Source organism: Microtus pennsylvanicus, chromosome 4, assembly GCF_037038515.1.
Source record: "Microtus pennsylvanicus isolate mMicPen1 chromosome 4, mMicPen1.hap1, whole genome shotgun sequence".
NCBI classification, from domain to species: domain Eukaryota; kingdom Metazoa; phylum Chordata; class Mammalia; order Rodentia; family Cricetidae; genus Microtus; species Microtus pennsylvanicus.
The window spans coordinates 100219414-100289795 of record NC_134582.1 but is presented as its reverse complement, the minus strand read 5'-3'; the positions used below and the strand labels follow the sequence as shown (position 1 = coordinate 100289795).

The 70382-nt window shown below is 42.4% G+C and overlaps 1 protein-coding gene across 4 annotated transcripts; it reads left to right on the top strand.

The window, feature by feature from the left end:
• Positions 1-14694: 14694 nt before the first annotated feature.
• LOC142848223 (type-1 angiotensin II receptor A) lies at positions 14695-65600 on the top strand. Of its 4 annotated transcripts, none has more exons than XM_075969975.1 (3): positions 14728-14897; positions 23940-24023; positions 62452-65600. In XM_075969975.1, exon 3 carries the CDS (start codon positions 62484-62486, stop codon positions 63561-63563), a length of 1080 nt encoding a protein of 359 aa, XP_075826090.1. In that variant the 5' UTR covers positions 14728-14897; positions 23940-24023; positions 62452-62483; the 3' UTR covers positions 63564-65600. The 4 variants fall into 4 exon arrangements, with proteins under 4 accessions (XP_075826092.1, XP_075826090.1, XP_075826088.1 ...); XM_075969973.1 differs by having other exon boundaries at positions 14730-14897; positions 62437-65600; XM_075969974.1 differs by lacking the exon at positions 14728-14897 and adding an exon at positions 14920-15072 and having other exon boundaries at positions 62437-65600.
• Positions 65601-70382: the final 4782 nt, after the last annotated feature.

Sequence of the window (70382 nt, the reverse complement as noted above, 5' to 3'; positions counted from 1 at the left end):
GACTTACTATGATTTGGAAGTAGTGCTGCTTTACTCCTACAGATATGTTTCTCAGGTCATAAATATTCATTACAGCATCTTTAAAATCTCCAGTTTTGAACGCGATGAGCTAATAACACCACCGCCCATCCTAGCCAATCTGCGGCAATCTCTCTTTAACTTTTGCTTGGCTAACTAAACTTCTGTTAAATTGTCTATGTCTTTGATGGAGTTTTTCCCTTGGAGAAGACAGGATGCCTATCTTCTGTTTCTCTTTCGCTTCTGTGAAGATCAGATAAGATGCACATAGCACAGATGTTTTCTCACTGTTACTGATTGAGTCCATGTTCATTCCTCCCTGTGTTGGCTTCTCTGCCTTTGCCCATTTCTGAGGTTCCACCTGAACCTATTCATCTACTGTTTATCCTCCAACCTCATTTCCCTCCTATCGCCTCTGTGATGGTTCATAGTTATTGTCAACATGATGGGATCTAGAATCACGAAAGAAGCAAGCCCCTGAGCATATCTGTAAGGGGTAATCTAAACTAGTTGCAGTGGAAAGAGCCACCTTAAACGTGGGTGGCACCATTTTCTGGGCTCAAATCCCAGACTGACTAAGCAAGAGAAAGCAAATGGAGCACTGGCCCTCACTGCTCTCCTATCTCACTTCCTTCTTCCTCACTGCAGGCACAAGGTAACCCCTTGACCTCCCTCTCCGTGACCCTGGTACTATACCTTCCCTGCCATGATGAAATGCACGCCCTCAAACTGCAAGCCAAAATAAATCCTTTGGCCTTCCATATTTTCTTGTTAGATCTTTTGACACAGCAATGAGAAACATATCTAATACAAGCCTCAGGCATATTCTTGGTGATAGCCATTGCCCCGAGATACATATCCCAGCTCAGATTCTGCTTACGTTTGGATTTTCCCTAGTAAAACAAGCTTAGCATATCCAAAATTAAACTCCTTTTTCTCTAAAACGTGTTCCTTATGTGCATTCTTAATCTCTAGGAACGGCACAGCCACCCACTGTAGCACCAAGTAAACATGTCTGCCTTAGTGCTTCATTTTCATCCTTCACAACCGAACAGTCAACAAACCGCTCAGGCCCCACTGCATCACAGATCCCACCATCCACACAGCCATTACCCTCAGTCCTCAGCATTCACTTAGGAGTATCTAATCCGATTCAAAGTGTGATAGCGCACACCTTTAATCCCAGCTCTCAGGAGTCAGAGACAGGTGATCTCTGAGTTTAAGGCCAACCTGTTCTATCTACATAGTGATTCCAAGACTGCCGTAGTGAAACTCTTTCTCAAAAAACAAACAAACAAGACAACTTGACCCAACTCCCTGTCAGAAGTGACTTTCTATTTGAGTCCTTGTCTTCTATTTCCACCAGAATCAGCTTTCATCTTCCTACCCAACAAGTGATGTCACAGGACCCTGGACAGTGATTTGGTGATTCTACTTTTCCATGGGAAATGGTCCAAAGACTAGAATCTATCCTTTCAGCGTCTGCTCATTCTTTCAAATAGTGCTAATTGAACATGTCCAATGTACTATATAGGGATTCCAGCTTATGAAAATTGATCTATATCAAGAAAAGACTCATGAGATTTCTCATTCAGCCACACTGGCAAAGGCTATTTCATACCCAGTGGCATCTGCATGGGTATGACCTTTGTCTGGGGTACCCTAGCCTTCAAAGCGTGACTCAAATTTTTTCTCTTCTGTTACTAGGCCTTCTCTCAACTTGCTGTCGTCAGAGTAAATTCTGGCCTAGCTAATCTCTGAGTCAGTCTCGAATTCTCTATTAGTTAAACACAGTGGTGTACGTTCCTCATTCTCTTGCCTACCTGAATTGTGTTTTGGTTGTGGTGGTGTGGTGCTGGGAATCAAATCCAGAGCCTTGTAAATCCAAAGAAGGCATTCTACCTGCTTTGTATCCTCAGCATGAAAATCCTGAAGTTTGTCCACTTAGAGTCTATAAAATATCAATGCTGTAATGACTAGCTAAGAATTATGATAGTTTGTATGAAGCTGTTTTGATTAGTGATTAGTCATGTCTTTTGGTGACTAAAGTCCACAAACTGCCACATATGTATGTCAGAGTGATAAGCAATACTTCAAAAATAAAATCTGTAAAAGAAACATTTAAAATTTATAAAAATAAATCCAAAAAATTATTCAAAGGATAACATTTTTGCTTCTGAACAAGTAGTGTGAAGAAAGGGTGATGGGGAGAGTCTTCTGTCTTGTGTTAATTTCATTGGTTAAATAAAGAGACTGCCTTGGCCCTTTAATAGGACATAAAATTAGGTAGGCAGAGTAGACAGAACGGAATGCTGGGAGAAAGAAGCTGAGTCAAGGAGTCGCCATGATTCTTCCACTCCAGGCAGACGCAGGTTAAGATCATTCCTGGTAAGCCAGCTTGTGGGCTACACAGATTATTAGAAATGAGTTAGGTCAATATGTAAGAGCTAGCCAATAAGAGGCTGGAACTAATGGGCCAGGCAGTGTTTAAAAGAATACAATTTGTGTGTTGTTATTTCAGGGCATAAGCTAGCCATGTGGGTGGCCGGGTGCCAGGGACACAGCCCCACCACCCCTATTCATTTGCAATATTAATCTATCACTTTTAATAATATGATTTTTATAATTTTATTCAAGAAAAGTTAAGTGGTTTGTCAAAAAAGGCATATTACCTACTGATGCTCAATTTTTTACTATTAAATTTGGTTTGCATTTTACTGTGTTTTAGTACATATAAATATCTTTGCAGATAAATATTGAGAATTCATCTCACAATAAAATGTATATTTTATGTGAGTATTTTTTCTGACTGAAAATATTACTGTTTATTTGTTAGTATATAGTTGAATACTTGAATTTTCAATACCATATTAAACGATTTGATTTGGAAATTGACATGCAAATTACATTAATTGAGATTTTCTTCCCCAAATTTATATTGTATAGAAATTGAGAAATTTTACTGGAAATTTTTATTAAACAAATACATGTGTGCATGGATGACCATGTCTTTAACCCAAGTTCTCAAGAGTCTGAAGCAGGCTGGTTCTGAATATGACAACAGCTCAGAACAAGAGGGATTCAAAGACAGTCTGGCCTATATTTCAAAACTGAGTCTCAAAAAGAGTTCCATTTCACCAACAATGCTCAATAAGGCACTATGAATTCATTGCAATTTCTTCATGATTGCTTTTATTTAAAAAGTTGATTTATGAGCATGGATATGAAATCCAGGCCATCTGTAAGAACCTTCTAGTATAAAAGAACAGGTGCTGCATGTGCTTGGCAAGCACAGCGTGACTGGGTCAAACCTCAGTACACCCAGTGACATACCTTCTCGCTACTCATCGCTGTCTTACCTGCTCAGACGTGGGTGCAGCCACGATAACCCTCACCTACACCCCTCAGATTCACATGGCTTCTAGCCTGAACCCTTGATGCAAACTCAGGCAGAACATGCCAGCACGTACTCTTGTGTCATACGTTCATGCAGCTTTCTCTGTGGGGCTTCTGATGCCGGTGGAGCTTATTTCAGACGTTTGGGACATCTTTTATGTCTTTACGATTTAACAGTAATGTTAGTTCTGATGTCATTTAATAATATTTCCAAGAGGAAAAATTCCCATGTATCTATTTGTCTGTCTGTCTACCTATCTATCTATTAGCAAGGCCTTACTGTGCAGCCCTGGCTGGCCTGGGACTTGCTATGTAAATCAGACCATCCTCAACCTCATTGAGGTTCACCTGCCTGTGCCTCCCAAGTGCTGTGAGCAAAGGCAGGTCCTCTCACACCTGGCTTTCTCATGTGTTTTGAAATGGGTCTTGCTCTGTTACTCAGGCTAGCCCTAGAGTCCAGAGGCCCTTCTTGATATGGGTCTTGCTCTGTTGCTCAGGCTAGCCCTAGAGTCCAGAAGCCCTTCTTGATATGGGTCTTGCTCTGTTACTCAGGCTAGCCCTAGAGTCCAGAAGCCCTTCTTGATATGGGTCTTGCTCTGTTGCTCAGGCTAGCCCTAGAGTCCAGAGGCCCTTCTTGCCAAAGTCACACAAATGGCCTGAGATGAAAAGCTGTGCCTAGATAAACTATTTGCCATTCAAGACCTCACACTTTTATGAGTTTGTTTTTTTAAATCTTACAGATATTCAAGTCATAGACCATGCAGAAAATTGGCGATGATACACAGTCTGCACAAAGAGTTAAAAATATAATTATAGCAACAATTATTTTGAATCTATGAAATGTGCCAAAGGGGAGACTCAGGAAATTACCTGCTAGTTAGCATCAATACCAGGGAAGATAAAGAACAAGTAATGACAGGATCGATCAAGAAGTACTTAGGCAAGAACAATTTAATGAGCAAGAAGCAGCGTGAATTTGTACAGAAAGATTGTGGAACACAAACCAATCGGAAAATACGAATCTAAGTGGCTGGAGCCAAAGGAACCCAAATGTGGCAATTTTCTGCTATAACAGTAATTCTGTGAAAAGTATAAATTAAGGTAATCCTATGAGAATAAAAAGAAAATGAGCTTTGGAGTGGAAAATGAGGTCCTTTGGAAAATCTTGCTGCTTAGAAGACAGTTTCAACCCAATCAATGCTTCCACCACTGCCACGCAACACATAATGAGTGTTAGGGTATTAGCCCACCACCCACTAACACGGTCAAAGCTGATTAATAAGCAGTAGCCACGCCAGCCAACATGGGCAGTTGTGAAGGCTTCATCAGTAACCCAAGGCTGAAAACTAACAGACATTAAGCACCGAAAAGATGAAAGCTTTTAGCAATCCAAGGCCCTTAGGCAGATGTATTAAATTTGACTTTATTTCACATTTATTTTTAAAGCTGGCTGTGATTTTGTTTTGTTTTTTTGAGACAAGGTTTCTCTGGGTAGCCCTGACTTTCCCGGAACTTGCTCTGTAGACCAGGCTGTCCTCGAACTCAGAGATCTGCCTGCTGCTGCTTATTGAAGCTGGGATTAAAGGCGTGTGCCACCACTGCTTGGCTTATTTTATTTTTTTGGAGAATTTCACACATGAGTACTGCTTTTATATTGTTTACAGCCTACCTAGATCATGTTCTAATTCCTCCTGTGTGTCCCTGCCACTCTCTCTCACACTCATGACATTTTCTTCTTTATTATTGCTCATACACACACACACACACACACACACACACACACACACACACACACACACAAATCATGTGTGCCTCACAAATCATGCAGCTTAAGTCAGCAGGAATAGGATGTGCTGTGGCCAACAGAGGTATTTTCAAGGTGGCCAGATGTCAAAGAAGCTTTCGCCACGTGGACAGCCTCTCCGATGGATACATGACAGCAACCGTGATGGTGTGAATGAACTGCTTTACAGGAAAGCAAGGGCCACGTTCCTAAGCTGAGCCAAAGTAAGACACATGGCAGGAAATGCTCGGATTGTATGGTGAAGTCATAATGGAAATGTCACTAAAACTGGCACTTCCATTTTCCTTACTCAGTTACACTCAAATAGGATTTTGTAGATGTCACTCCATTCTCTGAAAATGTAAATCTAAAAGTGTGTTGATTTCTTTACCCAGGTGAAATTATGTATGTATCTTAAATGTCTGCCTTGTTCTTACTTGATCCCTCATTTCATTGAATATGCAAGACTTTCTTTTTTTAAAGTTAATGTCTAAGCAACTATCATGAGTGCAAAGGCTTTGTTTGTGTAGAGCATGCCATATTTATTCAATGGTCATCAGTGAAAAGCTGTTAGATTTAAAACACACAAAACATTTTGCTGGTGGGAACTTTGTAGCTTTTTAAAAATTGTTTCCTCTCACCTATCAAAATTATTTGCCATGCTTGGGCATGTAATATGTAATATGAAAGTAGATTGCCATAAGCAGGGGAAGGGGAAAGGAATATGAGAGAGAAGAGTGGGAGGGGCAATCAAAACAAAGTACGCATTGAAACTGCTACTTTATAGGTAATTAAAATTAAATTAAAAATTCAAGTTAAGTACCTTTTGAAAAATTCATTTATTTTTATGTGTATGATTATTACCTGCATGTATGTGTATCTCGTGCATGCCTGTTTTACATGGAGGCCAGAAGATGTCAACAGACCCCTTGCAACTGCGGTTACAGTTGTGAGCCACCACATGGGTTCTGGGAACTGACATTGTGTCCTTTGCAAAAGTACCAAGCACCGAGTGATCTCTCTCCATGTTGGAGACCGTGCTTCGACAAGGATACCACTTACCAGGGTAGGGCATGGGGATTAGAAAAGTAAGTAAAGAGTATGAAGATACAAGTGAAAATAATAAAAGAGAAGCATAGGATAGTACTGAGAGGGAGTTCCAGTGAATACTGAAATCCACATTTTTATACCCAATACAACAAGGGGAAGAAGACAGAAGACTGCTTTAACAAGTTACAGAGGACAGCTTGAACAGTGACTTGCTTCAATCTTTTGAGCCATTAGAAAATTAATCCATGAGAAAAGCATTCTGTTGTTTAGGCAAGGAACCCACCTTAGACCAAGGATTCTGAAGGCAGCCACTCCCTAGGACAAACCTCTTAATTCAAAAGAAGGAGCAGAAGTATGCTTGGATTTCCTGACCATTGGTGGGGGTGGGTGGGGGACAGTAGATCTGCTGTGTGGGCCATCTTAATGTCAAAATGAGAAGTAACCACATCACCCTAGGTCAGGGTGTGTAGCCGTACTCGTCAACAACTCTGAACAAGCTAAAACTCTCTGCCCTTCCAAAGTAAAAGTAGGCTCACAGTTTTGGGGATTCCACATCTCCAGCCTTTAATAAATAAATCAATGAATGAATAAATAAGCAAATAAATTTAAGTAGTTACCTTGCAAAGGTAGAAAGCAAAATGGATAAAGCAGCTGTTTATTTGCCATGTGTAACATCTGGCAGTCACTACACAGATAGTAGCAATAGATCCAGAAAATAAATCACCAGAACTCAAATGGTAAAACTCAGGGAAAAAAAAGACATGCATACCCACCCAAGCGTTGAGCAATGCTGTGTTTGTCATTTTTATATTTGTCTCTATGTTCTTATGAAATTACTAGAATGAAGGACATGAAACTTGGCAAAGCATACTGAATAAGATAGGTTCCTGTGTTGTCCAGAGGATTCACAGTTGGTGTGTTTGAGCTGTGGGCAATATCCATGCATAGAATAATTAGAACTGGGATTGAGGATATAACTAAATGGTGGAGCATTTACCCAACATGTGTAAGGCACTAAGTGCAATTCCCAGCACCATCAGGAAAAATAAATAAATAGACAGAGAGGGGGAGGGCGGAAGGAAGAAATAAAGGAAGATTTGAGCTAATAAAAATAGCCGACATTTATTGATCTTAATTGCAGTCAGTCACAATAAGCTATTTGTGCCTGTATTAGTTAATTCATTTGATTTTCGTTCACATTGAGACCCTCTATAGTGCAGCAAAGTCTCTTTAAGACAGAAAGTAAAGAACTTAAAATAGTTTTGGGAAGGCTCTGAAACTGATCAAATTTACTAAGCCTTTCTTCTCAAGAGTATATAAATGAAGAACACACGTCACTCAGACCAGACAAGCTGTACCTTTGAGACAAGCCCAGCATCCTGGATTAAACAGATACCAGCCAAGAAGCCTAAATGTAGACCAGTCAAGCTTCCTAGAAGAAGAAAAAAAGACCAGTTGAGCTGCCGAGAGAGGCTCAGGCCCACTGGAAGACCAGTTGAGCTGCCGAGAGAGGCTCAGGCCCACTGGAAGACCAGTTGAGCTGCCAAGAGAGGCTCAGGCCCACTGGAAGGCCAACCTGGAAACAGCACTCTACAATCTAGTGAGGTTGGGCTTCGGGTTCCCAGCTTGGTGAACTGTCACCTATCCTGGGGTGGGCTTATGATGCAGCTGTCTTTGAGTCATGTTTGCACCTGTCATAACCTCACGTTACCTCTCACCTATATTCCTGAAAGTAATCCTAAGAAAACTCATTGGCTCACCAAGTTGGAGTTTGGTGGTATCTGTTCTTTGGTCTATCATTGGGTATGTATCTGGGGTAAGTGGATATTGTTCATGTCTGTCTAGGAAAAGTCTGTCTTACAACCAAGTGCCAGGAAACATCTGCTGTCAACTGGCTTAGCCAAGCTCCAAAGGCGCCTCTTTAAATGAATGTCAGGTCTCTGGTCTCCTAGTTAACACTTTTCTCCACAAAATTATGCTGTCTTTGTATTTTCAAAAACAGGCATGCTGGGCAGTGGTGGCTCATGCTGGTAATTCCAGCACTCAGGAGGCAGAGGCAGGTGAGTCCTGTGAGTTCAAGGCCAGCCTGGTCTACAAAGCAATTTCCATGATAACCAGAGCTGTTAAACAGAGAAGCTTTGTCTCAGAGAAACCAAAAACAGACATAAAGGGAGAAAGTAGTAACTCCTAGTAGATATGAAAAGAAATTTAAAAACTGGCATTTGGTCTCAATTTTTGAGGACAGGCAAGTCTTCAAGTAGCAAGGGTTAGATGGTAGGGCAGTCTAAACAATGGGTCACGCAGGATAAAGATTGGCATGGAAAGGTGGGGAAATGTGTAGAGACAGGAAAGGGTAAGAGAAAGTGAAATACAATGAAGCCTGTGAGGGCTAAGAGTCAGCAAGGCTCTTCCCTAGCATTGGACCTGGCATGCTACGCTGCCAACTTGCCAGACAAGAGAAGCATACTGGTGGGATAGTGGCATTATTGCTACCTAGGTAGCTAATTGAATTCTGATTCAGTCTGAGGCTTACTCCATTCAAGGAAGTTAAGGCGCAAGAATGGGGTGGTGGAAGACACTAAAATGAGCTTACTGCTTTTGTTTGGCTAAAGTGAGATGTTGTCAAACTGCCACATAAATATTTATGTTTATACACCTAGACTAGTGATGCTTTCAGCCTTGATCAACAGCTAATTCAGGTACTATAGCTGGTCAAAATCCCGAGAACAAGTGATTGTTGGATACTCAGCCTTAAATGAGACACCCGTAAAATTCCCTTCCTGAAATAATGCAAAAGCAGGACAATGGAGAGAAAAGGCCCACGAAATGCTGTGGAAAGCTGTGGTTTCCTGACAGGGTCCTCACCAGACTGAGCCCTCAAACATTTAGTCACAGACAGAGGAGGGGATAGTAGGGCCTTGCCCTGCCCAGTCGAGCTAGCGGGAACCAAAGGCTGTAAGGAAGAAGTCATTATTTCCAGTGCTGTAACAACTGGTGAGTTACTCATACTCCAGCAAATAGCTTCGCACCCATGCCACACAGTGGCCTTGGCTGCTCCCAGTGGGTCACAAAGCAAAGCAAAGCAAACAGACAAAAACAAACAAAAGGAAAAGTCCTGAAGCTACAATGGGCACTTGGTGGCAGGAGGAGGGCTATGGGAAAAAGGATGACAAGCGACGGGAGGCATTAGCATGACCGGAACGCATTATATACTCATAGGAAATTAAGAAAAATAAATTTATTTGAAAAGATAACATATTCTTGTACCTCTTTTTAAAAACAGGTTTTTAAAGTTCCTTATCTCAGCCAAGCAGAGGTAAGACAGGAGTGTGCAAACTTGGGCTGTTTTTTTTTAAAAGGTACTCTGAAAACCTACGTAGAGACTTCCAGATACATTTTGAGGTTTAATAATAATCTTGTGTTTCATGATAATTGTATTTTCCATTTTGCAATGTACTTGGGATGATAACTCATCTCTATGCTTTTAGCTTTACAGAAAGAGAAAGTAATTTAGGTAAAATACTGTTAAATGATTAACAGGCTTATCTATAGAGAAACAGTTAGCTCAAGGGAAAGGAAGTAGACAGGGAATAAACTTTATCCTGCTTTGGGTGCCTTATGAGCCCAAATAAGAAATAAAAACCTTTGAATGGAGGTGCTTTCTACATGCGTGTTACACAGGACTCAAATCTCCCATGGCAGAGGCCCAGGGCTTCTGACTGATGGTTTTGTCTGTGTTTAGATACAGCGTCCTGACTTTTATTTACATATAATTAGCTTACAAAGAAAGAAATTCTATCTTATAATTTTTATCAACACCTTCATAAACTTCATAATAATAATAGCGATAATAATTCAGGAATGAGCCATCATACTAATAAGAAAGATGTGAGGTTTATAGATGTAAAGAATTTTTTAATAAAGAGTGTTAAAGAGTAAGGAAATGCTTTTACATAGGGATGGCTTTTGTACAGAGAGCTTTGTCCTGAAGTAGAAAAGCATTTGAGGATGGAAAGATGGAAAAAACATAAGTGAAGGCTGAGAGTGCCAAACGTGTGGAAAGTGGGCATGGCTATAACTAAATTAGTTGTAGTACAAAAGTCATTAAAACCGTTAAAGTCAAAAAATTCAGTACCCGGAGGTAAAACTGAAGCTCATTTCTTCATTCACAAAAATCAGGTATTCCTCTCTATTGATCTATTCTTAGCGATGTTTACCAAAACCTGGCTTAGAAGGACAAAAATTTTATTACATTCTTTTGCTAAATGAGGCCTTTAACCTATCTCTCTAATCACTAAGCTTATGTTTTCTTATTGAATAAAGTATTCACTCGCTGGGTGGTCTGTGCAGTAGAAGAAGTTTTGTGAAACTATATTTATATTGGGAGCATTTCTGGTGAGTTTTATGGTGACTGGAGAACTTATTTTAATGACACAATTCAAATCTCCTCATACAATTAGAGCTCTTAGACAACACTAATAACCTTTCAAAATTAACCAAAATTTTGGCTGTAGTAAGAGCCACCCCTTTGGGAACACCAACATCTCTTTATAAAATAAGTTCTTGGTATGTTATAAGAAGTTACATGAAAAAAAAAAGTTAAATGAAAGCTACTTACATCTTATAGGGAGGCACAGATGTAAAGAGACTTTAAATATGACAATCGAACATTCAGAGCTGGTTGCCGTCCTCTCCACAGATGAGGGATGTAGTAATTAGGAGTGGCGGGGCTGCGTTCTGCCACCCAGCTCCCGCCTGGCTAGCTTATGCCTGAAATAACAACACACAAACTGTATTCATTTAATCACTGCTTGGCCCATTTCTATCTAGCCTCTTCTAGGCTAATTCTCACATATTAATTTAGCCCATTTCTAATCATCTGTGTAGCGCCCCTAGGTGCGCTTACCGGGAAGATTCTAGCCTATGTCCATCCTGGGTCGGAGCTTCCTCGCGTGCGTCTGCCTGGGAGCTAGGAGCATAGCGTCTCTCTGAGGTGTTTGCTCCCGAGAGGAGAGCTGTGGAGTCTGAGCTCACTTCCTATTCCTCCCAGCACTCTGTTCTGTTTACTCCTCCCACCTATCTTCTAACCAATGAGGGCCAAGCAGTTTCTTTTTATTTAACCAATGACCTTCCTCCATCAGAGGGAAAGGAGCTCCAGGCCCACGCACAAATTCCTATTGCGTGGGCCTTCACTTGAATCAGACAGCTGCCGTTACACCCAAGGTGACAGTGCCACTGTGGTTCCATTGGGGCTATCATGCCGGCCATTTTGGTTCACAGGCTTTATAGCCAGGTAGGACCATCCCTTGCTCCTCTTCCTTGGCAACTTACCTATCACCTTCTGATGCTGAGAGCAAGTCACTGAGCGTGCAGATCAGTTCCAGCGTGATTCCTCCAACTCCTGTGTGCAAAGTGTGTGGTGTATTCAAAAAGAAGATCTTACCAGCAAGTTCTGGGAGGCGACCCAGGGCACCAACAATAGCCCATGTTGTTTTAGAAAACTTGTTATTTCCCGACCAACAACTCAAAAGCTTCCCCATGCTTAATACCGCAATGATGGCAAGGTAGTGTATGTCTCTCATGAACGTCATCGTCACACTGTGTGGCATCACTCAGACCGTGTGTGTGTGTGTGTGTGTGTGTGTGTGTGTGTGTGTGTGTACATTTTAAAAATGTAAGCTTATTGAATAATATGTTGCCCTATGGTCTTTTCAACCATTCTTAGCGTTAGCTCTTTCTCCTTCCCCTTCCTGCATATTCCCTTTCATCCTTACTCTCTAGTATAGGTCTCCCCCTTTTCTATCACCCTCTTTGTAGTCCAAGTCTCCTGTTACCCCCTTTCTCCTCCCCTCCTCACGTGGTTTCCTTCTGTTTCCCTGGCTTCCTAGGCTACTTCAAGTCACATCTGGGTTACCTCACTCAGTGTAATGTTTTCTAGTTCCATCCATTTACCTATAAATGTCATGACTTTATTTCTTTTAGAGCGGAATGGTATTCCATGGTGTGCATGAACCACATTTTCATCATCGTTCATTAGTTGAAGGGCATTTGGGTTGTTTCTGTCTCCTAGCCATTGTGAACGGAGTGGCTATGAACACTGACGAGCAAGTGTCATGGGGTAGGATGTCAAGTCCTTTGGGCTTATGACTAAGAGTGTTGTAGCCGGGTCACATGGCAGACTGACCTTTAGCTTTTTGAGAATTTTCCACACTGATATCCATATTCACTGCACCAGTTTACAGTCAACAGTGAACCAGGGTCCCCTCTCCCTGCATCCTCCACAGTCCTTGTCGCTGTTTGCTTGCTCTTCACCAACCTAACTGGGGGAAATGGACTCTTAGAGGAGTTTAATTTTCACTTCTCTGATTGCTAAGGATGCTGAACATTTTATGATATATTTCTTAACCATTTTTATTGCTTCTTTAGAAAATTTTCTGTTCAGATTCAGAGGGCATTTTAAAATTGGACCTTATGTTTTCATGACTTTAATTTTTGAGTTCTTTCTATATTCTGGATATTAAGCCTCTCTCAGATACACAGCTGGCAAAAAATCTCTCTTCTGCTCTGTGGGCTTCCACTTCACTCAGTCGACTGTTTCTGTTTCTTTTGTTGTGTAGAAGACTTTTAGTTTTATGAAGTCTCATGTGTCAATTGCTGGCTTTAATTTCTGAGCAAATGGAATCCTATACAGAAAGTTATGACCTACATGCGTATTGTAGAACACTGCTTGTGTTTTCTTCAGCAGTTCCACTGTTTCAGGTTTCACACTAAAAGGACCACCTAATATTTCTTTAAACTGAGTTTTTATGTTTACAAAGATTCAACTCTGTATTTTCACAATGTCGGAATTTATAGAACTAACAATAGATTCACAAGGTATATTGACTTTGAAAGTATCATTGTTCCCAAGTAGTCTCCTGATAACCTGACAAGGCAAATACAGGAGCACAGATTCTTTTATTCTAATCTTACCTATGAATATTAACTTTCAGATCGTGCATTACACTATACACAATATATATGCATATATGTAGTTTACAGATTGACCACATAGGATTGAAGAAGCCCAAGGGGAGCTCAAGGAATTGCGAAGATGCCTGAGAGGCAGACAGGGCAGCTAACGGGATCCTAAAGAGTTTCTATGGTAATAAGGTAACTCCTGCTGGAGGTCTGCTCCTACCAAGTCAAAGTTTGCACTTAGTCAATGGCAGAGGCTGGAGAGGCCATGTGCAAGGCTCAGCCCAGAAGACAGCTACATGGCCGGTTGAGACAGACAAGTGGGCAAAGGTCCCAATGTCACTTCAAGTAGAACAGCCACAGCAGCAGGGACAGCCCATCCAAAGCCGCAGGACTGCTGGGAGTTCTCTGCTGCACACACGGTGGTAAGATAAGGTCTTCTGACCACTGAAGCACTAGGTCTCCTCTTCATGCGGTTCTGGTGAGGGAGCTGCACCCGTCCCCAGCCTTGGGAGTCCAGTGTGTTGTCATGCCCGTCTCCCCTGGTTTGATCTTAACACCAGTGTGTGGTTGTAGCTCCCATTTACTTTGATGGCTTTTTAAAAAAAATAGTGGGCCCCTTTTTGCTTTGAGAAATAAGTTGTTAATCTCTCTGTGCCTTCTGGTTGGTGCCAGACAGATGGTGTTTACTTGCCCATCAAGGTGTGAACTCTTCTGAATTTTTTTTTTCTCAAAATGGAGTCAATGCTGCTTGTAAAACAGAACCTGCTGCAGTCTGAAAAGCCATTGTTTTGCAGTGTGGGGTAACTCAAAGCAGAGCACATTCTGATCTCAATATCTTTACTTTTCACTGGATTTGAACTGCGAGCACTTCATTGAGGAATTGCATTTCCATTCACAGACGTCGTTAGTCTGATGTCTTCTTGCAATGCGTTGCCTAGGTTTGGTATCGGAGTCATTCTGGTCTCACGATGCACTGGGGAAAGTATTTTCTTTTTTTGAAAAGAATTGAGTTCATTTTTGTTCTCAAATATTTTGTGCTATTCCCTTTTTTTTGGCAGTCTGTTTTTATTTTCAAATAAGTGCAGGGCAAGCCACGTGTAAACTGGGAGGAACTGCTAATCGGCTTTCATTTTACAACTCTGAAGTTAATCCATACCATCTGTGATCTATGACAAGGGCGCCAAATTTTTAGTTAGCCGCAGCAAAGACAAGGGAGTTCCCTAATTCATCCTTAAAAGTTTCTCAAGCTTCCCCTTCTCACCCTCTTCTAAGTGGAGCATTTATCTCGGAGTCAGTTCATGTGGCCTTACCCCAACCTCCCTCTATCTTCAACACAGGACCAGCTGAGCGTGGATCTGGGAAGTGACAGCCAGGGAGTGACTCCTATCTTAGAAGAAGCCATCAGAATCCCTAGAGGGAGAGGGTTGGACGGAGGGTCTGGGGCGGGGCGGGGGAGAGGGAGGAGTGCAAAACAGAGCCTAGGGGTTGGAACCTGTGGAGCAGCAACGCCCCCTAGGCTATAAATATTGAGGTGCTTCGCTGCTGATCGCCAGGCAGCTGCGAGGGACAGGGTGATGCTGTGTGGCCGGAGTGGACACACGGCCGTGAGTCCTGCTCCACGGGTGGCTCGGGTGACGGAGGCCGGTACCAGCACAGCGGCTTTTCCAGCTCCGGTGCTCTCCCGGGTGCGGTGAGTCCTAGCCGAGGCGTCCCGCCAGCGTGGTGATCAGGGGCGGGAGGGGCCGGTTCCTTGTCACCGCGTTTGAACCGGGAGTACTGGGCGAGGAGGACCCGGAGGATCCTGGAGAGCAAGCACTTTCCCGGCCAGCGGGCAGACTGGAGCTAGCCGCCCTTTTCCAGATCAGGTGGGAGGAAACTGCGCTCACTTGCAGCGTGTTCCAAAGAGTCGTAGTGTTTTGACCAAACTCTTTCGAGTACAGGCTAAACAGCCACAGAAATGGGAGGCAATCAAACCAACTTTCTTCCGTGCTTTTAAATAACTGTTGTGTTTTAACTGTGACCTGAATTTAACCCTGGCCTGTGTGACTGCGAAGCCAGTCATTAGAAGTTGCGCTACTTTGAGTTTAAGAGTGTCCCCCACTTTGTTTGCCAGTGACCCCCTATCAGTTGGTCATTGTCGATAGGTGGGCCAAACTCCATCACCGCTGCTGTTCCCAGAGGCTCTTTGATTTCTCACTCTGGGGAGGGGAGAAGCAGGTTGCTGTACCTACCAGGCCCACTTGGCCTGTAGTGCCTGCGGGATTCCAGTGGTTCAGTACCGAACCTAGAGCATGGCCCTCCACTCCTCTACCTCGTTCCCAGTTCCTTTAGCCCAGGGCCTCTGCAACCCCAAACTGTGGCGGTCTCCAGAAAACTCAAGCCATCCGTCCTGTCTGTTCCCTCCTTCTCTTTGGTCAAGTATAGGTTAATTGGCTGCCGGTGTCCCCGTGTTTTCTAATGTCCTCACTAAGCATAAAAACCCACTACTGATTCCCAGGAGACTTTTTTCGCAGGAAAGTTTAGGTCACGTTTAAAAGTTGACTGCATTAATTTCCTGTGTCATTCCAGGAAAAGAGGCTGCGTCAAGCATCCTTATCCACTTCTGTTCTCTTCAGTCAGTAATTGTCTTCTTCAGGGTACTTCACTACCAAAGTGATTTTTTTTTCTTTTGTGATAGTTACTACCGTGGGGTTCCGGGGCCTCGTATTTATTGCCCTTAGCAAAAGCATTAACCCTCCTTAAAATTAAAAAAAAAATACAACAACAAGAGGCTTATTTTAGCGTTTCATCTTCTTGGTTCAACCACAAACAAACACTACCTATTTTGTTTGCCTTCTAACGGCCCTACTTGGACAATCACTTCACTGGTGTGACCTAGAATAATTTTCTTGCTAATGCCCTCCTTGTCCTCCCACCAAATTAGCTGCATGGTATTAAGAGTGTTTTTATTTGTTTAACAAGTCTGAGTCTCAGGTCACTGCCCAGAAGGTCTCCTCCAGTTACTAAAAACCCTTGATTCTTTCTGCTTCTTGGTGATTGCTGACAAAAGTCTAAAATGTTTACCCTGTTAGCCTGGATTTAGAGTCTCCAAAACTGTCTGTCTTTCCTTTTGTTTCCTCAGGACAAACATTAAGTTTCCTAATAGCTCTATAGGCCCATCCCCAAATCATAAGTGACAATTCCTGTAATGTATAATAGATAATGCTGAGGTTTAGGGAGTGGCCTCAAGTTGCAAGGTCTTAATATTTACTGGGTTTTCAGATTCCTCCTTCTCTTCCTGGATTTCTTGAGTTTTGTTTGTTCATGTTTTTGTTGTTGATGTTGGTTTATTTTCCCCTCGATAAGGCCTTGGCTTCTAGTTCTGCTATTCCTTGGTGTTAGTTAAGCCGAACTCAGTGCCCACCACCTCAGGAGAGTGGGTTTCCTCCCAGGGGAAGACCTGTCATTCCGAGGCTTACAAAATGTCCGACCATCACAGTGTCTGAGGCAGGCGTACTGAGCGCCAGTGTGTCTTCTGTCTTAACTTGGGTCAGTGTGAGGACACACCTATGAACCATTCTGCTTCCTCTCCCATCTAGTTTGGAGGAAAAACGTTCCCTGATACCTTAGAGCTTATTTTTGCTGCCTTTGGCTGCTACTCCTTATGACTGTGGATATTGTGTTACTAATTAACAGTGGCAACGAATTTTGCTTATTCCAAGAAACCAAAAGTTTAATCTTATACTCACTTCAAACCCCAGTGAAGTACTTAGCTGCGAAGGACTTTGAAGCACAGTTCAAATGATGGCCGTCAGCCTCTCTCGTGATGCCCTTCCCAAGCAGATAGCTGAGAGCTGCGGTATTTTGCTTTCAGATCTGTTATAGGGACAGAGATGGAGTTCCTGTTCCATTTGTATGCTTTTACTGCCCAGAACAGACTCCTGTCCCTTAGCCTTTTGTTGATCACTGTGCCTTGTCCTTCCTTTCCCTGAATATTAGGTTCTAGAAATCAGTTTTTAAATGATTTTATGGCTACAGTTACTTTTAACCAGTTTTACTCAGTGGCAGAAGGTAAGGCACGAATGATTTGGTGAGCGACTGTTATTAGCCTATTAAAAGCTCTAAAATATAGTGTTTGCCTCTCAGAAAAGAAATGTAAAGGGGTATAAATTTGCCAGAAGTTTCGCGAGAGTTATTACTTTAACACCAGATGGGAATACAAAGCAAAATATATATTTAGGATATTCATAGAAATGACAATTCGGTATTGCGGTTTTGTACAGCTCTATTACCAGGAAATATTTGCTGATCTTTAATTCTTTTTATAGCAGATATTCAGAAAAGTTCCTTTGCATATGAAAACTAAAATTATGATTCAAATTTTTTTAATAGAAAAGAGTTGGTTGTATGGTTTGAATGTTGTGTGATTGCTTTGTTCTACTTCACTTACAGGTCTGTTTAGAAGCACTTGCTTTAGGTTTTGTTTTTGCACTTTCTCTAAAGGTCTTAAGTGGAGACAAGAATCTAGAATCTGCTAACTATGGTTACAACTCCCATACCCAAGAGTCTTTTCAAGAGTTTCATGTTTAATTACATTTACAGCATTGAAAATTTTGGGCAACATGTGAACAGGGAGTCCACACTGCTTCTAGTGGCAGCCTTCTGGATGAGTTATGAATTTTAAGTCATATGACTAACGATCCTTAGGTTTAGAGCAACTGGTTTCTTACTCACTTTGTTTACACAGAAGACACCTTGATCTTCACCGAGTGATAAAAGTCTTGGCTCAGGCCAATGACTTTAACTCTTTGTCTTAACTTCAGAGGAAAACTATTGGAAACACATGCATGTTGCTACGCACTTGCTTATAAAGAGACACTCCACTTGCTAGGTGGCTTAGATATTTGCTCATTTTATACGAACCAAAGATCATACACTGCTTTGGAAAATGAAGGATTGTCTGTGAAATCTGAATCAGTCGTAGTAGGCTCTTGCAAAGGCAGCTGTATGGAGCAGGGTGACATCAGCCTTTAAGGACACGTCAAAGCATGAAAACGGTCTTTGCCCTGCAGAGTTAGTTGCAGGGATGTTGAGAAAGAGAAGACATTTAAAAGCCACTCCTCCTGTCCTGGTGTTCAGATGAGATGGGTGTCTGGCATGGCTGCACTGTTCAGTTCCTGCAATTCTCCAACAAAGACAGCTCCTTCCTTTCCTCCCTAGGAGTCGCTTAATACTATGGATCGTGTGTGTGCACCCTCATAGCCCCTTATTAAATGATTCCTTGTGTCTGGGGGAAAGCGTGACAGCAGAGCTACCTTTCCAACCCATCTAGTGTTCCATCCTGTCATCCACAGTAAAAAGGCTTAACATTGGTCTTGTAGGGAATAGACACTAATATCGTTTTCAATCTAAAGAACTACTGGCAAGGAAAGAGTGAAAAGGATGAAAAAAAAAACAGAATCAAAGATGATGAAAGGCAGCCTCAAATCAGTGGTTTTGAATGCGTTGAGGCCAGTCAAGCTCTGTCCCCAGTTCAAACTCACCACATTTCAAACCCGAAACAAGCATCCAGTCACCCCAGGTGCCATCCAGTCACCCCAGGTGCCATCCAGTCTCCCCAGGTGCCGTCCACCCCAGGTGCCATCCAGTCACCCCAGGTGCCATCCAGTCTCCCCAGGTGCCATCCAGTCACCCCAGGTGATGTCCAGTCTCCCCAGGTGCCATCCAGTCTCCCCAGGTGCCGTCCAGTCTCCCCAGGTGCCATCCAGTCACCCCAGATGCCGTCCAGTCACCCCAGGTGCCATCCAGTCACCCCAGGTGCCGTCCAGTCTCCCCAGGTGCCATCCAGTCACCCCAGGTGCCGTCCAGTCTCCCCAGGTGCCGTCTATTCACCCCAGGTGCCGTCCAGTCTCCCCAGGTGCCGTCTATTCACCCCAGGTGCCGTCCAGTCTCCCCAGGTGCCGTCCAGTCTCCCCAGGTGCCGTCTATTCACCCCAGATGCCGTCCAGTCTCCCCAGATGCCGTCCAGTCTCCCCAGGTGCCGTCCAGTCTCCCCAGGTGCCGTCCAGTCTCCCCAGGTGCCATCCAGTCTCCCCAGATGCCATCCAGTCTCCCCAGATGCCGTCTATTCACCCCAGGTGCCGTCCAGTCTCCCCAGGTGACGTCCAGTCTCCCCAGGTGCCGTCTATTCACCCCAGATGCCGTCCAGTCTCCCCAGGTGCCGTCCAGTCTCCCCAGACGCCGTCCAGTCTCCCCAGGTGCCGTCCAGTCTCCCCAGGTGCCGTCCAGTCTCCCTAGGTGCCGTCCAGTCTCCCCAGGTGCCGTCCAGTCTCCCCAGATGCCATCCAGTCTCCCTAGATGCCGTCTATTCACCCCAGGTGCCGTCCAGTCACCCCAGGTGCCGTCCAGTCTCCCCAGGTGCCGTCCAGTCACCCCAGGTGCCATCCAGTCTCCCCAGGTGCCGTCCAGTCTCCCCAGGTGCCGTCCAGTCTCCCCAGGTGCCGTCCAGTCTCCCCAGGTGCCGTCCAGTCTCCCCAGGTGCCGTCCAGTCTCCCCAGGTGCCATCCAGTCTCCCCAGGTGCTGTACTCCATAGAGCAGTTTCTTGAGAATCATCTGAGAATTTATGAAAATGTAAAATCTCACACTCCTTGAATAAGAATCTGCATTCTCAAAAGACTTCTGAGTGGTTCAAGCACATTAAAGACAGAGAAGCCTTGTTATTCATGCCTTCCTTAAAATGATTATCTTGGCCTTTGTAGAAGATAATGTTTTAAAACTGGGTGGTGGTGGCACACGCCTTTAGTCCCAGCATTCAGGAAGAGAGGCAGGGGATTTCTGGGTTCCAGGTCAGCCTGGTCTGCAGAACAAGTTCCAGAACAGCCAGCATGATGCAAAGAAATCCCTTCCCTTCAACAGAAAAAATATTTTTAATAAAGCTAAAATTTATTCATCATATAACACATGGCGCATAGTGTTCATTCTGTAAATATCCTTCATTTAACCTTCAGAAAACTATGACATAGTCTCTATGTATCTTCATGTTATCTGCCAGAATACTAAGAAATAATGGAGATAGATTAAAAAAATACACAAATGTGATAACATTTTAGATTTACTTAAATCTTAAAAGCCATGTACTTTGCCACATTGTCTGTTGCACACTGGGCAACTTTCTTTTTGATGAAAGCTAATGGCGTAAGAATTTATTTAAAGTTGTAATTTGAAATCAAGACCCATTTCTCTCCAGAAGAAGAACACTAAGAACAATTGTTTTGTTTCTAGTATTTGACTTAAGAGGCACTGAGAAGAAATCTAGAAATTTCTGCTATCGACTGAGAACTGAACGTGTGGCAGTCTGTCACCCAATGTGCATGTGGCGGGAGGAACCGGGGTAACACACACACCGCGATCAAGCTTTCTGAAAATGGAACTGGATACAGTACAGTCTGGAGTCATAACTGCTGGGGAAACTGAGGCAGGAGGTCCCATTGAATCAGGAGTTCAAGAACAGTCTGGAAAATATACAAAGATGGTCCTTAAAAGGTGTAAAATAAAAAGGGTAGTAGGGCTTTTTAAAATAAACTTTTGGGGAACTGGGAGTGTAACTTGGGTTTCTTCCCCAGGATCGTGTGAGCTGAGCATGGTGGTTCATGCCAGCCTAGATCACATATTACCTTTTAGTATAGGCTCTTATTTACCTACCGTATGGTTTAAAAACTCTGTAGTAGAGTCTAGCTGTAAAGTGGTTAGGCTCCACGTAAGTGGCAAATTCTTTGAAGTCAGTGACTCTCCGAATGCTTTAGTTCCTGTAGGGTTCCTCCCTATGTAAGCAGACTTCTGACAGTTGTTAGATAGACCCAGCCAAATGCTTCTTGTTTTGCCAGAAGATCATTGAAGTTGGCTAAAAGACCGAGCCGAGCCTAGGTTCCCTGGGATCGTGTCTAAGAATCATGGCCTGCCACCAGGACAGTTGGCACGGTTTTCTCAGTGATGAATTTTACCCGCTGCTTGGAACTAGGACGTTAGCATCCAGGCAGATTTACCAGTACAGAATTTAACATTTATGGGAAAGACTGGGGGCAAAGCTCAACTCAGAGACACCAGCATGCCATGCAGTGAGCATGGGAGAGCTAGTGCAGCACATAGGGGATATGCACGCAGCAGGCAGAGTTCCTCAGTGCTAACAAGCGAGACAGTATCAATGGCCATCCTCACCGGCTTTGCCAGGCCCCGCCTGTAAGTACAGACAACTTCTATTAGGTTTCCTTCTTCTTCCAAACAGATTAAAACATTCTGTAGCACTTCCTCCAACAAATGCCATATGCTTACAATTTTATCATCAGAATTTCCTCTACTCTTTGACCCACATTTTTCTTGGTATTTAATTCAATTACATTTCTTCATGATTCTAAATATGTGTAATTCTTCTTGAATAAGAATGCTCCATTAAGCCGGGTTTCATGACTCTCTTTCCATTCAGAGGATGTCACTTCAGATAAAACACATTGTACCATGAATAAAACACACTGCACCATGATGTTTCCCAGCCATTCGCTGCCCATAGTTCATTGTTGTTACTTTAGCCATAATAGGAGAGGTCTGGAGTGTTTTCTACATGTTGATAGTTCTTAAATACTTTTTGAAGTTTGACCTGCTGAGAGAAGAGGTTTGGACCAAGCAGTCACAATATAATTGAGAAGTATAGAATCATCATGTATGTATCTTATATTTTAATAACACGTAATGACAATATATTCATTAGCAACATATAAAACATAAATCACAAGTACCATTCTGTGCGCATTACGGCTTTGTTGATTTTTATCAAAATACTATTAAGGCTGGAATTAGGTTCTTGATGGTCTAATGTAAGTAATTTAGTTTTTTATCACTGATTTGTGAGTAAAATATTTTTTTAACTTTTATTAATGTCATAAAATTTGTATAGCAAAATAACCACAAAAAAGATCAATAAAAATATACAACAGATCTGAGAAGCCCTAAAGGGCTAGTCATTCAAGATTTATTCTTCCTATCATTTTTTGTATGCTTTCCAAATTTCCTTAGTGAGTCTCTAACATTTCCACTTCGTGTTTGCCTTGGACCTTCTGGTACTTTCCCTCTAACCCACTCTGGTGGGTTAGAAACTTGTCTCAGCCGGCCACAGCTAACACTCTGAAGAGGGGCACTGTAAAATTGATGATTTCCTTATTTTTTTTCCAAAAATGTAGTTTTACCGAAAACTCATGACTTTTATATCATATTAGTATTTTAAGTGGAGAATCTTCTTATGAAAATGTCTTTGACAATGGTAATAATGCCCCAAATCCTTCTGTTCTGATCTCTATTTCTGTTTTTATACTATATTTCTGTTTTGATACTGTACTTCTGTTATGATACTATACTTCTGTGTACAGGCTTTCTGTGTCACCTGTTCACAGTCCCTTTAAGTAACTGAACAGGTTAAAACAACCTTCGTAGACTCTCCCAAATCCATAATAGAAACTATCGATGAATTTAGCTACCTAAAAATAAATAAATAATTAAACAAACAAATGTCTAGATAATAAGCAGTGTGATAAACAAATTCGAGAGATAAATCTGCAAACCTTTGGAAGCTGCTTGCCACACATGACATGTAAAATATTAGCTTCTATAACTAACATTCACCTTTTCGAATGAGAAACTATGCATGACCTAATTGAAAAAGGAAGCAAAGGTAATGGCCATGTAAAACAGGAGCAGAAAAACTCCTGAAGAACATTAGAAGTTGAGAAACTCAATTTCATCCACGGGCACTGAAATGCCAAGTCAAAGGACACATAAAGAAGATTTTTGCAAAAACCTAGACTTTTGGGCATCAGATTTTTATCACAAACTTTATAAATAGAATTTTATCACTATCCATAAAAATGTTAAAGAACAGTTTAGTTCAATAATTCTGTTTTGGATCTGTGCTATCGATAATGTTCAATAAGTATAAAATGTCTATGTATGAATATGAGCATTGAAACGTTTTACAGCAGCCAAATGGAAAGCTGGGAAAAAAAGAGATTTAAGGCCTTAAGAACAAGCCAACTAAGTAAATTATCAATGAATGAATCTGCTTTCTGTGTGCCGACAAAGAACGTTCTGTGTAGCCATAAGGCTAAACAAAACCAACAGATTAATGTCAGCAACGAGCAGAGAAGTAAAACCTTAGTTAAGAGAACATGAATGCACACAGATGTGTACATGTATATATACTTGGAGTTCTAGAGGGGTAAAGAAGGAGAGTATCTCTGGGAGGCAAACTCACAAAATTAGAGTCAGACATTTACATTATTATGTAGCAACCTTTCTATGACTTGCAGGTCTTATATAAAAAAGACAAACAGACAAAAAATCTTTTGTAATAGAATTCTCAAAATATAGTTTAATAATATTTGCATAAAGCTCATAAAAAAGAGAATATGTAGCAAAGTTTGACTGCGGTTCCTTAAGTAAAAGCCCAATCCATTGTCACAGTTCGCATCTTTAGGGTCAGTTTCACCAAGTCTGGTTCCCTTTGCTGCAAGACACCGGGAAGGGTTGTTAAACATCGTTAGGAGGGAGCAGCCTAGCTCCATATTAGGGAAAATGTGTTCTCAGTGCGAAACATGTGGCTTCTTTCTCTCCTCAAACAGTCTTAATATGCAGTATTAGTAAGTATTTAATAGAAAAAATTAAAATCTGACCACATTTGTGAGTCCCTTTAATATTTTCCTCTTCCAGATTTAACAGATGATCGATTGGTATACCATGGCTGGCACTTTCTCCAGCTAAATCACCACAGCCATCCCTGGAAGTCATCACCAGGTAAGGGTCTCATACATAAGTCGTTTTCTCTAATAGTCAGGTACTCAAGCAGGGAAGAGTAAAATTTCACCTTTACTCTATTTTCTTGATACATGGCTTAGGAATGTGTTTCCTGTAACTTTAAATATCTACGCTATCATAGTAACCATTCATTCATGAACCGACGGCAAACCATGCCAGATAACTGAAAACCTTTGGCAAAGGGCCCTTCAGCATCTGATGGTTGCCCTGTGCTTCGTTCTCGCGGTGCACCGGGTGAAAAGGCTAGCCACGAAATGGTTGTGGCCTCATCAGCTTCAGGTCAGGTATGCGTTCACTCAATGTCGGGAATCTAAAGACCGAGACCTTAGCATTAGACCTGCTTGCTTTCAGAATGCCAGCGTGTCTCAGAGTCTCTGCTTGCAAACCTCTCCCCTGCTTTAGTGATAATGCAGGGTGATATCAGTCAGGGAGGGAGGTCCTGTAAGCTCCGTGAGAGATACGGAGTCGCAGGGTAGCACACTGGTGCTTTGGAGAGTAACACAGCAGTCTGAGACTGTTTTGGAGATCCTCTTCTGTAGTAGACCTGATATTTTTCATGAAGGGGGTCCCTTGAACTCAACTAGTAGGGAAAGGAACCTTCAGCAGCTTCCCTGTTCTATTTAGAGGAATTTAAAAGCCGTGTGTGCCCCTTGGGACACACCGTGATTCTGTTTTGCTGAGGCAGACTCCAGATGGGTGCTAGGTGGGCACAGAAATGTTACAAGTGGCTTTGTTCTTTTTCTCACTGGCATGTAGGAGAATCTTTCTGGAAGGCACCCCAGGGTAGTGGTGTGAGCAAACTATTTAGGGCTACTTTAATCTTGAGGATTAAAATAGTCACATTCTACGGAGTTGTTGCTGTGTATCTTTAGCGTTTGTGTTTGGTGTGTGTGTGTGTGTGTGTGTAGATAAGCTTAAAAGTCTGGACAGTGTACGTTATGAAATTTAAAAGTCAGCTTTGGAAACAAGTGCAATAAATTATATCAAATACTTTTCTAGTTTGTAAGACAGTAAGACAATATGTAAGTTTTTTTTTTCAGTACTGGGGTTTGAACCCAAGACCTTATCCATGATATGCTGCTGAGTCATGTCCCAGCTGTAAAAAAAGTAAAAAAAAGACTTTTCTTTTGATTCCGAGAATTACTCATTACCCAGGCAAACTTTGTGCTTGTGATTCTGCTGCATCAGCTAACCTCCAAAGTACTGAGGCTTAGAGGACAGCAACCCCCAGGCCCAGCTGATGTGGTATATTTTTAGGAGTTCCTGTGCTGGTTGTTTTTTTTTTGTTGTTGTTGTTGTTCGTTTGTTTTGTTTTCTTGTTCATTTGACTTAAATCTAGATTTAAAGCTGGGAAGAGGGACTACTAATTGAGAAAATGCCTCCATAACATTGGCCTATAGGCCAGTCTGTAGGGCATTTTCTTAATTAGTGATTGTGGGATGCACGGTCCATTCCATTGTGGTCGGTGTCCTGGACTGATTGTCCTAGGTTGTATAAGAGAGCATGCTGAGCAAGTCATCAGGAGCAAGCCAGTAAGCAGCTCCCTTCCATGGCCGATACATCAGTTCCTGCCTCCAGGTCCCTGCCTTGAATCCCTACCTTGACTCTCCAGGATGAAGGACTGGCTACAAACTGTAAGATGAAAGAAACCCTTTCCTCCTGAAGTTGCTTTTGGCAGTGGTATATTAGCACAGCGATAGAAACCCTGACTAAGACAGCTTCAAAGAGGAAGGATCTCATTCTGTGTTATTTCCCATCAGCCCCAGGTGGAAGAAGCCAAGCAGCTAACCCAGAATGCTCCTTCCAGAAAAGGTTCTAGTCTTGGGCCTGACCCCCTTCCCAACGTGTCCAAAGACATCCCATTCCCGGCATTCACATTAGCAAGAAAACTTTTCAAATAACTGACACCTTGCTTAAGAATAGTAAACACAGATGATACATTGTACGTTTCTTTTTCAAACATTTCATTTAAGGCTACCACAAGCAGCATTCCTCTTTGTAAGGAGCTATTTTTTGTTTCTAAAGAGCTGATGGTCTACCAATCCTTCCTAACTAGCAACATTGCCCTGGTTTCCTGCCAACTCATCCCAAAGGCCCCATTTCCAGCTGTAGGCGTTCTGCTAAAATACAGAAGGCGTTTGTTTACCGAAGGACCTTGTGAACTCGGTAATGCCCCTTTAAAATTTCTGCCAACTTACAACTAAAGAACTCTGATCTCTTATTGATTGAAACGTGTAAACAGCATTTTAGAGTTTGTTTTACAGGTCCAAAGTGTTTATGTTAAAACCAACTTTTATGAGTAGGGAAGCCTGCCTACTTGTACATTTAAAAGAATAAAAATCTGGGGTTAGTGATGTAAGAATCTGTGGACATGCACTGTCCAATCTAACAGCCATTGTTCACATGCAGGTACTGAAATTTAAATATAAATTAATCTGACTCCAGAAAGTAGAAATTCAGTTTCTCAGCTCCGAAAGAGCATCTTGAGTGTTTCATAGACACGTAGTTGATGTGTGATACAGACGTAGAACGTTCCTGTTCGCACAGACGGTCCCATATCACAGGCTGTGATAAACACAGTTTTAAACACTGCAGTGAACATTCGTGACCAGTTAAAGGAAAGTTTTATACTCTTTTTTAACTTGGAAATTTCAAAGTATTTTGATATTCAAATTTTCTTAGTTCCCATTGCCTGGGATACAGCTATCACAGGCTTCTTTATGTGTTTCCTATTAGTTTTTCCACTTGAATCTTTAGTAAATTAGTCTAGTTTTATATTCATGATCTCTTTAAGAGTTGTGCATAGGTCCCTATGTCGCCTCTCGAGCTGAGGACTAACATGTGGATGTGACAGCTGGCTTATTTACCTACATCCTTGTCACCCTTCTTTTCGTAAGGTCTCAATTTTCTTGGAGTAGGAGGTGTGTCTCATTTGTTTGAACTTAAATACATCTTATTGATTTTTTTTTATAAAGAATTTGGTGAGTCAAACAAAATCAGTTGCTCAACACTTTTGCTCAACGCTCTAGTTTTATTTGACGTACACATATGACATATAGTAGTAATCTGGTTTTATTTGTAATGAATACAACGAATCCCCGGTGTAATGTTCTTAAAGTTCTTACTCCTTCTGTTTCCCCGTGTTCCATTAACGAAATGTCAGTCTCAAACACATTCCAGTCATTATCTCTAGTGATGCAGTTACATTTATTTCCCAGAATAACACAGTTGCACAAGACCAAACACTGAAAACAAATTTGCCTTTCCTGTTGAAGCACAGGATTTGAAGGCAGCTGTCAGTCTATCTTTCAGAAATGCATGTCATATCTGCCCGTCTTCCAATTACACACTTAGAGTGTCACTTTTCAACCACAGCAGGAGGTGGCCTGGAGCCACCTTAGACTTTTAGGAACAAATCCCAGAATGTTTCCAATGGGGGGAAATTTTAGCCAGTGTGTGTGTGTGTGTTTAAGGAAACTAATGTGTAATTTGGATTATAGGGGAAATTAGGTAATATTTGCAGTTTATCGATGGTAACTTGATTCCTTTGTTGACTAGCATGGCTAGTGGAACTCTGCCCATGAACATGCTACTTTACACTGGTTAAGGAAGATGCTATAACATCTTAAACTTTTGCATTTCATCTTTTTTCTTCTTCTTCTGGTTCTGTGATGTTGCCATCAATATAATATAATTATCATACTATAATACAATATATATGTATACATATTCAAGAGAAAGTATTTCATCAATCTTTGTAGGTAGTTTATTCTAACAATTAAAATTCTTAAGTTAAAAGGAAAATTAACTTCATGAGAAACTTTTATTCAGTATACGCAATTAGTTTTCATTAACTTCATTAATGAAAGGTTTCAAGTCAGGTTTACCTGATGCTGAAGATCCAAGGGGGGCTGTACCTTACCTCTTAGAAGAAGAGGCCATTTAGTTGGGAAACAAACATGATCAGATTTGAGCAGTTGAGTGTTATGGTCTTGACTCAGAGACACTCATGTACTTAAGCCTGGGTGTATACCAGGAAGAGGTAAGGAAAACAGTGTCGTCTTGCGAGTATTGACCATCGATGGCTGAGGACAGTCAGACTTCATTTAAAGAGGGCTGCTATAAATCCTTTCGTTGATACTGAATTCCTTTAGAGTGGGGCGGTTACAGCGGGATGGTCTGTTCATACTCCTACTTGTCACCGAGCCCACTGTCCTTGGTGCCCGTGCTCCACATGGTTACTTAACCGTCTAATGCCCTGGCGTTTCACTTCTCAACTGTCAGGTAACTGTTAAGTTTCTTTTCCCCCACTACAAATTGGGAATATCAAGTAAGTGTTATGGCGTAGTGAGTCCTCCACGAAGATGACAGCACACATGTGGTACCCTGATTCAGGCGTGCACTTGGCAGTAGATTCTGCCGTTTAATCAATAGGTACGTGTGAACACCTGAGCACTAGGTAGCGTGAGAACACAGGTGTGAACAGAGAGAAAAGTCTCAGGACCCAGGTCTAGGATGATGGCCCATTTGGGAAAGTACCTTCTGTGTAAGCATGAGGACATGAGTTTGGGTCCCCAGAACCCACAGAAAAGCTGAGTGTGGTGGTAGGGAGGGACAGGAGAATTGCTGGGGCTCATGGACCAGTCTGCCCAACTGAAATGGTGAGCTCCAGGTTCCCTCTGAGACATCCTGTCTCCAAAAACACAGGATGGAGAGTGAAGGATGAAGACACCCAAAGTTGACCTCTGACCTACACACACACACACACACACACACACACACACACACACACACACAGTGTACCTACACACGCATACACATATACCCCTACATTACACACACATAAACCTACACTACACACAAGTACATACAAGCAAAAAGAAAATTTAAAAATGTCCTCATACCAATTGCAGTGGATGGAGAGAAAAATCAATTGAGTAAAATGCCTTAGGTGTTGAACAGCACAGGGAACGAGTACAGTTTGTGGGAGCAGTGGGCAGAGGTTGCTTTAGTTCTAAAGTGATGTTCAGAGAAACCTTTAACCAGACAAGAACTCTGTGGGTGTTTGGAGGAAGACGGCTCCAGGCAGAGGCTCTGAAACCACGAGGGAACATGCGTAGTCTTAGGAATGTCAGAGGCGTGGGGTCTGACAAGTGACATGTAACGCTGCATGACGTGAATTGACAGAAACTAGAGCCATGTTTAGAATGGACCTAGGAAAGGCGACTGACAGAATTTTAAATTTAAATGGTTGTAAAAGTTAAAATATTTTGATATGCATTGAATCATTCCCCCAATTAAGGCTTTTAGGTAGAAAGAAGGCCCACAACTCTGTCCTTACTGACGCGGCCTCTGATAGTGACTGTAATTTTAGAAACCCATCTGCTTAAAAATCTGCTCCTTCCGGAAAGCAACGTCCATGTTTGTGCTTTTGTATAACTTCATTTATACTTTGCTTACAGTTGTGACCTTTAGTCTTGTTTCTGGGATTGAAAATACAGTTCTTCAAATACCAGAGAGTGAAGGCATTGTCAGTAGATCACATTTAACGAAATATTTGGATTCTCAGACACACTGTACTTAAGTCCTGAGACAACACGAAGTTCAAAATATTTTCATGGGCTTTTTATTCCATTTAAATGATTTTATCTTCAAGCTCAGTAAGAAGATTCAAACCACACAATTCACATTGTAAGTGTCCCCATCCATCCCCATAAGAGGGAATAAAATTACTTAATGGAAAAAAATCAAATCTACTCACTCTGAAATTATACGGATGAGTTGAGTGAGAACGAACAATTCTGATGTTCTTTGTTTTTTAATTGGTGTTGTTTTTCATACTCTTCATGCCTTCCCCCGCTCTGCTACCACTCAGGACTTCTAATGAGGGCCAGGGAGCAAATGTATTTAGCAATCTGCGTTTCAGGGATGGAAACAAGAACATGAAGATTAACAGTATCATTCTTGTTAATTTGATTCTCTACAGCTTAAGTAAAGGTCTCTGTTGCTATTTCCAGCAAATGGGCCCGAGGAGAAAACGCAGGTGTGGTGCCATGCCTCTTCTGAGAGCCTGCTGACGTACAGGCTTGGGCTGGAGAATTCCTCAATAGTAGGAAGTTATAAGAAAAATGAAACTCCCTTCATTCAAAGAAGTGATAACAGCTCAAGGGTTGGGTGTTCCGTGGGCTAAGAGATTTTCAAAGCAGTGTGAATTCTGATAAAAATAAGAAAACTAATTCTGTTAGTATTACTCTTCAAAGAATTTTTTCCTTAATGCTTCTGTCAAGTAATTACCTTTTAAATAGTTCTAAGCCAACAATCGAATATAATTAGGAAACATGTTAATAGAAAAATTTTGCCTTCTAAAAAGCTTATTTCATAATATATATTTTTCCTGCTAAAATGGTACTTAATAAAAAACTAAGCCTTTGCTGGTCCCTTATAAATGATGACTTGTTTCATCTGAGTCTTGGAAAGTGTTATTTGGACGACTTTAAAGCAACTAATATCGACATATTCTTAACTTTTATTATTTTACTTTTAAGACACAGCCTTGACACACGGCTCAGGCTGACTTAGAGCTCTGTCCTCCTGCAGGGATTATGGGTATGCACCATATTCCCAGAGCTCAGAACTTTCCTAAAAGCTGGGTCACCTTGTACACTGGATCACAGATCAGCATTGGCTGTGTCATATAAACGTACTGTTGCAGTAAATTGAACCAAATTGTGCTCAGAGAACCAGCTTACCTACATTAAGCTGGGGGAAGGGAAGAACGGCGTTCAGCAGGGTCCATGCTTCTTTGCCCAGCTTTCCACCCCCAGTCCTGATTCTACTCTCACTCATTAGTGCCCTCTGCCTTCTCTCCGAATCCCCCATGGAATCAAGCTTAATTAATTGGTCTTACAGAACCTTAGACTGCTCTAGAGATGAGCTTGTGCTGAAGTGGCAAAAAGATATGGGAATCAGCTGTCCTGGTGGTGTGTGGCTTCTAAACTGAACTATGAACCCAGAAGAATATTTGTGGCAGAATCCCGGCTAGTAAGTACTCAAATCTCAGTCCATCACTGATAAGTAAGCACAGATTTGCTTGCCGATATCACTCCTGTTAGTGAGAACACAAAAGACAGCCATGTTTGGAAGCAGCACACTTGGGAATACACAATACATAACTTCACACAAGGTCTTCCTTTCCCAAACAAAAACATGAAAAGGTTCTTCCGATTGTTCTGAAATTCTCTGCTAGGGCCTGGGTCCTGTTCTTGACTTCAGGAGACACATGCCTCTTTTGTAACTCCAGTGTGTCCTTCAAAACTGCTCATAAAACTGCCAAAGTTTAGCCCTTCTCCTCCGAATTAAGTTTTTTTTTTAGTTAAATGTCAGTGTCTGGTCATGGTTCTTCTCAATGCTCATGGCAAAATAAGTCCGTTCTAGTTGTGAGTTCCAGCAACACAGGGATGAGCAGATAAGCTAAGAGGGTGCCTGGAATTAAACAGCTGTTCCATTCAAAATAAGAAGCTTTAGATTCCATCCCATGGGTTTCTTTGTCTAGAAAAATAACACCCCGAATCCCCCAAACAACAACAACAACAGAAAAAAAATTCCAGCATTTAAGAGAATTACAACTCTCAGTGGCAACTCATGGACTAGTGAAAGGGTTAAAACAACGCCTGAGAATATGCTAATCGTTTCTTTCTTTTGGTTCATTGAATTCAGATAGATTTTTAACCACTTTACTCTGCCAGCTGTTCCAAAAATGGCTTGTGTCTAGTCGATTCTTACTTCTCTTTGAAACATGATTTATCTTTATTTTATGTGCATTGATGCTTTGTCTGCATGTATGTCTGTGTGAGGGAGTCAGATCCCCTGAACTGGAGTTGCAGACAGTTGTGAACTGCCGTGTGGATACTGGGAACTGAACCTGGCTTCTCTGGATGAGCAGTCAGTGCTCTTAACTGATGAACCTTCTCTCCAGCTGACTCTCGATTTCTATCTACTGTTTTATCTGGTAGAGTCACAAATTAAGCAATCATCCAATTCAGAAAAAAAAAGTGATATTAGAAAGAACTACAGTCTTCTCACCTAAGAATAAAAACCCAAGATTAAAATATTCTCAGCCCAGGAATGATTCATCTTTAGAATTCTCTCAACTTTTGTAATCCAGGTTTAAAGGTGGAGATGGTAGGAGAGTAATAGTTGGGCGAGCAGCTGGCACCGAGGAGTGATCTTGTCTGCCACTCACCATACTTTGAGGTCACCATGTTATTGACAATGCGTTATATTGACACTTTATAAATTAAAACAGGAAGAATCAGAAAATAGGGGTGAACATTATTAAGAGGACACTCTCTGATAACCAGGCAATGTGTCCATCTCTTCACTATTTTTAAAGATCAAACAACAGTTTTTAAAATGTATAGTCTGATTTCTCTTACTGGATCTACTTTTTGACAGCAGCTGCTGTTGTATACATTGTTAAACAAGGACAGAGCCAGGACCCAAATCTGGAATTTACTCCAATAGCTTGTGTCTTAGTTCAGGTTCTTAATGCTGTGATGAGACACCATGACCACAGCAACTCTTATAAAGGAAAATATTTCATTGGAGTGGCTTACAGTTCCAGTTTTTAGTCCATTTTCATCATGGCAGGACATGGCACCATACAGGCAGATACGGTACTGGAGAAGGAGCTGAGAGTTCTATATCTTGTTTCACAGGCAACAAACAGGAAGTGAACTGTGTTACTGGGCATAGCTTGAGCAAAGGATATCTCAAAGTCCACCCCTACAGTGACACACTTCCTCCAACAGGGCCACACCCACTCCAGCCAGGCCACACCTCCCAATAGTGCTACTCCCTGTGAGTTTGTGGGGGCAATTACATTCAAACTATCACAGCTTGCTTCCAATCACTTCTCTCCCAAGTCACAAACCACTAAATATGCAATACCTAAGATCTAGCTGAAATTTCTAATTGCTACTGTTGGTAGTGTTATCTTCATATAAGTAAACATTATAATAATATCTAATTACAGTTTCTACCAATACCATGTCTACGTATTCACTAACATTATTTGATGGTAGAGTGAGAGGCTCCGTAAGGTATATTTGTTATAGTGTAAAACAGATACTATGTCACATTTCAGTGTGGAAAGTTATTAACTTATATGCCACCAAACATAGGCCCAAATGCAAAAGAAAACAAAGAAACACTTAGCTACTTTGAATAATGTATTCTATAGGATAAATTATTGCACTATGACTCAGTTTCTTTTGGCTGTATATCTGGTCATTTGGGATGTATAGAAATTGCTAAAATTATTCTTGAATTCTAGCTTAGAGTTCTATATGAAACATTAGGCAAGTTGTTTGATGATATATGGAGGACACTTTAAAAATACTTTATTTTTAATTATGTTTATGTCTGTCTATACTGCCGACATCTCCCCATACCTATCCACATCCCCATCCCTCCGACATGAGTGCATGTGTCTCTGGAAGCCAGAAGAGGGTGACAGACACCCTACAGTTGAAGTTAGAGCCAGTTGCTAGCCACCCTTTGGGTTAGCATTCTCGGGTCTTCTGTTAATAGGGTCTATGTATACTTTCTACTTCATAAATTATTGAAAATTATCAGTTGCTTAAACTGAGATATAAATGAGAAAAAATATTTCTTACTGCTGCAAAACTCCATGGACTCTGCTGTTTGCACCATATCCTGTGTTGCTGTGCCCTCTCTGAGATATTTCACATAAATTTAATGGCCTGTGGGTTCTTGGTGGAGGCAAGTTGTTGACTGACCTGTCATCCCTGCAGCAACAGGTGTCCTGGTGAATAACGAGGTGATCTATTGGCAAGAGGGCAAAACTAGAGCAATTGGATCTGCTTGGGCCGGAGAAAAGGCCTCATGTGATCCTGCCAAGGAGAAAAAAAGAGTCTATGAACATAGTTCTTTGTGGATGTGGGTGTGTGTGCACATTGTTATGTGTGTGTGTGTGCAGGTGGAGGTTGGACATCTTTAGTAGCTTCTCCACTGGAGTTTTTCAAAAAAGGGTCTTTCACTGATTCCGGAGATCAGCAACTTGGCTAGCCGGGATGGCCAGTGAGCTCCACGGGGCCTCATCCTCCCAGTGCCGGGGATAGAGAAGTCCACCAACCCACTAGCTTCCACACGGCTGCTGTGGGTTCACATGCTTGTCCTTGTGTGATGTATTGGTGTCTTTGCTGTTGCTGTGATCAAACACCAGGACCAATGGCAGCTTTAGGAAGAGACTTTATTTTGGCTTATGGTTTTAGAGTTAAGAGTTCATCATGATGGCAAGGCATGGAAACAATCAGCAGGCATGGCTATAGGAACAGGAAACTGGGGGCTTGCACATTCAAATGTAAGTGTGAAGTAGAGAGAGCACACTGAAGTCAGGAGGCCTTTTAAATCTCGTAGCCTGCCCCAGTGATGAACTTCCTCCAGCAAGCTCTACCACCTAAGCCTCTTGAAACAGAGCCACCAATTGGGGACCACGAGTTCAAATATCTGAGACTATGTTCCTCAATCCACTACAAATAACAATCTCTGTGCTAAATGAGCCCTCTTCCAGCTCCATAGTCCTTTCTGAAAAAAGATTCACTATCATTTCCTTCTTTCCATATACACTTGCACTGGCAAATCATTGCAGTATTTCCCTGCAATGGTGGGAAATGAATACAAGGCTTAAGGTTCTTCCCAGACCACATAACAGGGCTAGGACTCACTCTTAGACATTTTCTTCTATACAAAGTGGAGCAACAGAGACCAGAGTTACAGCCATAGCAGAAACAAGGTAACAGCTGGACATACAGGTAAAACTGTGGTTTTCAAGACAGTGGCCCCTATGTGACAGAGAACCATAATTCTGAGGTCTCTCCAAGAGGCAAATAAGGAGTTAATAAGTCAGCCCAAGTTTGCTGTCTGTCTGTATTTCAAAGACGACCAATCCTTTGTTGTTGTTGTTTTTCCAAGACAAGGTTTCTCTATATAACAGTCCTGACTGTCCCAGGACTCACTCTGTAGACCAGGCTGGTCTTGAACTCACAGAGATCCACTTGCCTCTGCCTCCCAAGTGCTGGGATTAAAGGCGTGCACCACCAATGCCTGGCCCATCAACCATTTTCAACATGGTACCTTCTGAGTCAGCTGCAAGACAGTTAGTGTACATCCCCAGAGTACCACTTTTGCACCTAGGTTGTCTATTTTGCTATGAAAACTCTGTTTGGATAGAGATGAAAATACCTGCTCTTTATTATAGAATACAATCTTCCTAGAAATCAGTACCTTTGCAGGGTCCAATCATTCCTGTCTGAGAGACCACGCATAAAACCTTGAACCTCATTCTTCTAGCTTCCAAGCAGCTAACCTGCATATACATGTTATTCTTCAATGGGATTTAAAGATTGCTCCTGAGTTAAGCTATATGTTTCTAATAAAGCAGAAAAAAAACACCGATATGCTAATAATTAACACAATGTTAATATGTTTTACACAAGCCAGCCTGACAAGCAGTGTGATTGCTTGTCCAGTTGGGAAGGTAAGTCTCATGGAACTCTTCACTCAAATCTATGTAATCAATAGAATGAACTTAGGAAATAAGCTGGCATTGAAACCACCATGTGCCCTTGTCACATGAATGTTTAGGAAATTTCCTGCCTGCAAAGTGCACCTTAGAAACACTCGAAGAAACAAACAATCAAGAAAAACATCCCAAACCAAATATTTCTGGCATTCAGTAAGATATTTCAACTGTAATCTTTTCTTATCAGTTATATAGCAGGGGGCAATTAAATCAGTACGGCATCATTCTGTTCAGACTTCGGGTGCTGAATGATATTAGTTTCACAGATGTTAGAAGAGGCACGAATCCCCCAATCCCATAGATTCCATGCTGTATTCATACACACGAAGGTGGCGCATCACTGGACAGCCACACAACAGTCTCTTTTTATAGTGCACAAAATGGAAGGAGGAAGATAAGTGTCTGTGTGGAAGAGTAAGAGAGACGGCAGCGGAGTGGGGCCCAGGCTGCCATCGGGGGTGCTTCTCAGCCTGAGTCAGGCTTGTGTCAGACACGTGGCTACAGGGCAGCCGGGCGGTCTGAGAGCCACAGTGGACAGTCCTCCGTCACACCGTTCCTCTGTGTGCCTCCAGCCGTTTCCGTGTTCTGGGCCATGGATTTTGTTGAACACAGAAGGGAGAGTGAGCCGTCTAGCAGCCTTGGGTATTTTTGCTGCAAGTGTTTAACATTGTGTAGAAACATTGGATCGGTGTCCGTAGCATCCTGCCAGGGCTCCGCGGCTGTTTTCTCAGTTGTCAAATGAGGCGGTTGGCGCAGTCAGTTGGCAGCCGTGGGACCAGGTCTGCTCGCTAACAGACCTCTGTCCAGTTCCACCGTGTTGTTTCTTCATGTGCTCCAGTGAAAATATTTTCGACTAAGACGTCTCCCATAAAATGTGAAATTCCCAGCCTATCTTTAAAAATCCCCCTCCCACCCCCAAGTGCCACAGTTGGCTGAAAAATAACCCCCCTGTTTTCCTGTAAGGCAGAGGTAGGCCGTGGCTTCCCATCGGCTTACCCCTTGCTTGCTGCCTCCTGGCCCTGAAGTATGTGAGGATGAGAACCACGGTGCTCACGATTTCTAGGGACTATTCCAGAAATAAAACGGCAGAAATTGCTGATTTAAATTGTTTCAAGGGAAGCAAAAGACTATGAAGAATGATTCAAATACACTAAAGGCTTAAAATATACTTTTTGGTTAGATAATATGACACTCAGTCACCTCTGATAATTGCCATAGTATTGCGTTCGTTTACAGAAACAAAAGGCATATATATATGTGTGTATATATTACATATATCTATGTGTATTTTGATGAAAAAGGAATAAATTTGAATTACAAATTTCCTGCTTTTGCAGAAGATTCTATGACTTTTAAAGCCACATCCAAACAAACAAAGCTGCTCTCCAAGCCTCGACTGACAGTTGGAGAGTTAGACTACACAAACAGAGCATCTTTGGTTTGGTTACGACATGAAGCCAGACTATTTACCGAGAGTGGAGTGAAAGTTGAATGTTCCTTGTGGGAATGACTGGGGCTGCTGGAATAGGCTAGCTTCGAAAATAGAGTTTCTGCAAAGGGGACCCTCTTCCTACCAGGGTTTCCAAAACTCTTAGTAATTCTGACATCCATACAAAATTGTAATGAAACTCACAACACTGCCTGCCCTCGGATGAGCAGAATGAAAGATGCAGAGTTATTTGTCTTTCCACTATTTTATACAGTAATAAAGTAATACTGAAAATGTTACTATCACAACCGGTAGAGTATTGTGTAATTATTAAAAGGTGAAACCGTGAACTCATGGTAGGGAACAATTGCAGATGTTAAGCTGGGTAACCCAAGGGAGAAGTCCCATGAATATAAAAGGAGCAGTAAGCAAACAGAGTTCTGGACTCTGAACGCTGTATTTTTAAGGCTTTTTTTTTTTAAAAAAACATATTTTATATGACATATTCTGAGCACACTTCCCCCTTCTGCATTTCCTCCCAGCTCCTCTTCACCTCCCTGCTCACTCGATTCCATACCCTTCTTTCTCACTCAAACAAAAACCAACAAATAAATAATAAAGCAAAAATAAGAACCACAATGACCCACAAAAACACAAAATCAGGAAACAAAATATGCAAGCAAAAGACCAATAAAACAAACAATAACAACAAGTGCAAACAAAGCAATACGAGACAAAAAGCCTATGAAACCACCATTGAGCTTGTTCGGCCTTGGCCAACCACTCCCGGGCACCGGGGCCTCCCCTGAGGTGTGGTTAACATGCCCAGTGAGACTCCACCAGCAGGAAGTGTTATTTCCTTTGGAAGTGGGTACAAACTGCAGGAGACTTCTTGGTTATTGATGAGACCCTGTGTCCTTCCCCATCTCAGCACTGGAACCTGGCTGGGGTTGGGCTTGTGTAGACCTTTAAGGGTGTTTTTGTTATTTAATTAGTCCAGTTATAATCTGCCAGCCAGAGGTGTATCTGCTGCTTAGTGAGATGGTTTTGTCTCCTCAATATAATCTTGTAATCACTTGTTCTTCAAATGTTCATTGTTATTTTGTTTTTGTAACTGAGCCTTTAACCTGGCTTTATTGGGTGAGGAACATCATATAATCATGTAATATTAGACTAAAAGAGTTTCTAGCACCATTTCAACTTCTAGACTTAATTAAGAATGTGATGAACTGATTATGAAATGTAAAGTTTTATTGAAAAATTTAGTATAGGTACAAGGAGTTGGAAATAATGATATAATCGTATATCATTATGATGATTATATATATAATGATAATAATGATAGGTAACATTTGATGGTAGCTGGAGAAATGGTGCAGTGCTTAAAAAGCATTTATTGCTTTGGTTCTCATCACATGGTGGCTCACAGTCATCTGTAACTCTAATTCCAATGACTCTGATGCCCTCTTTTATTAACTGCAGGCATCAGACTTTCTAGTGGTGCCCCGACACACAGGCCCAAAACTCAGAAGCATAAAATAGAATAAGTAAATCTGTACTTAAAAACTAGCACTTGTTGAGTATGTAATTTACAACTATTTCCCCCTTCATTTGATTTAACCTTCATGTTAAGAGTTTATGGTTGATTTTAATTTCATTTTTGATAGAAGTCTCTGGAAGCATAAAGAGGAGAAATAAATTACCCAATTACACGATTACTCTGAGATGTAGTGAGAATTTTAACCTTGTCCAAAGTTTTTGGGTTCGTTTGTGTCCAGTCAATAGACTAACCATGACTAAGTCAATATTGCTACATGCTGCACATAGATCCTAGCCTGAAGATGGGCTTTCCATTCCTGTCATGTATTTATTTTGATCTAGTCTATCTACATGGAACATATATGTACACATGTTAGGCTGAATTTTACTCAGTCATTCATATATGAAGATGCAGTAGCAAGCCAGGCGGTGGTGGCACACCCTTTAAACCCAGCACTGGGGAGGCAGAGGCAGAGGCAGGTGGATCTCTGTGAGTATGAGACCAGCCTAGTCTACAAGAGCTGGTTCCAGGACAGGCTCCAAAGCTACAGAGAAACCCTGTCTAGAAAAACAAACAAACAAAACAACAACAACAACAACAAAACATGTAACAGTCAGCATACCTCTTTATTATTAATTTTGGGCGTATCTCTGTTTCTGCCTTCCTGTTCATTTCTGTACTTCATGGGCTTCTCCATTTCTGGTTTTTCCTTTGTTGAATTGAGGTTGTTTTGATATTTGATGCAAACACTTTGCAATTGGTAGTGTTTATCTCTCAGGAATTGCATAGCCTGACCTCAAATGCCTCACCAAAATGTTACCTATTCAGCTTCAGCATACAGAAGAGACATCTGTGATAGACAGTTCCTTGGTGTTTCCATAGTGAGAAAACAGAGCTTTGAATAGGGTGGGGTGAGGGCAAAACCGCCTCTGATTTAACTGCTCTTTCAAACTTCCTGGCGCTTTTCTTCTTAAACTAGTCTATGAGAAGCTTGAAGGAAACGTTTGAGGGCAATGAACTATTAAAATTGTGGTCGCGGAATTTTGTTTATAGAAGTCTATTGATAACTGCTATTTAGAAAGGTTTTATTTTTTTCTCAGAAATATTCATTAGCTGTGAAAACAATTACTCTATGTCCTGGTGGATTAAAAAAACAACTTTGTAGCAGGAAGTCGAGCTGAGCAATGACACTCACAGTCCCCATTGTGTGTCACTTCTTCCCAGCTGTGGGTCTCCTCTCTCCCTGACTTCTCTAGTGCTTTAATTCTCTCGAGTGCTGTTCCCCAGGGGAGAACTTAGAGTGAACTGAAGGCTGAATTTATATGCAAATATTGCCAAGTCATTTTATACCCTAAAGGGTGCATAGTGTATTTACTACTCAGTGGCCCTCAAGTCCATCCAGTGTCTATCGACAGAATGCCACCAGAGGGCAGACTTTGATTTCCAGATTTGGTGGCTTCTGCCCTCTAGTGGAGATTTGTGGGCCACTTCAACAGGCCTCAGTTGTCTTGAATTCCTGGACTGCCTCTTCAAATCCTTGAGTCCTAAAAAATGCTTAGAGAGACTATTTTCTAGAGTGATCTCATGAGCAGATGTTTAGGCAGTTCTCAATACTGAGCCAACGTGCCCCCAACACTAATTTGGTCTTTTGAAGGGTTACTCAAGAGAACTGTGTCTCTTGTGAAACCTATGAGTACGTAAATGCGGCATATAGTTAACTTAGTGTTGTTAAAGGTAAAAACAATAAATTACCAAAGTTAAAGAAAAGAAGTAATGAAGAGAAAAGGAAATGAATCAAAAGGAAAGGAGAGAGCAGGGAGGGGAAGGGAGAAGACGGAAAAGAAGGCACAGCCGAGCACTCATCATTGGCAGCACTGTTGACTTCTGCTCCGGGTAGAGGTCCTTGTCCACACTGCTCAAATCCACTTTTACTCTCTTAGTTTGATTTGTAAGTTTCACTCAGTGTGTAGGAGATAAGCATCAAAATTAACTGGGGAGAAAAAATAAACAAATGCTCCCAAATGGCCATTACATTCAGCTGGGTCTGCTTCCTGCGGGGAAATTAGAGCCCTGGGACCTTAGTCAAAACATTCGTTTGTAAAAATTAGGAAGTTGGGGCTGGAGAGATGGCTCAGCCATTAAAGACCAGTCTCACAACAAACAAACAAACAAAACCCTTAGAAAGTAAGGCTGTTTCAGTGGTTCAGTGGGAGTGACATTTGTCATTAGTCCTGATGGCCTGAGTCTTGTCCTTGAGGCCTAAGGGTAGGAGGAGAGAACAGATCCCTTCATGTTGTCCTCTAGCTTCCACATGCATAGTATGTATGGCATGTGTGTCTCCGACAGAAATAAGTTTAACAATTTAAAAACTAGAAAGCTTTATTTATTTCTATCAACCTAGCTTACTTGTTTCTTCTGATTGAAGGGAAATAATGCTTTTCTGTTTTTTCTGTTGGGCTCCCCGAATCGGCTGAGCTATCGGGAAGAGCAAGGAATTTCTCTGATGGAGACAGGGAAGGTCTGTATGCGTGTTGCTATAGTGGAGTTCGGGCAGTGTGGAGCCGGTGGTAAGAGAGACTAGTTTGTGGGGCTTTGTTGGTGGGAAATAAAAGCAGAAATCGCTTGGTGAATGCAAGGACGAGAAAGGCAGAAACCACAAGAGGAGAGTGAATGGAGAAGGTGATGTTTGTGGCGTGGCCATGAATGTCCTGAGCAGCTGGTACCCCGTGGGTCACCTGCTACTTCACTGACACAGCCCTTCTAGACAGACACGCTCTTTCAAACTTTATCCAAACCAGGAGAGGAGTGTTCGTCACACTTAGAAGAGGAAAGAACTCTCAGACAGCCAAATACAGCAGTCACACAGGTCTTGCTCTTGAAAAGGGTTCCTGTCTGACTCCTGTTCAGACTGTATACTAGAAATGGATTTTCATTTCAAGCCGATGTCTGACATCTGGTTACTCATTAATTGCAAATGAGATTGTCACAGGAAGCCAAAGTCACCAACAGCAACGGGCTCATTTTAATTTTTGAGTGGCATAGTGTCGTGCCTTTTATCCCAACCTCTCTTGCCTCTTACCACAGGCTATTTATTAGAAAGTGTCAAACACCCAGTGTTGAAAGGAACGGAGTGACAGCTAGCAGCCGGTGGAACAGACTACAGCCAATGGTGTAGTATCTACGTTTTAAAAATCATATACAATTCAAGAGGAATTATCGGGGCTGGCAACGTTGTGCAGTCCACGCATGTTTTCATTGCTGTCTTTCAGCTCCTTGCTCCCTTGCTTGTGCTTTAGTTTCTTTTGTTTTGAGTACTGTGTACAGCACTCCAATCTCTCTGTTACTGTTTGCTCGCAGTGAAAGTAATTAGTTATCTGCATCAGAGTATAAATCTAAGAACACCAACGAAAGTCCTGAAATAGGCCTGTCTGACTTTTGACTTCACGGCACTACATAATAGAGTTCATTCTTGAGAGCCACATGATTGGGTTCTTAAAATAGCCTCATGGTTTAAGTTAGTTTACAGTTTTGTATTTGACTACGTTCATAGCTATCCTCATGCGGCTCACAAGCCGCAGGCTGGACAGGCCTGTTAGGACCCCATAGCACCTTCCTTTCTGTTGCCAGTGGCATGTAGTGGCATGTAGTGGCGTGTAGTGGCATGTAGTGTCACAGTAGACATGGCTGTCACATCAGCATCATCCGTCACAAACAATATTGTCATCATTTTCCAAATGAAGAAAATGAAGCACACATTAGGTGAAAATCCCAACTCCTGAACTTTGAAGAAGTAAATCAAATCTTTAATCCCAGCACTGGTGAGGGAGGCTGAGCCGGTCTGTGCTACATGATCTTGAGGCTAGCCTGGGCTACAGAACAAGAGCCTCTCCCACTCAAAAATGTAAATTATATGTCGGTTGTACCCATCTCTCTTGTTTCCGTCACCATGTCCTTCCCACTCCTTGACCTGCACTCTCACTGTATCTCTGTGCTCTTAGGTGGAACCACCTGTTCTAGGCTGTAGCTGGTTCCAATGGTGTCACAGAAGAGGCCAGCCCAGTCTACACAAATCAGATAAAGTTCAGACACTCATGAGCAGATAGATGGAAGAAGTGTTTTAGGAGATAGCACCGAGCTAGGTGGTTCACCCCAGTCCCGAATGTAGGAGAGACACACAGAATTTCATAAGCAATTTTTCATCTGGCTTCAGTAGTTTATTGGACTTCCATTTCTGATGACTGATAAAGGCTAAATGAAGCACTGGACAGTGGACAGTGTGGCATCTCACTGGACTTTGGTTGTTAGCCATGATCATGAGCATTAAGTCACATTTGCCAGTTCAGGTACCTGAAACTGCATCCATGTCTTTTGGTTCTCATCATGGGCTCTTCCCAGTTTCTTGTATAATCCTGGCCCTGATGAAACATGGTTCTGTAGTGAGGAGTCTAGGAGTGGAGGGGGATGGGCGCATGCTCACACTGGCTTCCTATCACATTGGTCTTCCTGCCCTCTGGAACTCTCCAATGGCTCTTCATACATAAAATGATAAGACCGTTTCCTGCTAACACCAGCATGGCAAGAGAAGATTTTCAAAGTGTGTTGACTAGCCTTGATCACATATCTTTCATCTCAACTTTTCTACACTTTGAAAAAGAGAGGCAATAGAATGAACAGTCAAGAGTTTGGGATTGGGGGCGAAGAGGAAGAGCTTAGGGACACTTATCAAGACTGAATTAGAAGGCTGGGGAGATGGCTCAGAGGGTAAAGTTCTGTCCAAGCTTGAGGATCCAAGTTTGGATCCCCAGAACCCATGTAAAACCTGAGTTTGTGGCCACACGCCTGAGGCTTCATCACTGGAGGGAGGAGACAGACAGAACTGGGACAGGGTGCTTGCCAGCCTGCTGAGTTAAAATGGTGACTTCTGGGTTATGGATAGATGCTGTCTCGGAAACTAACATCCCAGAGTCACTCACACCCTCTAGGCCTTCACACATGCACCTGCAAGGCAAGCTCGCCAGCAGACACATGCACACGTTCATGCACCACACACACATACAAACACAGCTGAGTTCTTGAAGCCATGGTTATTAAGTAGGAATTCTTAGAGAGGATAAAATTTTAATTGTAGCTTAGGCTCGCATTAGTAGGTTCTTACCTTGAATAACTCCTGAGAAATAGAGGAATTGGGGGGGGCGGGGCACTTAACTGATATCATCCAAGATTGAGAGGAATATCCAAATTTCCTCTCGTGATCCTCATTTGGGTCTGGCATTATTTTAAGTGAAGCAAGGGGCGAGGCTAATTAGTAATGGCAGCACATTTAGCTGCTGTCCCCACAGTTAGATGTCCCCATATAACTGATATGCAGGATTGCGGCTTATCTTGTGATCATTTCTGTAAGGTCAGACCACAGTAGATTGATGCTGATGGGAAAAGGATTATAAACCATTGGAATCACTTAGGCATACTGTACCGTCAGTCTTTATCTAGCAGAGAGTGGATCTTAAATACTTACTTTATGTGCACCAATATTTAAAGAAAAATATTTCTTTTTACTTGGAGAAATACTCACTTAGGAATTGCAAGTGTAAGAGTAAACAAGATTATCTCCAAGGAAGAAGTTACATGAGGACTCCATCCAAGAACGCAGCACCCTCCCCCTCCCCCATGTGTCTGTCTTAAAAGTCAACTCTAGATACTTGCCCCTTAGTGTCAGGTCCTCTACCACATTCCTGTAGTCATGGCTGCCAAGATCACCAGCATGGAAGTGAAGCCTGGAAAGGCCTGGATGATTTATCAGAAGGCATGCTTATTACTCAAAGCGTTAGTATGTCTATAACTTGTAGGGAGGATGCAGACAATGGTCTGGAAAGTCTCCTAGGTAACAACTCTATCAAGGAGTAACGGTGTGGTCAACAAAGGACTGACAGTGGATAATAGGTTGAGGTGAAGTTCCAGTGACCTCATCTGTCTGGAAACCAGGGTCACTAGACACTCACACACTGAAGACAATAGGAATTGTGTTTTCTTGTTAGCTAAGGACAGGAACTAGAAAATCTGGCGCCTTTGTGACGAAAGAATAGAATTTCTGCCCTTGTCTTAATTCTATTGCTGTGATGAACACCACGGCCAGAAACCAAATTGTGGTAGGAAGGATTTATTTGACTTACCTTCCATGTCACTGTTCATCAGCAAAGGAGTCTGGACAGGAACTCAAAAACAGGGCAGGGACCTGGAGGCAGGAACCTGATGCAGAGGCCATGAAGGGGTGCTGTTTACTGGCTTGCTCCACATGGTTTGTTCAATTTGCTTCCTTATAGAAACCAGCACCAGTCCAGGAGTGGTACCATTGGCTTGGGCCCTCCCCTATCAATCACTAATTAAGAAAATGTTCTACAAGCTTGCCCACAGCCTGATCTTTTTGTTTGCTTGTTTTTCAAGACAGAGTTTCTCTGTGAAACAGTCCTGGTTGTCCTGGAACTCACTGTGTAGACCAGTCTGGCCCTGAACTCACAGAGATCCACCTGCCTCTGCCTCCCGAGTGCTGGGATTAAATGCACGCACTGCCACCACCTGGCCCACAGCCTGATCTTATGGAGGCATCTTCTCATTTGAGGCTCCCTCCTCTTAGATGTCTGCAATTTGTATCAAGGTGCCATCAATCTAGCCAGCACACGCTTTGAAGCTGAAAGGAGGCTGCTTTGGTGAAAAGCTGAATGAGGGAGATGAGATGCTAGAAAAACAGACACGATGCATCCCAGAAAGCAGCTCTTTCTATTACACTCTGCTTTGGCTGGAGTATTTTGATTGGGTCGGAGAGACTGCTCATCCATTCAAGGCTAGACACACAACCAAAACATCACTAGAACATTAGGTACCACCAAGTCAATCTAATTAAATTGTCCAATACAAGCTGCTGGATAAATTAGCTCACAATCTAAAGAAAAAAGAGTCCATAGTATCCTAATGGACAATAAATGGACCAAGCCATTACATTTTCAAGGATTTTATTCATATTTCAAATGAGCAGGCCAGTGTTTGTAAGTTCACAGTTTGGTACAACTCAATAAATCATCCAGTGCAAATAAACTATTCTCTTTAGTACATATAACTCTTTTAAAAAAGAATTATGTTTTCATTTATGCATACACCCATGTGAGCTTATGCCACATATGTGCAGGTGTTCACAGAGGCCAGACAGGGTGCTGCATCCCTGGAGTTCAAGTTTGCAGGCAGTTTGAAGTGTCTGGCCTGGGTGCTTGGAACTGAGCTTAGGACTCTGGGCAGACCAGCCAGCAGCTCCAGACTCCTGAGTCATCTCCAGCCCCTTTTATTCTGTAATTCTGACTCTGGAAAGCAATTATCTTCCCGTGTGTCCCTCCACCCTAGCAATGCTTCAGGGAACAACTCTTGCTGAATATCCACAAGGAATGCAGTGGCTTAAAGAAATGAGCATTAGGAAGTTTATAGTTTCTATTAAAAATCACCTTGTACTTGTTTCTTATCATTCTATTTTATGGACTCTGCTTTTCCCTTATTTTCTTAAGCACTCTGAATGCTTGGGGAAAAAAATCCCCACTGAGTTGTGCCCTGCTTTGCAGGTCCTCAAATAGAAATTTTATCTGTTCTTTCTTGGAATTTGCTAGATTTTTGTAATGTTTTCAGCTCAGCCTCGTGAAGGGGAACATCCTTTGGAAGCTTCGATGTCTGGATGTGAACTTCTGTTGGGGCATAGAATGCTCATTGGATGTGGGAGTTTTTATTTTATTTATTTATTTATTTTTATTTATTTATTAAAAATTTCCACCTCCTCCCATTTCCCTCCCACTCCTTTCACTCCCCCCCTCCAGTCCCAAGAGAAGTCAGCATGCCCTGCCCTGTGGGAAGTCCAAGGCCCTCCCCTCTCCATCCAGGTCTAGGAAGGTGTGCATCCAAACAGACTAGGATCCCAAAAAGCCAGTACATGCAGTAGAATCAAATCCCAGTTCCATTATCATTGACTTCTCAGTCATCCCCCATTGTCAGCCACATTCAGAGGGTCCGGTTTGATCACATGCTCATTCAGTCCCAGTCCAGCTGGCCTTGGTGAGTTCCCATTAGATCAGTCCCACCATCTCTGTGGGTGGACGCACCCCTCGCGATCCTGACTTCCTTGCTCATCTTCTCCCTCCTTCTGCTCTTCATCTGGACCTTGGGAGCTCAGTCCAGTGCTCCAGTGTGGGTCTCTCTCTATCTCCATCCATCGCCGGATGAACCCATTCATCTTTTTGGGTCTGAATTATCTCACTCAGTAAAGTGTTTTCTATTTCCATCCATTTGCATGCAAAACTCAAGATGTCATTGTTTTTTACTGCTGAGAAGAACTCTAAAGTGTATATGTGTCACACCTACTTTATCCATTCTTCCATTGAGGGGCACCTAGGTTGTTTCCAGGTTCTAACTATTACAAATAATGCTGCTATGAACATGGTTGAGCACATGCTTTTGTAGTATGATTGGGCATCTCTTGGGTACATTCCCAAGAGTGGAATTGCCAGATCCTGAGGTAGGTTGACTCCCAGTTTCCTGAGAAACTACCACACTGATTTCCAAAGTGGTTGCACAAGTTTGCATTCCCACCAGCAGTGGATGAGTGTGCCCCTTACTGGATGTAGGCGTTTTTAAACCCAAACTTTTCAACTTGTGCTCTTTTCTAGAGACATACTGGATTGGGTTTACCGGCTCAGACTTTGGCTGATCTAAATTATTGTACCAATGCTTATGGAAGACGCACTTCTAATGAGCAGCGTCAAGGCTGTGTTGAGTCTTTTATCAATACATCACTATTGATTGTTTCTAAGGACGCTCCCTTGGCTTCCCTGAACGATCTTTCACATGTTTGATATTAGTCAGTGTGAACCGGTGGAGCTGAGGGAGAGGCTGACCTCAGCTCGCAAAGACGTTGGTTTTGAAAAATCTTGGAAATCGATCCTCTAGAATGCAAACTCGTTCCCGGCTCATTTCGCTGTGAATGCTGTTGATGGTTTCAGGCAAGTCAGTACAATTTTAGATACGCCAAACATGGGATTAATGGAACCAACTGATTTGTGTAATGTCAAAGTAGGGTCAAGAGAGCAAGGAGGGAGGGGAGGACCATTTCCTCCTAGCCCTGGCAGCTAGGGCTCCCCAGAGATTTGCATGCATTAAATCAATTCCTTCCTGCTGTTTTTTAGTGTCTTTTTATTTTTTAAAGACACTCTCATGTACCCCAGGCTGGCCTCCAGAGATTCTGAAGTAGGTCTTGAACCCTTTATCTTCCTGCGTCCACCTCCCGAGTGCAGTTAGGATTATGCTGCAGCACCACTGTGCAAGAAGCAGAGCAGAGAGGTAAACTGATTAGTCCTTGTTAAGATATGAATGACTGCTAGCCAAAACAATCGTATGCAGTAATTAACTTTCATAAAGAATTATCTAGAAATTATACTGCTATGCAGGCCTAAGTTCAAAAAGTATAATAAGATTAGTGGAAAAGTCAATAAAACTTAAGGAAGTCTTCTAAGACAAAAAAAAAAAAAAAGCCATAGCCCTCCCCCAAAGCTGAGCCCTAGGTTGTACACATTGATCCTTTAACTCTCCATTGTCCTCTCAGCCTGTTTCTACGGGCTTTCTGCCTGCTTTGCTTTCTTGTCCAAAAGCTGGGTTTGCCCCTGGTGTTTTTCTGTGAGTGAAGAGCAGGGAGAACTGATTCCACGAGCCTGACAGAAATCGGTGTGTGTGCCTTAGACTCATCCACCCACTCACTCACTATCCACCCATTGGGTAGCTGGGAAGACATCACCAAGCCACGAAGCAGGATGGACATCTTTATAACCCGCTGCGGGGCCTGCTTTCCTTCCCTCTGTAAGACACTGGCGTAGAGGATGGGAACAGCATCACAACTGACCGTTCTTAGAATCTGAAATGTTATATGGGGAGGCGGCAGCATCGCTGCCTGTCCTGAAGATTTAAAATGGCAGATGAGCAGCAGGAAAGCAGAGGCAGTGGGTTCATGGAAGCCCATTAGGTGAAAGCTATTTCCTCATAGTAAGCATAACTATTCCATAGATTTAGTTTTTAAAGTTTTTTTTCTTTTAATTCTTCATAATACACAGTGTAGCTTGGTCTCAAGAATGGATTCAGGTTGTATCTCTGGGCAGAAAGGCAGGCCTTTCTAAGCTGTCCTAACGACTGAACAAAGACACAATATCACCCCTCCCATGAGCAAACAAAATGGGCCTAATTATCTGGACAGGAACACATCCCTCAAAAATCTGTCTGTTCCAGTATTCCACTCCCTGGGGACTATGGGGACTCTGCCGAACCAAACGACTGACCCCCAGCTTTCCTGCTTCCTGTGGACCCTTTCAGTGTCCCCTTCCAGCCCATTCCCATTACCCTGTGCCAGCTGCCAGTGCCTGGTGGCATCCTTTATGTGTGACATGAATTCTAGATGGTCTTAATAATAAAAACCCAGAGTCAGATATGAGGGTTAATGCTAAAGATCAGAGAAGCAGAGAGGCCACCCAATAGAGAGACCTTTTACCAACCTCTACCAGTGCTCAAACAAAAGGGGCTATCTTGTCCTCAGACTGTCTCCTCAGACTTCATCCTCAGATGCAGGGATGATCCGCAGACTGCAATTGTCTCCACCAAACCTCAGACTGCACTGAACTCCTGTTTCCTTCCGCCTTATATTCCTCTCTCCACCCAGCCATATCACATTGTCTCCACTTCCCTAGAGCTGGGATCACCTTTATGTGAGTTCTGTTTCTCTTTTAGACAGATTCAATCTGTGTAGCCAAGGGTAGCCTTGAACTAACGGAGATCCCTCTGCCCCCACTCTTCCTGTCCTGGGATTAAAGGTGTATGCCACCACTCCTTGGCCTCTAGTGTCTTAGCTCTGCACTCTGATCTTCAGACAAGCTTTATTTGCTAAAACATAAACAAAATATCACTATATTTACCCGTGAACTGGCTGGCCAGGAATTAAGTAGGCAATCCACACTTTCCTTCATTACCCTCCACCGCAAATTCCTCCGTCTCATCCCTAGTTCTATAGCAGACCACTTGCTAGGCCTGCCCCCGCACCCCTATTTCCTGGGGACATCACCAAACCTGGAGACAGACTCAGCTTTCCTCCAGCCTCTTGACCCTCTTAGCACCCCCTTCTAGCCCATTCTGACTCCCTGGAAACTCAGTAGCCACACTGGTCTAGAAACGTTAGGTGATCTTCCCTTCCCTTCCCTTCCTCTCCTCCACTGCAAATTCCCCAATGGTATCCTGAGCCCTGCAGCAGACCACCTTCAGGGACCTGTCCTCCCTCTCTATCTGTGTTCCAGGAGACTCTGCAAACCTTGCATGGGCCCAGATTTCCTACTTCTGTGAACCCTCCCAGTCCCCCTCCTAGGTCAGCCGCATTCCTTTATGTCAGCCAGGGGTACCTAGAAACACCATCTACTTAGGACTCCCACTGGCCATACCTGTCATGGACTCATAGCCACACTTTCTTAAGATCCAGAAAGGGCAACAGAAACCAAGGAACCAAACCCCGCCCAGTAAAGACAAGACCAGATAGCAGAACCCCAAATCACCTCAATCATCCCAACCCTACATGCCTAAATATCAACCTTAAAACCAGAATCATGAATACCCAAGACTATAATGTCTCCACCAGTACCTAGCAACCCCACTGCAATAGGTCCCAAGAAATGTGTCATAGCTGAGGCAAAAGGACTTCAAAATACCAACTATAAAAATGTACAATGATCTTAAAACAGACATTAACAATTCTCTTAATGAAATCTATGAGAACAAAAACAATCAAGCAAAAGGGAAAAAGAAACAGTTCAAGACTTGGACGTAAAAATAGACTCTCTAAAGACACCCAAATGGAAGTAAAACTGGAAATGAAAAATTCAGGAAGTCAAACAGCAACCTCATAGGTAAGCCTCCCCAACAGAGCACACGACAAAGGAGAATTCCAGGCACTGAAGACAAGGTAGAAGAAATGGGTGCCTTAGTCAAAGAAACATCCAGGACATCTGAGACACTATGAAGAGATCAAATCTAGAATAATAGGAATGGAGAAATGTGAGAAAACCAGGGACAAAGACACAGAAAGTATTTTCAACAAAATCATAGAAGAAAACTGCCCTAAAGAAGGAGATGCCTATCAAGGCACAAGAAGCAAGCAGAAGACCAAATCGACTGGACCAGAAAAGAAAAGCCTGTGTGTTCCAGAATCTCAAAGAAAACAATACGCTGGAAGACTCGCTCAGATGAATGGAGAAATTCCCCCAGTAATGAGGTCTGCAGCGCAGAAGCCCCTCCATTGTGAGTGCAGACTCCCCCTGCTAAACTCAGCCACTCCCTGAGGTCTAACCCTGAACTCCTAGGCTTTCCATTTTCCTCTTTCTGGCTCCCATTTCAGGCACTGGTCACAATCCTAAGATGCTTGCCTGGCTGTTCTGTTCTGCATTCTCTTTCTCTGATGCCTCCACTCCAGGATACTCTCCCAGATTTCCTTGCTGGTCCTGCCTGCTTCTTTGACTCCAACTCAACAAATGACTTTCTACCCTCGTCTTTCTAGGTTCCCTCTTCCAGAAGCTTCCAAGGTCCCTAACTTGTCTGTGTTCTTCTTGTTGTTGTTGTTGTTTTTTCTCACATCCTAATAAATTTGCCCTCTAGGTTCCTTCTGAGTCTGTTTTTAAATTTGAGAATAAGGACCTTGAGAAGGGACTCTGTGTTCCCTGATAAGGCACTCCGTCTTTTAGGAGACATTTATCATCTGCCCCCTGGAATACTGCAGGGCTTACAGTAGTAAACAAGATGATTCGGGACAGGACTCTCCTCGAGCAGCTGGCAGACCAGCGGGGAAAACAAATATGTCAAGATGATTAAAGTGTCAAGATCTGTATCCAAAGTTCCAAAGCTACTAGAGAGGTTGGGACCACGTCACAGAATGCGGCACGTGGAGCAGACCGTGTTTGTGTGTGGATACTAATGACTCCACAGTGAAGGGAAAGGGTGTAGAGCATACAAGCTGGGTGAAAGGGACAGGGAGGTGAAATGGGAAAGCTGGGGCATCTTATAGGACAAAGGAGTCTTTCTTGGAAGCTAGTGTCCTGGACTTTGATGACCACCAAATATCGCCCTGAGCCAGTGACTTTTGGGTTCCTGTTCTGTGGCTTGGGAGAATGAAATCCCAGATGGCACAGGGTGAATTTTAGAGCGTTCAGATTCACAGGAGGGGGTCTGTCGGAACAGAGTATCCATTCCTATAGCCCTTTGGATTGGACAAAGAGACTCAGGAACGAAGCAAAAGCAACTTGGCAAGGCAAACGACTTCTGAAAAATGTTCTTAACCACCCAAACCAAGGGATCGAGCACACAGAGGTGGGGTGAAGATCACTTAGCATTTATCACCGGGTGGTGACTCTGTGTCACCCCCTTAGTGGGAGCCTGACCTAATAAACTGACACAAATGGATAACTCAGAATTGGGGCAAAGGGGAAGGGTGGGATAGAGTCAAGTCCCAGGAATGCCTGGCATCCAGGGCTTGGGCAAACAGACAAATACACAAAAGTTTCTCAAGACCGGAGAGGTGGATAGAGACTAGGAACCCTTGGTGAGCCAGCCGTCTTTAATAGCAGAAACAAAACAAAGAGCTTGCGTTTCTCACAAGTCTTTACTGGACTTAGGGGTCACAGCCTGTGACCCAGCAATCCAAGTTCAGCTGTTTATCGTCAGTAAATCAATTTAAGAAGCCAAATTAAAAGTCAAGCAGAAAAGGAGATTCATTCAATCTGGCCACAGGGGCAAGGAGATCCAGTGACCCTTCTAGAACCCTTCTTCACTGTCCTCACTGGAGGGGAGAATTTAATAGGAAAAAAGATATGTTTTTGTCAAGGCATGGTTCCATGGCCACCAGTGTCTCAGCTCCTGGTCTCTCTTGTGAGGGCCCTGACCAGCCATCTTTCTCTAGGACATAGGCTGCCTTCAGGGCTTCAGCTATTTCCTCTTACAATAGGAAGATTCCTGAGGAAAACTGTCATTTCTTCAACTTCATTTTTGCAATAGTCTGATAGCCAAAGAAGGAAGCATACAACATCTCTTTGGAAGGTGTTCATTCCCTCTCGGTAGGCCAGTTCCTCTGGGAGCCAAGGAAGGAGGAGAGGGCATGCTATTTGAATGAATATGGAGGTCAGCCACGTGGCAGTAGCTCTGTAGTAAAATCGGGAGTAAGGAAGCCCAGAGCACTAGGTAGAGTTTACGTGGGTTCTGGCTAGCACCCACAAGAAAGACAGAAGAGCAGGAAAAAGCAAAGTTCTGTCTCTCAGAGGGAATCAGGGCTCAGAGAGATAGGCAGACCTAACAGAACCTCAGGACTCTCCAGGGGCCCCAAGGGTCAGGAATTCTGGGAAGAAAACACATCGTCTCATTAAAGGGATAAAAGTTCCTCCTGTGTCTATGGCTTCTGGTGGAGCTGCATTCCCAGAGGTGGTCCTGCTTTATTGATTTAACCAGGCTGACCTGCCTAATTTTTTGTTCTGAGATAGCTTGGAATGCAAGGCCTCTTTCTACCAGGAAAGAAGAATCACTTTCCCTAACTGGCCTCCACAGGGTTCTAATCAAGGTTACTACTGCTAACAACAAGATTGGAAACTAAGCCCTCAGATAGGTCAGATAGGAACAGTCACTCTACCTACTGAGGAAGGCAAAGGGGCCGCTTAGACATCTGCCTTTGATTTTTCCTGGAGAAGGGGGAAGAGATATCTATCTACTCATGCTAATCGGGCATCAATAACAGATCAAGTTCAATATGGTGAACCAGCGATCTTACTGCGCTCACTTACAGGAGTATGGGTGGTGGGTTACTGACAGGAGCACCAGTGGTGGCCCCAAAACAGCTGCATCATTGCTACCTGCGTGAGGATGTCCTGGAAGGCGCATCACGCAGCCTCACTTTCATTAACTACCGCTTCTGGTTATACTCAGGGACCTTGCACAACCCTTTGCAGTATGACAGGCAGGAGAAAGCAGTGGCTGCAGTTCCAGGTTAGGGTCCTGGGATCCTTCGCTTTTTCTGTCAGAGTACTAACACTCCTGTGATGTAGTCTTACCCATCACTGCATCACTGGATTGTCCTGCTTGGTTCATTGCCATGGTTACTGGGGCGAAGGTTCTCTCTGTGCTGAGGCAATTATGGGATGTCTGTTTCATGCGTCGAGGAAAAAGCCACAGTGCAGTAGGAATTTCTCCTGCCTCATATTCATGTTCTCCCTCCCTCATCCCTCTCTCCCCCACAATTTTTTTTTGATGTGCTCCTAAGGAAAAAGTAAACATTTTCAGACTCATATAAGTGAACAGTTTGATTATGTAAAACCTAGCATGGAATATTTGCAGGAATCTTTACAGAATTCCTTCCCAAGCAACTGCTTATTCCTGAAATTCCTAAGAATCACTTCTAGCTCCCTCACTCTGTGACGACATGTCTTGTTGGTAAATCTTGCCTACTTTCTGCATTTGACATTCTTACTGCACAAATGGTCAGTTTACAGGTAAGCCCTGAATGACCTAGGGGAAATAAACACCCAGACAGTTGCAAGTTAAGGAATAAATAGTTTTACCCTGTATATGGTGACGAGCCATGGAAAGAACACTGTCCCCAGTGACCTCAGGGGACACTGGGATGTGGATGCCACTTCTATATGGGTTCAAGTTTGTGTGTCCCTGACTGGATATGAATAGTAGTAAACTAAGTGAAAGACACTATTGGGAGATTGTATCTCCAAAGGAGCAAGCGAGCAGCTTCAGGGACAGAGTTTAGAAACTCAGTGCTCATGCTGTATAGAAGACAGGGCCTGCTATGTCAGATTTCATGAGCATTTTGGCCCATTGGCATAGCTTGAGTTTTTGCTCCCATCCCCTCTGGAACATGTAGCTCTACACACAACTTCAAAACAGTCTGCTTAGCTTTGTTTCCATCAGGGGTATGCATTTTACTATTGTAATAAGTCACAGATACCCTTCAGACACTCTAGTACAATAGTTCTCAACCTGTAATTCCTTGTCTAACAAGGCCAATTCTCTCTCAGCCTCAACTGATACTTTCTTGGACTTTTAAGTCCTTCTCACCTTGTAAAGCTTGAAATAAAATACTTAGCCTTTGAGTAGTTAATCCAGTTGTGGGCCATAGCTGGTTAATATCGCCCAGAAATTTTTGAAAATCAGTAAGAGTTTGTGATTGATCTTGCCTGATTTGTACTTTCTGTGGTTGAATTTTTGTAAATCTATCTTATATCCTAGGTAATTAGCAGAATCTCCTCTTTGTATTTTTCAGGAGCAACTTGTACTTTCCAACAGGGAAAAAATTTCTTTACTACTTCAAACATTTTTTCTAAGGTATCTGAGTCTGAATCAGCTAGTAAGATATCATCCATGTAGTGGTAAATTATAGATTGAGGAAACTGTTTACAAATTATTTCCAATGGCTGTTGTACAAAATACTGATACGAAGTAGGGTTGTTTAACATTCTTTCTGGGAGAATCTTCCAATGGTATCTTTTAATTGACTGGTAATTATTATAAGTAGGTACTAGGAATTTTTCTCTATCCTGTTCTTTTAAAGTGATAGTAAAAAAGCAGTCATTTAATCAATTACTGTAGTAGACCACCCTTTAGGTAAAGGAAGGCAAGGGAATCCCAGGCCGCAAACCACCCATTGGCTGGGTCACCTTATTTATAGCTTGTACCATTCTCCATTTCCCCAGATTTCCTTTTAGTGACAAATATAACAGAATTCCAAAGATTGGCCGATTCTTCAGTATGTTGAGTGTTTAGCTGTTTCTGTACCAGGTGTTTTAGTGCCTGTGATTTTCCATGTCAAAGGCCATGGTCCCACCCAGACAGGTTTGTTAGTCACCCATTTTAAAGGTGGGACTGTTGGTCCTTTGAAAAGTCAACAGCTGTTGTGCCTTACTTAGGCACAACCTAAATGATTGGAGATTGTTCTCGATAATTAATACCTTTTGCTATTTCTCTTAGAAGCATTCTTTATTTTACACTAGTTTTATACTTTGACTGAAGGGATGTTAATCTATGTTTTCCATTGCTGTAACAAGTCATGTCCCCAAAAACTCATTGCTCTGTTGGCCACATATGGATTTAACTTTCCTATCTGGCCTTCGAACCACCTTGTAGTTGGTTTCACCTGAGATAAAGTTCCAATCCCTAGAAGTTAAATATTTAGCTCCTGAAAAGGCTACTCTGGATACCAAGATTATGGTGAAATTATTACATTCACACTTGTGTCAAGCAAACCTTCAACTGCAATGCCATTTATTTATATTTTAAGCTTTGGTCTTTTCATCATTTATAGAAATTTGCCAAAAATACTTGTTGTATGGTCTCTCCTTAAAATTTTCTTTTATCTACTGAAGCTTTTCTGTTATCCAGAGCAGTATGGTTTTTAACAACAGATATTAAGTCTTTTAATTTCTCAGAGGATGCATTTCCCCAATGCTGATAGGAACGGCTGAACCTAATTTGATAATGGGGCTTGCAAGAGGCCCCACAGGGTGCCAGCTGACGGCAAAAGGTTACCTTCACTGTCCCTTGTTGATCTACATTCATTAGCTGTAGATCATTCATTATGCCTTTGCCATACCTTCTCCATCCAGAAAGCTGGGATATTCTGTTTGGATTATCTCTAGAAAAAAACAGTTTCTAGGGATGCCTTGCCTACAGTCCCTTTTCAGGTGACCTTATTTACCACAAGGAAAATATCTGATTTTTTTTGATTTTTCTTCTCTTTTCTTTTTTTTATTGAGAAAAGGAAAAAAAAACAAGTTTCCACCTTTTCCCAGCCTCCCATTTCCCTACCCCCCCTCCCACCCTTCTCCCCCTCCTCCAAACTCCTCTCCCCCTCCCTCTCCAGTCCAAAGAGCAGTCAGGGTTCCCTGCCCTGTGGTAAGTCCTAGGTCCTCCCCCTTCCGTCCATATCTAGGAAGGTGAACATCCAAACTGGCTAGGCTCCCACAAAGCCAGCACATTGTATAGGATCAAAACCCCGTGCCATTGTCCTTGGTGTCTCATCAGCCCTCATTGTTCGCCATGTTCAGAGAGTCCAGTTTTAACCCATGCTTTTTCAGTCACAGTCCAGCTGGCCTTGGTGAGCTCCCAATAGATCAGCTCCACTGTCTCAGTGGGTGGATGCACCCCTCGTGGTCCCGACTTCTTTGCTCATGTTCTCCCTCTTTCTGCTCCTCATTGGGACCTTGGGAGCTCAGTCCAGTGCTCCAGTGTGGGTCTCTGTCTCTATCTCCATCCATCACCAGATGAAGGTTCTATGATGATATGCAAGATATTCGTCAGTATTGCTATAGGCTAGGGTCATTTTGGGTTTTCTATCCTCAGCTGCCCAAGGAACTAACTGGGGACCTCGGCTTGGGCTCCTGGGAGCCACTCTAGGTTCAAGTCTCTTGCCAACCCTAAGGTGTCTCCTTTAACTAAGAATTGTGCTTCCATGCTCCCCTATCCAACCTTCCTTTATCCCAATCCTCCTTTTCCCCCAAGTTCCCCCCATCCTCCCCTTCTCCCTTTTCTCTCCCCATCTCCCCTTACCCCCATCCCACTCCACCCCCAAGATCCCAATTTTCTCCCTGGCAATTTTCCCATAGCCAAGAGGATAACTATATGTTTTTCCTTTGGTTCACCTTCTTACTTAGATTCTTTAGGATCACCAATTGTAGACTCCGTGACCCTTATTTATGGCTAGAAACCAATTATGAGTGAGTACATCCCATATTCATCTTTTTGGGTCTGGGTTACCTCACTCAGAATAGTGTTTTCTATTTCCATCCATTTGCATGCAAAATTCGAGAAGTCATTGTTTTTTACCGCAGCGTAGTACTCTAATGTGTAGATATTCCACACTTTCTTCATCCATTCTTCCATTAAGGGGCATCTAGATTGTTTCCAGGTTCTGGCTATTACAAATAATACTGCTATGAACATGGTTGAACAAATGCTCTTGTCATATGATAGGGCATCTCTTGGGTATATTCCCAGGAGTGGTATTGCTGGGTCCAGGGGTAGGTTGATCCCGAATTTCCTGAGAAACCAAAACACTGATTTTCAAAGTGGTTGCACAAGATTGAATTCCCACCAGCAATGGATGAGGGTACCCCTTTCTCCACAGCCTCTCCAGCAAAGGCTATCATTGGAGTTTTTTATTTTAGCCATTCTGACAGGTATAAGATGATATCTCAAAGTTGTTTTGATTTGCATTTCCCTGATCGCTAAGAAGGTTGAGCATGACCTTAAGTGTCTTTTGGCCATTTGAACTTCCTCTGCTGAGAATTCTCTGTTCAGTTCAGTGCCCCATTTTTTAATTGGGTTAATTAGCATTTTAAAGTCTAGTTTCCTGAGTTCTCTATATATTTTGGAGATCAGACCTTTGTCTGTTGCGGGGTTGGTGAAGATCTTCTCCCAGTCAGTAGGTTGCCTTTTTGTCTTGGTGACAGTGTCCTTTGCTTTACAGAAGCTTCTCAGTTTTAGTAGGTCCCATTTATTCAATGTTGCCCTTAATGTCTGTGCTGTTGGGGTTACATATAGGAAGCGATCTCTTGGCAGATCAGCAAACTGACCTTCACCCAGAAGCTGGTCTTGGGAAATATCAACACCTCTAGTTTTATTTCATTGTTTTATGACCCTAGCTTCCTGTTCCCACCACATTTTCCATTGTTACTTCCAATATTGCTGTAGCTAAATCTAAGTCTTGGGGAACAATTCTATTTCAAGTTGCCCATGAATTTAATATCTGCTTCACATAAGGTGAATACATACCATATGAAATGACATCTTCCTTAAATCTCCTCAAATCTAACATTCCTACAGGATTGCACTTAACTTTTACATAACCGTGGGGCTGCCTATCATCTGGTGAATGTTGTTATATGGTAACTTGATAAAACTAATATTGGTTTTCTAATAACCTTGGGCCGCTCCTCTTCATTTTTATCATACCATGGTGTAGTAGGCTCTGATCTAAATTCCTCTGTCAGTGTGTGAAGACTTTTCTTCATTTCATTGGTAGGCTTTTCTAAGGCTTGTGTCTTATCCATCAATTTTTCATGTTTGGCACCAATATCAAACCACCTTTTAAAGGATAAAATATGAGTTACCAAACTATTAATAATTATAATCAACATTATGTCAGTCCGCTAAGTCGGTTATTCCTTCATTTGTTTTGTTTCCATTTTCAATCCAACAGTTGTGGAACCGTACAGAGTGTTAGCTCCCTGCACCATAATATTCCCCATTCTTAGAGTGGGAAAGTTTTTTTTTTTTTTTTTTAACAAAACCGAATTCCCTCTTAACAATTAGCAGGTGCCTCACCAGATCTATGGACTTCTCAGGTTTTCTACAGCAGCCATGGTAGAACTCTGTGGGGGGCAGCCAGCTACAGCAGCAGTACTCAACTGTGTGTGGTGGGGTGGGGAGCAGCGGTGGGAAGGATCCAGATGGTCTAAGTCCACTCATCTCTTTTCTGAGACCTGAGACATGCAGGGCTACTCAGGGTGGGCCAGTGATGAGGGCGGCCCCTGTGTGGTGTCCAAACAGCCAGGCTAAATGCTGTGCTGCACAGGCTGGGCCTCAGGCACCTGCAGCTGTTCACACGCAACCTGGACGGAGGACAAGGAGTGAGGGTTGGAGTGGGGGGACTGAATGACAGAGCCAGTGGTGGCAACTGTGGTTGTGGTCAGGGAGTATTGGTCCTGGGAGTGCTATGGTGGCTCAGTGAAGTGGCGGCTTTAAAAGCTGCAACAGCAGCTGCCATGTGTTGGATGCCAGATGAAGCCTTTACTTATTTACTTATTGTTCTATTATTAATAAAATCTTTGGAGTCAGATATTGGGGGGGGGACTGAGAGACCCAAAGAGTGGGGAGGAACAACTCCCCATATTTGTTAGATCTAAAAGACCACGAATCTCTCAAGCCCCTCCTTATACCTTCCTGTGCCCCCTATCTCGGTCCTCCAAAGTCTCTTTGGCTAATTCTGGTCAGCCAATTGCTGACTCCTCCTCAAGGTGCACTTTATTGTCAGTTTTGGGTGTCTGTGAGAACAAATACCCCAAACATATATATAAGAGAAACTGAAGATGGGTCCAGAAGGAAATGGGGAGAGTTTCATTAAAGTCTGAGAAAAATAACTGGGCAGACAAGCTGGAGGTTATTTATGAAAGCTTCCGGGAGGAAGGACCTAGCTAAAAAAGAAAGTCAAGAATCATAAAGGTAGAGACAAAGAAGCAGACAGGTTCAGGCATGGAGATCTAGAAACAGCCCCAAACTCTGGGGGACTTCACAAAGAATGAACGAAGAGTGTCAGGGCAAATGGCCTAGGGACGCTGAACAGTATCTGAAAAGGGAGAAAAAAAGAGAAGAGGAAATGTTACCACTTGGAACTCAGAAAGGGAGGGTCCCAGTGACTACATTTAAGAGGGGCTTCTGAATGTGCATATTTCAGTGAGATAGTTGTCTCTCCCATCTTAACGTGCCTTCCAAGTATGTGTGTTATTGTCTTAGTTAGGCTTTCTATTGCTGCGATGAAACACCATGACCATAAAGCAAGTCGGGGAAGAAAGGATTTATTCAGCTTACACTTCCACAGCACTGAAGGAAGTCAGGACAGGAACTCAAACAGAGCAGGAATGTGGTGGAGGCCGGAGCTGATACAGATAGAGGAAACCTCCTTACTGTCTTGCTTCCCCTGGCTTGCTCAGCCTGCTCTCTTTACAGAACCCAGAACCACCAGCCCAGGGATGGCCCCACCAACCATAGGCTGGGTCCTCCCCTACTGTTAACTAATTGAGAAAACGCCCTGCAGGTGGATCTCATGGAGGCATTTTCTCAACTGAGACTCCTTCCTCTCTGATGACTCTAGCGTGTGCCAAGTTAACACACAAAATCAGACAAAAGTTGATGATTCTTTAAGTTCCAGGGACATACACTTTTTTGAGGGGTGGGTGGTTTCCTATCCAGGTAACAAATTGACCCCTTTGGATTAGTGTGTGTGTGCGTGTGTGTGTGTGTGTGTGTGTGTGAGAGAGAGAGAGAGAGAGAGAGAGAGAGAGAGAGAGAGAGAGAGAGAGAAAGAGAGAGAGAGAGAGAGAGGGAGAGAGAGAGAGGGAGGAGGCGGTGCGTGCCTGCACAGTAATGTGTGAATGTCAGAGGACAATCTGGGGCATTGGTCCTTACTCTTTATCCACCTCTTGAGACAGGATCTCCGGATCTCCCACTGTCTTGGAATTTTGCTACCTAGACCAGACTAGCTGGCCCTTGAGCTCCCAGGACCCACATGACTTTACCTCCCATCTTGCCATCACTGGGAAACAATGCGCATCTTATTGCACCCAACTTTTTACATGGGTTCTGAGGATCCACACTCAAGGTGTCTTGTTTGCATGGGAAGTACTTTTTAGCGACTGAGCTATATTGCAGCCCCCATTTAGATGACCTTGGTCTACAGGAGACAACAGTCTTTTGGACAGTTTTTAAAGTCGTGTGTCTATCTAGGGTGTGTGACTCAGCTCTTCGTCTTTTGACAAAAGAAATAATATATTATAAAGGACCTAAGGAAAAAAAATACAGCCAGGCAGTGGTGACTCATGCCTTTATAATCTCAGCACTCGAGAAGCAGAGGCAGGTAGATCCTTGCGAGTTTAAGGATAGCCTGGTCTACAAGAGAGTTCCATGACTGGCTCCAAAGCTACAGAAAAAACCCTGTCCCAAGCTGGGCGGTGGTGGCGCATGCCTTTAATCCCAGAACTCGGGAGGCAGAGGCAGGAAGATCTCTGTGAGTTCGAGACCAGCCTGGTCTACAAGAGCTGGTTCCAGGACAGGCTCCAAAACCACAGAGAAACCCTGTCTCGAAAAACAAAAACAACAACAAAAAAAACCTAAAACAAACAAACAAACAAACAAAAAACAGAAAAACCCTGTCCCAAAAAACAAACAAAAGATTACAAGTCTACTATAGCCATGCTTTCTCAGGAGCCAATAGAGTTTTCTTAAAAGACCTCAGGTAGAGCTTGCATCCCACCTTCCTCTTTCCCATATGCTGTTACAAACGTCAGGAGAGGCAGCTGGAGTGTGATACTGTCTCCTTCCTTAACATTAGTATGTTTCAAGGAGGTAGATAGGATCTGTATTAGTTACCGGACTTGGTACTTTAACAGAAGACCTGACAAGTCACTTAAGGAAGAAAGGGGATGTTTCAGCTCGTAATTAGAGCACAGGATGCTATCATGAGGAACACGAGGAAGGTATTTACACTGGATCCGCAGTCAGTGGATGCTGGTGTTCGACAAGCGCTCTCTTTTATGTGGTCCAGGATACCAATTGATGGAACAGTGCCCAGACAGTTGGGTTGGCATCTTTAACATACCCAAAAGCTTGTCATTTCAATGAGTCTACATTCTGTCAAGTTGACAATCTGTCGTAAGAATCAAAGGGTCAATTATGATTATGGTTGTGAAGAAGGAGTCCCTCATTCTATGACCTTCAAGCTTTCTGTCTAATTGGCCACTTAACACTGCCTAAGCATATGCTCTAGAAATTAAGGGGGATATCATAGACTTTATCAATTTGTGAGATTTCTTCAGAAAATACGACCCAATCTCTTTGTCAAAGAGTAAAGTTTCATTACTAGATTTGTAGCAGAGCATGAAAATTGCTCATTTAGAACTGGAATTTAAACTTTTAACTTTTATCTTCTTTGGATTTTTTGTTTCCTCAGGTGCATTTTGAAGAGTGTCCGAGACTAATCGACCCAGAAAAGCAAAAATGATCCTCAACTCTTCTACTGAGGATGGTATTAAGAGGATCCAAGATGACTGCCCCAAGGCTGGCAGGCACAATTACATATTTGTCATGATTCCAACTCTCTACAGCATCATCTTCGTGGTGGGAATCCTTGGAAACAGCTTGGTGGTGATTGTCATTTACTTTTACATGAAGCTGAAGACTGTGGCCAGTGTTTTCCTTCTGAATCTCGCCCTGGCCGACTTATGCTTTTTGCTGACTTTGCCACTGTGGGCTGTCTATACCGCTATGGAGTACCGCTGGCCCTTCGGCAATCACCTGTGTAAGATCGCATCAGCCAGTGTCAGTTTCAACCTCTACGCCAGCGTGTTCCTGCTCACCTGTCTCAGCATTGACCGCTACCTGGCCATTGTCCACCCGATGAAGTCTCGCCTCCGCCGCACCATGCTGGTGGCCAAAGTCACCTGCATCATCATCTGGATGCTGGCTGGCTTGGCCAGTTTGCCAGCTATTATCCACCGGAATGTGTATTTCATCGAGAACACCAACATCACAGTCTGCGCTTTCCACTATGAGTCTCAGAACTCAACCCTCCCCATAGGGCTGGGCCTGACCAAGAACATTCTGGGCTTCCTGTTCCCTTTTCTGATCATTCTCACCAGCTATACTCTAATCTGGAAAGCCCTAAAGAAGGCTTACGACATTCAGAAGAACAAGCCGAGAAATGACGACATCTTTAGGATAATTATGGCGATCGTACTCTTCTTTTTCTTCTCCTGGGTTCCCCACCAAATATTCACTTTTCTGGATGTCCTGATCCAGCTGGGCGTCATCCGCAACTGTAAAATCTCTGACATCGTCGACACGGCCATGCCTATCACCATCTGCATAGCGTATTTTAACAACTGCCTGAACCCCCTGTTTTATGGCTTCCTGGGGAAAAAATTTAAGAAATATTTCCTCCAGCTTCTGAAATACATTCCCCCAAAGGCCAAGTCCCACTCAAGCCTGTCGACAAAAATGAGCACGCTTTCCTATCGCCCTTCGGATAACATGAGCTCATCAGCCAAAAAGCCTGCGTCTTGTTTTGAGGTGGAGTGACAGGTCCAGAGTCTGCTGGTGAAGCTGTGACAGAAGCCAGGGCCGCATCCAGTTAGATGGCACAGCACCAAAGGAACATTCACCCCTGCCTTGGATCTAAGCAGAACATGCATTCAATGGACTGAAGATGTTTTCTAAAAACTCTGAAAGAAAACTTTGACAAGAAACCAAGCAAAGCCGTTCCTTGCCGCATCTTGCATTAATAGATGATAACTGCCCAAAAGGAAGAGTCGGGAACCGGATGGATTTGTGGGTTTGGAAAACATTTGCTGGCAGAAATGCAATCTCCTCAGTCCCCTCTTGCTATGTTCCTTTTGATTTCCACAAGAAGGTATGTAGAGCTTGTTAAATGTTTAGAAACAAGAGGCAGGAGGTCAAGATTATTTGTTCTGCTCAATGTCCAGAGGGCAAGGAACCTTTTTTGATCCCTTTAGTCATTAGTAATGGCAACCTACTTGTCCCTGTTACTACACATATTAGGCAAAGATTTGCTGAGCTGTAGTTATCATGTTTCAGAATCCCTTTGTAAAATTCAGACAGTGTCTTACTAATGTCCAGCGCCCCCAACCAATGCCAGCTAGTGGTGTAATTATGTAGCAGTGTTACCAAAGTCACACATCAAAGTCAAACTGCTTGTAATAACTGTGACTTCCTAGGTTCTTCAGCTTTACTTCACATGTAAGAATTGTATACCGTCGGTGGTGAATAGACTACAGATCATAAAATCTGCCTTGCTCTCTAAAAAAAGTATATATTCTCTACATATATGTACAACTACAGCTCTAAACTGTCATTTGGTGAAAATCTTGCGATGTTATGTTTACCTCAAAATAAAGTAATTTTATTGTAATGTATCTAATCATTATTTAAAATAGAAGCTTGTCTATTTTTACAATGACATGGATGTAAGTACAAATATATTTTTACTTTGTTTGGTCTGCTTGATGGTTTAATATGGTTAGATAGGTTTTCTAGCCCAGGAAAGATCAGGAAGGAACTAGATTTTTCTGCTGAACAACAGGGACAGATTTCACCATTTTTAAGTTTTTGAAGTTTTTCATACAAAAACAAAAATATTTTCATTTGCTCATAACATTAAATTAATGCATTGTTTTACTCATAAGATTTATTATTATAAAACTAGTTATCTGCGTGGTGTTGCAGGAAATTTAGAAACTTTAAAAAGTATAAGATACTAGTCATATTTAGTTCTTCAATACAAAAACATGTTCATTTCAGTATTGTAGGTCACATACTTATACTATTTTTGTACTCATCATATATACATACATATGTAAATTATGATGTTGGAGTCATAATGTATAAGCAATTCTATACACAGGGTTGTCCCTCCTCAGTGACGTTGCATAGTAGCTAGTATCCTATTAAATATACTTGCTCAAACATTTTAATACTATTTTAAAATAAACATACCTTATATAATTAGGAAATCATCAAATTTGGAACATTGACCATTCTTCTAAAAAATTTGTTGGTATCAAAAATTGCACTGTGCTGATCATTCAAGTATATGAATCTGATGAACCCCTCTCACTCCAAGAAGCAGTAGAACCAATGATACAGTTGTAAACATTTTTCATATTCCAATGTATGTGGCTAAATATTTTCCAGAAAACATAACACAATTTATCTGCCACCTGCTATGTTTGGCTGTAGCTCATTACAGCCTTAGCATAAAGGAGTTTACTTGCTGTAAGAATCCAGGTACTTTATACAAGGGCAGGGAGCAAACTAGGCCAAAATGCTCCCATGGGACAGCTAGCTCATTCCTTACCCTGGAAACATTCATTGTTCCTACCCCAGGCATGCCGGGGTGTCCATTCTGGTCCAGTAAAATGTGCAAAGGATTGGGCAAGATTTAGAATAGTTGTTTGTAATATAATAATTAGAATGGTTGAGATATGTTATGGGCAAGGAGGTTGTTCAGAGACATTGGTGGACAGAGCAGAACCTCTAACATCAAATCATCTTAGTCATATTCTTGGAAATAAATGTGGTTACATGTGCTTCATATTAGTTTTTCTTGTCTTATTTTAAATTTCATTAATACATTGCTGGCTACTTATTTCAATTTTCATTTGTTTTCAGAAGGATTGTGTAGTAGTTTTGATGAAATATCCCCTATAAGTCTCAGGTATTTGAATTCTTGGTCCCCAGCTAGTGGCTGTCTGGGCAGGAGGTAAGGTGGAGGGGTGGAGGGATTTAGAGGTATGGTCTTGCTGAAACAAATATGTCACCAGGGGTGGGCTTTGAGTTTCAGAAGACTGGAGCCATTTCAAGTCACTCTCTGCTTCCTATTTATGGATGAAGATGTGAGCTCTCAGCTGCTGCTCAAGAAACCTGCCTGCCTGTCTGCTACCATGCTCCTCAGTAAGATGGTTATGGACTCTGATCCTGTAAGCTCCCAAATCAACCCTTGTCTTGGTTATGGTGTTTTGCCCTTGCCATAGGCTCAAAGCAGTTCTTTATTCATTAACCAATAAAAGCAACACATAGACAGAAGAACCTCCCACACCATATCATAGCAATAGAAGAGTAACTAATACTGATTTTCCCCCAAATATTAAATTCTACTTCATCTCAAATGAGATACCATGATTTAGTTTTTTCATGAACATATTTAAAGTAAGTGCACTACTTGCTTTTGGAATATCTTTTAAATATGCAACATACAAAGATAAAGATTCCATAAAGATTCCAGGTGCCCCATGAAATGCAGGAGCTACATATACTGCCTTATTTCTCCATGAACAAATCTATTTTTCAGTTGAAGATTCATTTTTTCTTCAATTCAGTAAATTTTTTATGTTTACCTAGTCTGTGTTGGGGCTAGAGAGTTATGTAACTCCTAGCTTATAGTGCATAATAGGCCTTTCCATAGTTTGTAAGGTAGGCAAGTAAGAGGCAGCTGGATTGACAAGCCATGGTAAAGCTAAAAGTTTTCATGCAATGTATTTTCGGTTTCATAACTTTATGCACCACTGCATTTTCCCTAATAGTCCACAACCACCTGAGAATCAAGAAAAGAGAAAGCAGTATCAAGTAGGTCAAAAGAGAAGTAAAAGAAAACGAGCCCAGGGAATTCCAGATATGCATATGACAGATAAGATCCTTGAAAGTGGAGAACAAAGTAAACCGGGAGAAAGGATGAGGTAGAGGCTTGGGACAGGCATATACTGCTTCAGATTGTGGGACAGATGTCATGGGAGGACTACACACAGATGTCGGGGACCCTGAAAGTGTATTAGATTTAGGCCTAGACCAACAGGAGGAAGAAGAAGCTAAAATGTCAGGGAGAGACGCAAGCTATAAACAATGGTATGGCCACGACACAGTTGTACAGATTTTACATAATTTAGGTTATGTTGTCTAATAGGAAAGCATCCCTTGAATGCAGAAGGCACCAAGGAGATTAGAGTGCCAAGGGAATAAGGAAATGATAAGGGTGGTAGGATATTCCAGCCAAGGATCAGAGGGTTAGCTTTTCAAAATTTAAATTTCTTACTGAGTCAGGTCCAATATGTGTTTGCTAATGAGAGGTCTAGCTTAGTGGTAGAGTGTTTGGATAGCAGGCATAAGGCCTCTGTCTCTTTCATGATTATAAAATCAGTATCTATAATTGTATCCACTTTTGTATATTTGTGTAATAGAATTCTGTGGGATTACCTGTAGTGCCCTGTCCTATTTGAATGGAAATTTTTCATGTCATCTGAGGACAGGACTACTTTAGAACAAGCCATGTCCCTCCCTAACTCCATTTCTAGGCCACAAAAATGGGTGTTGGTTTGACTTGGTTCATTAACAGTTTTATAAAGATAAGGTAGAGCAGAACCCACTGAGGCTCATCCTTCTGAAGCCTGAGCATGCACCCAAAGAAGCCATATATATTACTTAGGGAAACATCCATGCTTATAGAATAAATACAACATGCTGTCTAGATAGTTTCCAGTGACCTGAATGTATTAACAGGGGTTGATATACTCATATACGGTATATCTACTTAAATAATATTAATTATGGTAGATGATGGACCCTGCAGAAGTTAAGCCTAAGCAAGGCAGTTGAACCAAGGTTTCCACACATATGGCATATTTTTCTCATTGACTTCTTCCTGACAAATGCTCAGATGAGATGTGACAATTATGAAAGTATCTGTTGAAGAAGAACAGCAGTTCAAGCCTGGTTCTTCATCAGTTTCTTGTAGAAGTCTGAGTCTTGCTCAAAATACAGGTATGTTATCTAGGACTAGTTGTGTTTATTTCAAAATCATACTTTGATGCTTTGATCTACAAATTTGAAGGAACTGGAGAGCTCTGGAAATGATATCTTTATCAAGTCTCATTGGCTTTGTGTGACTTGTTGATAAGTTTTTAATCTTTCAAAGTATTTTACAAATTGTCAAATGTAATAGATCGTACATTAGGAAAACAGAAAAAACGTTTGCATTTGTGAGGTGCAACTTTGGACAATGTTTCCCGTTCATGAGAGTAGTGTTAACAGAGATGATGGGAGCTAAGGTCACAGTGGAGTCCTTGATTCTGTATATGTCTGACTCCCACCTGTGGAGGCCCAAAAATGTGGGTCCGTTTCAAAGTGTGGCTACACATTCTAAACTAGAGTGTGGTTACTTGGTCTCTTTGACAAGATGGCCCACACAGGTTGATCCTCTCCACCCTGACCAAAGGTCAGGATATTCAGGCTTACTTCTGCTCCTTCTTTTGAAATAGGAGGATTGACTTTGGGAGTGGCTGTCTTCAGGATACTTGGTCTAGGGTGGGTTCCCTGTCTAAACAACAGAATGCTAATGACTTGGTGTCTCAAAGTGTTGAAGCAAATAACTGAGTCCTTTGTATTATGTTAAAGTAGTCTTTTGTCTTCTTCCCCTGTTGTATTGGGATATAAAACTGTATGGAAAAGTAAATGCAGGGGATTTTAGTATTCACTGGAACTCCCTCCCAGTACTATCCTATGTTTGCTGTTTTATTATTTCACTCATATCTTTGTTTTCTTTACTTATTTTTCTAATTATCATGCCTCTACCCCGGTAAATGCTATCTTTGTCAAAGATGGGTCCCCAACACCACCTGTGTCTTTATGGATGGTAAATGATACAGCCAACATTCATGTTTCTTTTTAAAATTGCATCTTTTACTTACTATGTGAATATGTGCAGTTGTACATGCTTGGGTTTTTTTTTTTTCTTGCCACAGTGCATTGTGGAGGTCAGAGGATAATTTGGAAGCATCAGCTATTTCCTTCAACCATATAGGTGCCTGGGTTTTGAACTCAGGTCCTTGGGCGTGGTAGCAAGCACTTTTATCCATTGCATTGTCTCACCAGTCCCAGATCCAAGGGACCATGACTAAGATCTACAAGTGTGGCTGTGATTGATAAGAGTTCCCCTTTTCCAGTGTCAAGCACATCATCCATCGGGCCATTTAATACGGGTTCTATCATCAAAGTTCTACAACCCCTTGGTTTATGTACAAGTGAAGGTGATGTCGACTAACCTATGTTAGTCACCTCTGTCAGCTTGTGGGATAGTGGGGGCCCAGATATACAAGAGTGTGTGTGTTAAAGGGAAGAACTGCATGGGACTGAGGATATGGCAGTACCTGCTATTATATATTATTGTGGCTAAAACCTGTCTCCTGACATGGCACAGTGGCAAAAGATTGACTATAATAAATCTAATTTGAAGCATGAAATCATAAGGTAGGAAATGAACAACCATGCCACCTGACAGCCCAAACAGATGGTCTTCGTGCTGTTAGGCCTCCCATCCAGGCCCAGTAACCCTTGACCCAGTAACTCTTGGTCCCATAGGAAGAGCCAACATTCCACCTGGCTCAAGTCCGTAGAAAATATCTTCACCACACTAACTCATCCTGCTTGAAAAATCATATAGTGAGGCTAAACAGTGAATTTCCGTGGTCAGAAAGAGCCAGAATTGATCATTTAGAATGAGCTTGTGTGGCTTTAGCAATATTTAATTGTGTCATTCACACACAGGAAATCTTTGGACAGGTAAGTTTCTGTGAGTTGAAAACCCCTCAGATTTACCCTTCATCAGCATGATAAGAGATTTTTATCTATTAGTGTGAGATATAAATTTAAATGCTAAGTGATGTGAACTCTGAGACTATTTAAAGGAGGCTTTACCACAGTGACTTAGTTTCAAGAATCCTCATGTCTGTGAGTCAGTTATTCCCCCGGGCCTAGTTCCTGATTCTTTCCATGTCCGTAAAGTGTCTTTAAAATACTAAACAGGATGAGCAAGATAGAGATTCTGAGTAAACCTGCTTGTGAATTGGGTTAGAGCTCACAGAAATTCTTTTCCAAGAACATTTAAGTTCTGTTGGGTCATATGGGTACATAGAGTTACCAAAGGATAATTTTCCAGAAATAAGCCAATAGGCTTCCAGCCTCCGAGCAGCAGATATAAAAGCAGTCTAGCATTAGCCTGCAGAAAGAAACTCTGCCAAGGTTCATTGGAAAGGAGAGAGATGCCAGACAGATGTGCCCCGACAGATGTGCCAGCACCGTGTATGTGACACTAGAAGCCCCAGTGTGGACCTATCCTTGTGGTGGCCTTCTCCCAGATGGACACTACAGGGACATTTCCAAGCAGTGTTGACTTCACCTAAAGCAGTTTGTTATCCTGGGATCAACAGTCAGTTCTCCAGACAAGCAGCTGCTATTCCCCTTCACTCGGATACTAAGTGGACAATGGGAAAAGAGACCTTTCTACTGATGTTATCTGTATAGCTATTCCTTGAACTCCCAAAGACTCCATCT

What these genes read in the sequence shown, in the direction of transcription:
- LOC142848223 (XM_075969977.1), top strand. Translation starts at nt 62,484, where the DNA reads ATGATCCTCAACTCTTCTACTGAGGATGGTATTAAGAGGATCCAAGAT.